A 72,089-nucleotide genomic window follows, 5' to 3' on the forward strand; every position below is an offset into this window, starting at 1 on the left:
GCGGAATAACATCTTCACTTCTACTCTCACAGGTGAAGATGCCGTCGAGCATGCTTTAGCTAAACTTAATTGATTCCTTGACATAAATTGACTCACTCGCTTAATTCTCACTGTTTACCCTGGAGATTAAGAACACATCATGGAGAAAATGGATGATAAATGTATGGAAAGAGACAGAGAGATGATAATGATGACGATGATAACATTTAATTCTAAAATTAAGCGTTTGATACATGTTCATGAAAGAGGGATTAAAGAAGATGAACACAAGAGAATAGAAAAAAATACAAAAAGAGTGTCAACGTCTTGACACAGATCCCGATCGGAGACTTGTGCTTGCCGGCGTATGGATGTGGTGGAGAGGAAAGCTTCCCTATTAGGCTTGCTTTCCCAGTAGAATTCACCTTTTGCACAGAGCTTCAGCTTCAGGAATCAAAAGAATTCCTTGCTCGGAGACTCATTTTTCAGCCTTGTCTCGTACTTCTCCCAGATTTACTCTGTAAAGTCTCTTCAGACCAACCTCTCTCCCAGTATATCTTTCAGCGAATTTGAGGAAGCTATTTATAGACAAGACCTTGGCTCTTTGAATTTGTGGTCCCCACTGTATAATTATGGTAATTCTTGCCATGGCGTAATGGAAAATTTCTCTCTACTCCACGATCAATCCGTCAGAATTGCACAACAAAAAGCTGTACACTTGTCAGAATCATTCGCGAATGCGTTGCTCTTCACATCTTCGATCGATCGCTGCAGCGGTGTTGTTTTTTATTACCGCATGCAGTTGAAATACGTTGATTGCTAAAGCTCATGATTGATCGTCGCATGCGCCGTCATTGCTTTGATCATCTCTTCATTCTTGATCGATTGGCGCATGCGATGTAAATGCATTGTACATTTTATCTTCGAGCCATTAACGCATGTAGTGACCTATTTCTTGCAAAAATGAGACTGGAACATTCTATTCGCCATCGAAATGGGGTTAGTGGATGCGTTCAGGACATTTCATAATTTTCATATTTCTCAGCCAATTCTTATACTATCAACGCAACTTTCCTCTCTTTTTGCCGCAATATCTAAATAAAACAACATAAATAACTTGTATTTTTACAAGTTGTCAGTGTTCATGGATATACACTAATAACAGCAAGTTAGTTCTTCATGAGTGTTCGTAACACCAGCTGGGTCAAATTACCATTTTACCCTTGGGTTACCTCTGTATCCCTAAGTACTAGTGCTCCTCTAATGAACAACATGTTTATGGTCCAACCATTAAAAAGAATCCCCTCTCAGGCCAATGAGAGGGTAGGGCCCTTTGCTCAAGTCACGGAGACACCACTTAAGTGAACACCCATCTACCTACCCTAAAGTCGGAAAGGAGTCAACTCCATCTTGTATTATTATGTTCCTAGCTTCTCACTCGGTCTTATCCCCAAAATGGTAGGCTTATTGAGTCGACAAACTGGCTACTCTCACCCATACAAATCATAGGACAATTGCTCATGAACAGGAGTTCATAATATGTGCAGGATTAAGAATAAGTAGCCTAACTCATCGGATTGAAGTAGAAACCTAACTAGTCAACTGTGTTACATCAAGTGGTTACTATTTCACTGTTCAGTCATATACAAACTAATTACGTAGGATACCCCCACTCACATATTGGTGATGTAAATTTAGAAGCGCAATTTGTTTGATGCATGTCTTAGGTTATGCGTTTGTTCTCATGGGTTGGTGGTCATGTGTTGGAATGGAAAGTATGCGTTAATCTTATATGCAATGACCATGCGTTCATGTCACAAGTTTTCTTACGCTCTCGGCAAGTATAACCAGATCGTAAGTTTCTTGAGTGATCCGAGGTCGAACTCAGGGACTTGCAGCTAAATGTTATGCGGTAGTGTGTTTGCGACGAAGTATAAAAGAATTTGAGGTTAAAAGGCTACGCACTACTCCTACTCCTAACTAACAGATTAAGTGGTGGAAGTATGAATGAGAGGTAGAGACATGAAAACTGTTACGTGTAGTAAAATGCATGGAAAAATAGATGAAAAAGCGAGGATGTCTTTATTGCAGCACTAAGCTTGACCGTAAGGGCAACCCCAGCCAACACAAGCTATGCGATTATGCTATACACATTTGGCGTAGACGCATGCGATGTATATGCGACAGTGTCGATAAGCCTATTTCTAAGCCTCTACATTCCCGCTCACGTGCTCTCACACATAAGCAAGATGACCGCATACCACCATATTCTACTTAAAGGGTGGATACTCTGTGTAGTAGCAAACGGAGCTTATTCTTAAGATCCTCATTCTTGCTTATGAGATCCAATCCGCTCTCCTGAGTCTTAGATTTAGTTTTTAGACTACTCTCCCAAGTATGCCTAAATGATGAATGATGCACTCATAAGACAAGGTAATCACATAAACCTGGTTGACGTAAGATTATTCCTATCTCTAGTGAACACTTGCTTACATTGCTTAATGCGACCAACTACTTACCTTCTCGGCCAGTTAGTTGCTGTTGATTCTACTCATAGACAAGCATTGTGTCCACTTATAGACAAGCATTGCTACAGCTTTCCACTAAGAAAATAAGGTTTTCTCACAACACTCATGCAACGCACACCTCCCGGTGGTTTTCTACATGCTTCATATTCCTATGCCGTATAATAAAGTATGCGATACTCTAGCAATCTCACTAAGTGATGTGATGAATGTTAAAGATGCTCAGTAAATGAAGATGGAAATGGAATCGAAGGAAGTATAGAAATGCAGTGATCACAAAATGTATTAATTCCTTAATCCAAAATGTAATACAATATAATATAAGGAAAGAAGAGAAAATGAAAGGGCCAGCTGGAAGCAATGTCTTGCTTCCAGCAAATGTGTGTCAAGGCTACAACTGGTGCCATGGAAGGGCGATGGAGCAGACTCTCTCGAGCTCTAACTTCGATAAAGGCTCCGGTCGTCACTCGGAATGGATGAAGAAGATGAAGAACTCTCAAGACTATCTCTTCATGCTTTGGTCTGGATCACAAGGATCCGCCCTAAGGCATGGAATCTCAGGCGGAAAGCCTTGAATGATTTGAAATTCTGCTCTACGGCTTCTATTTATAGAGCTTGATTGCCGACAACATTTATGGACCTGCTCATAATCTGACACTCACGGCGCAATGGTTCTTTTCTGAATCTCTGCTTCTAACGGCGTGGTAGGTGAAATGTCAACATCACTTTTTGATACTCCCGAGGTATGCGTTCATACTTGTTTTCTTGAGTATTAATGTATTCCACCACCCTTGTGGTCATCCTTCTATTATGGTTATTATTTTGTAACCGCAATCTCTCTACAATGACCGCATTCGCTTGACAGCTGCAACTTCTATGCGATGGACGCATGCGGTTAATGATCGCAACATCCATGAGTCAAACGTATGTGTTCGCCTCTGCAATGGAGAGATTCCCCGCATGCAGTCATCTTTGCGATAGCCTGGCTTCTGCCTATGCAACTGCTTCCTGCATTAGCTACAAAGATAGATAATTGAACGCATAATCACGTAAAAGTGGGTTAGCCGAGATTCTAAATGCCAATCGACGCAAACTCTTTTTCTCATGAATTCTTAGTATAATTGCCGCATCTTATTCTTAATAGCCCTCATAATTCTAAATAAAAGCCCTATAATGATGTGCATTTCTACCCGACATCACACCCCCAAACTTAGAATCATGTTTGTCCTCGAGCATGCTTTATACTTGGGAAATTTGTAGTACACCCTCCGACTTTCCTTTGCGATGACCAGCCTCTCAAAATAAATTTACTCATACTCTAACCATGGCAGCAATGCTCTCCTCCACATCGACTACTTCTTCAAAGAGAACTTTTCTAAGCTTAAATATGGAAAGCCTCTGCTTAAAAACTTTCGACTCGTTCCCCGCAACTTTGCATTTAGCTTTTAAGAATGCGTTCGTTGATACAATTTAAAGCTTTGCGATTTTATTATTAGAATGCGGCGTTGAACCCAGCTATGTCTTCCTTTTGGCTTGCCCCCACATTTATCATGCGGACAACCAACTTCGGTTGCGTGCCATATTCAACTCAACTCTTGTCTTGGCTTAATTTGGTTTGCACCAGACAGAGGAGTTGCGCTTATGCATTGATCCTGAAGACTCACTTTCATTTTGGCCTGCCCCCACGGGTATCATGCGGACATCCAACTATGGGTAAGTGCCTTTCACAACTTGACACTTATCAGCATGGGTTTCCCATTGCACTGACAGTGGAGTTGTTATTCTCAATTTTTTTTTAATAGTATTGCAATGCAGTGAACGCATTTCTCCAGGATCGCTGCCACCCCCAGACTTAGAGATTTACAGCGCTTTCACTGCAAAGCTAAAGACAAACTCAATAGGAATGCGGTAATAAATGTTTGAATAGAGGTTTACACATGATAAAACTTAGACTGTCAAATTTTGAAGAAGCTATTAAAAGTAAGGTGAGCTTTGCGATACTTAGTTGGCGGATGTAGTGAATTATATGTACTATCATAGATGCATCGCAAAGGAAGGAAATCAAACAAAGAGAATTTCAAAAGGATGATGCATAAAAGATAACAAGAAAGGAACCTTGAGTAGAATAACACTTGCGACCATGCTTTAGAATTCATGCAGTCGAAGCCATACTTTAATGATGAAGAGGATCCAGCCGTTGCAACTGTGCACCGAGGAGAATTATTGTCGCACCTACAAAGAGCAAACACACCACATCCAAGAAAGGAGCCGCATATCCAAAATAGCAATAAAAATAAACTAACTAGGAAAGCAAGGTAAAGATGGAGTAGAAGACATCCCTAGAGAAATTGGAGTGAGGTCACCGCAAGGAATCTCTCATGCAAGAGATTGCTCTCAACTGCTTAGGTCAAGAGGCTCGCCTTGACCATTGGAACTTCCGGCAATTGTTGGGCACATGTTGGCCACCATGTGCTTAAAACTACCTTCAGCTCATGCGACTGATTGCCCTTCTATCTTGGGGTCAATACTGGCTTTCGACGTATCGCCTACACTTCAATATTGTTTGCAACTTGGTCGCACAAGCTACAATACCCCCAAGGTAAAAAGGTTGCCTGTAAAAACACAAAAGTCAACAAACTATTAGCTGCCAAGTCCCCGGTAACGACGTCAAAAACTTGGTGATGTAAATTTCGAAGCGCAATGTGTGCGATGCATGTCTTAGGTTATGTGTTTGTTCTCATGCGTTGGAATGGAAAGTATGCGTTAATCTTATATGCAATGACCATGCGTTCCTGACAAAATCTTGGTGATGTAAATTTGGCAGCGCAATGTGTGTGATGCATGTCTTAGGTTATGCGTTTGTACTCATGTGTCGATGATCATGCGTTGGAATGGAAAGTATGCGTTAATCTTATATGCAATGACCATGCGTTCCTGTCAAAAGTTTTCTTGCGCTCTCGCTAAGTATAACGAGATTGCAAGTTTCTTGGGTGATTCGAGGTCGAACTCAGGGACTTGTAGCTAAATGTTATGTAGTAGTGTGTTTGCGGCAAAGAATAAAAGAATTTGAGGTTGAAAGGCTACGCACTACTCCTATTCCTAACTAACAGATTAAGTGGTGGAAGTATGACTGAGAGGGAGAGAAACGAAAACTGTTAATGCGTAGTAAAATGCATGGAAAAATAGATGAAAAGGCGAGGATGTCTTCACTACAACACTAAGCTTGACCGCAAGGGTAACCCGAGCCAATGCAAGCTATAAGATCATGCTATGCACACTTGACATAGACGCATGTGATGTATATGCGATAGTGTCGAGAAGCCTATTTCTAAGCCTCTACATTCCTGCTCACGTGCTCTCACACATAAGCAAGATGACCGCATACCACCATATCCTTCTTAAAGGGTGCATACGTTGTGTAGTAGCAAATGGAGCTTATTTCTAAGTTCCCAATTCTTGCTTATGCGATTCAATCCACTCTCCCGAGTCTTAGATTTGGTTTTTAGAATACTCTCCCAAGTATGCCTAAATGATGAATGATATTCTCATTAGACAAGGTAATCACATAAACCTAGTTAACTGTAACGTGATTTGTATGTATGATATTCAAAGCCCATGATGATGCGATACTACTATTATTTATGCGTTAATTAGAGATGCTCAAGTAGTATGCACTGCGTTGTCACAAGTTTCCTTTCATTGGAATCAAGTGTAATTCCACCGCAAGTTTTTCGGTGTGATCCGAGGTTGAACATGGGGAAGTGGTGCCGGTTATTGCGGTATGTTCATGGTATATGCGACCAGATTTTTCAATTCTTTATAAAAGTGTGTACAGTATGTAAATTACAGTAAAATAAAGGAAAGCAGTAAGATGCGATAAAACATGAAAATACAATAAACCTAAACTAGATGTTACAAGATACAGGGTTTATGTGCAAGATACTAGGATTAAGGCTGACTGTGAATGTTGTGCAACAACGTGGAATGCGACGACATGTCTTGTGAACAAATTAGAAAGAGAAAGATAAGTATTACAAACAATGCAAGTTCTTAATCGAATTGAAGGTACAAATACTATTCTGCTCTTCTCTTGGCGTACACCTTTCAGTGATCGGCTGCGTTTCCCACATGTCTGTGGTGAAACAGAGTCTAACGTAATGAACGCAAGGTTGCTTCCATGTCTGGAAGTATTACTTGCTTTAGTTAATGCACTCTTCTGACCTTCTCTCAATAGATCAAAATGACATCTTCACTTCTGCTCTCACAAGTGAAGATGTGCCATCTAGCATGCTTTAGCTAAACGTGTTTGATAACTTTAATACATATTAAGTTCTTGGTGATTCATATTGCTCATCAAGTGATTAAGAAAACATCATGGAGAAAGTGACTAAGGGGTGAATGGAAATAGACAGAAAATGGTAAATGAAATCTATCGAAACATTTAATATTTATACTAAGTGTTTGATACATGATGTGTGAATGTAGAGATAAAGAAAACGTGGAATACAGTGAAAGAGAGATAGAACACATACAATCAGGTGCCAATGTCTTGGCACAGATTCAATGGAGATCTGCTTGCTGGATAGGATGGTTTTGATGGCAGGAAGAGCTTCCCTCTTCCACCGGTAGCAAGGGTCTCTACACAGAGGTCGGGTATACAGTTGGTCGGATTTGAGATTTACCTTTCGGCCTTACCTCTTTCTTTTCCCGAATTTCTTCTTTTCAGCACTCAGCTCATCCTTTTTCTCTCTAAAATCTTTCAACACTTAGCCCAATATCAAATAGCATAATTTTCTCTGAATTCGCTGGGGTATTTATAGGAGCAGATCCTTTAACTTCGATCATGTGGTCCCCACTTGATGGTTATGGTAATTCCACAGATGGAGGGATATTATTCCTTCTGTTATGCCATCAGACCATCAATTCTGCACAACCGTTAGTTTTACACGTTTCCCAATCCTCCGATTTCGCATTGCTCGATTGCATCTTTCAATCATAGGTTCGCATGCGGTGTTTGTTTTTATTACTGCATGCAATCGTAGCATTGCTCTGGACCGACGATCGCATTGCACCATTACTTCGGTAATTATCTCTTCAAGGTTGATCGACGGGCGCAATGTGATAGACATGCGTTGATTAGTTTCTCGTGATCCTTGAGTGCAAGCAGTGACTTGGTCTCCTGCAAAATAGAGTAAAGTTTGGCTTGTCCTCCATATTTTTGGCGTTAGTGGGTGTAATTCCAAACATTTATAATTATTGTCATACTAAGTTAATTTTCATACAATTGGCGCATAATTACTAACTTTTGGCCGCAATATCTAGATAAGATGGCATAAATAACTTGTATTTCTACAAGTTATCATTAACGTAAGATTATTCCTATCTCTAGTGAACACTTGCTTACATTGCTTAATGCAACCAACTACTTACTCTCCAGGGCAGTTAGTTGCTGCTAATTCTACTCATAGACAAGCATTGCGTTCACTTATAGCCAAGCGTTGCTACATCTTCACAGTAAGCAAATAAGGATTTCTCACAACACTCACGCAACGTACACCTCCCGATCGTTTGCTACATGCTTCATATTCTTATGCCGCATGATTAAGTATGTGATACTCTAAAAATTTTACTTAGTGATGCAATGAAATTAAAGAATGCTAAGTAAATGAAGATGGAGATGGAATGGAAGGAAAGTATAGAAATGCATTGATCACAAAATGTATTAATCTCTTAAGCCAAAATGTAATACAGTACAAGGATAGAAGAAATATGGAAGGGCGGATGGAAGCAATGTCTTGCTTCCATCAGATGTGTGTCAAGGCTGTCGGTGGTGCCATGGATGGGTGGTGGAGTAGACTCTCTCGAGCTCTAACTCTGGCGAAGACTTCGGTCGTCATTTGGAATGATTGAAGAGATGAAGAACTCTCAAGACTATATTCTCATGCTTTGGTCTAGATCACAAGGATCCACCCTAAGGCAGGGAACCTCAGGCAGAAAGCCTTGGATGATTTGAAATTCTGCTCTACGGCTTCTATTTATAAAGCTTGATCGCCGACAACATTTATGGACCTGCTCTGAATCTGACACTCGTGGTGGGATGCTCCTTTTCTGAATCTCTGCTGCTAACAGCGTGGTAGGTGAAATGTCAATATCACCTTTTGATACTCTCGAGGTATGCGTTCATGCTTGCTTTCTGGAGTATCAACGCATTCCATCACCCTTGTGGTCATCCTTCTATTATGGTTATTATTCTATAGCCGTAATCTCTTTGTGATTACCGCATTCACTTGACGGTTGCAACTTTTATGCGATGGACGCATGCGGTTCATGGCCGCAACATCCATGCGTCGAATGTATGTGTTTGCCTCTGCGATGGAGAGATTCCCCACATGAGTTCGTCTTTGCGATAGCCTGGCTTCCGCATATGTGACCGCTTCCTGCGTTAGCTACAAATATAGACAATTGAATGCATAATAACACATAAAAGTGGGTTAGCCAAGATTCTTAATGCCTATTGACTCAAGCTCGTTTTCTCATGAATTCTTAGTATAATCGCCACATATTCTACTTAACAACCCTCATAATTCTAAATAAAAGGCCTATCATGACGTGCATTTCTGCCCATCATCACATATCTAAACGAACACATTGGATCATTAGGTTTGTATCAAATACAAAGTGAGTCGTATCCATAGTGTCACCAGGATATAGTACCCAACCTTATCCTTATACTATAGACCTTTTAGATTGTATCTTGAGCACTGATCCCTGTATGTCTCCACATTCTGTTCAAGACTCATAAGACAGCCTTGGATGTTAGTTTATTAGATTTAGGGTTATTAAAACAAAATAGAATACAACACAATCAATAATATTTATTGAAATGACATCGCTAACTCTTTATTGATGACAGTCAATCAATTACATTTACTATCTACGAGTTTTAAGGCATAAAACCAAACATATTTGACACTGAGCCCTACTATGGGAAGCTGTCCCTTTCTTGGCCATGAAGTTTGAGCATCCCCTATTAATTCAAACACAAGGTCCCTAAAAGATGGGCATTGTTAAGTCACATTCTCTAGAACAAAAATTGTGAAGAAATTGATTGATAATTGCAGGAGATATAACAAAAGAATGACGTTTGATATAGACCTTAAAAAAATTAGGGTTGTTTGGATCAGCAAAAGCAGAGGTCAAGTTCACAATATATTCTCGAACTAGTTGAGGATAATAGGGCCCAAACTCAACACGGTCCTTTCAAGCTCGACATCACGTAACAATTCCTTAAAGTCTATACACTTCTGAAGATGCTCAAACAATCATTTTTCATCGATAATCTTTCTTTTCACAACATATTTCCTCAAACTAACACTCTCATCAGTATAGAAGGATACTCTATCCAAAGGAATAAAATAACTCATAATCAAATCTCGGTAACGAAATATTCATTCCTATTATGTCAATTTCCAAACAATATTATTGTTTGGATGAAAACGGGGGAATTTCGAATTCCGATCCATGCAGTAACATCGTTTTGAATACATTCAATTTGAATTGGCATTTTCTCCATCATAATTATCATCATAGTTATTGTGATGAAAGACCCACAAGAATTAGCCTAGGTACATCATACCTGTAATCTATTTTCCATTGCCTTTAGCTACTGCATGAGTGACATTCACATTACTATAGCCCTCATTATCATATCTACTCTATAGACCCCAGATAGAATTCTCTTCAGAAGGAGAGTTTTCATAATCATTTTCGGAAGACTCATGTGAAGCATCAACACCTGATCCAACAACAGCTCCATCATCAGCAACAACACTCGTACCCACACCAGCCCCAACATCCTTAATTCTCTTTGAATGTAGCACAGTAAGAGGTGTATTAACATTGATGTCTTCATTAGATGCATAGGCTTCAAATGAAATTTTAGGTGTATGTTCACTTGGATCAAGGTCAACATCAGCCAATACAACATCCTTTAAATTCTCATGAATCTTTGTAGCTAAGGGCAACAAACTCATCATTTACATTTCCTTGGATAGACATGGTGTTCGTTTCAAGAGGAGCATTGGAAATTTCCTCACTAGGTTGCACAGTTTTAGGAGAAATAACAAGATTAACATTCTCAGTAGAATTTTCAGAAGGATAATTACAGGCATGTGGATAAAGAAGCAATCGTTTCAGAAACTACTTTGTCAACAAAATCATGAACAACATTCTCATCACAAGTAGACTCTCTTTTTCCAACTCAGAAGCACAAGGAATAACAACCTTTTCTTCATTAATCGTACTATAACCAGGTAAAGCAAACTCAACATTGTCAGAAACACATGCAAGATTATCATCACCCACTATGCTACCCTCAAGAACCCTAACTTCTTTTTGTGCACCATCAGACGAAACAACATTATCTCCATGGTTTATAAGTAAAGCGATAAACTCATGCAAGTTACTCGAAGAATCATTAGAGGTGGATTTTTTCTTTACTTATCTTTTGTTTTCCTTTTATTTCAATAAACTGACTAGCTCTAGAAGATCTTCTTTTTGTCGAATGAGGAGGGACTCCAATTTCTTTCTTTGTATCAGGAAGTCCATGCACACGGACTCTATATTTGTTTGTTATAGTCGGAGGAACATCTTCTTCATCATGCATCTTTCTTTTAGTCTTTTCTTTGTATCTGACCATTTTGCTATCGAAAGTGTGTATTCCTTGTCTAGTGCTAACCATTTAAGGGGAAATCACAAAGATTGTAGGCAAGGGACTACAATGGAATAGTTGAGAGCAAGAAGCACCCATGATTTTAAGCAAAAACTTGTCACACTTCAATTCAAAGAAATTCAAACTCAAAGAAAAATTTGGAACTAAACACCAATTAAACTTCCTCATGCCTTCACCAATCGTAATTGATACGGTTTCACCATTAATTAATCATTTAGGCTTCAAGGCTAAATATGCCAAGTGACATCTCAAACCAGCCCATTGAAATAATTGTTGTGCCTTTAGAACAAAAAGGCCCAAAGCTACTCTCAAGACTTGAAAATGAACTGCATTTAAAGCCTTGGTAAAAATGTCAGGTATTTGATTCTTTGTGCCAATATGCTCCAACATAATTTGTTTGCTCTCCACCAAGTCGCGAAGAAAGTGATGTTTGATGTCTATATGCTTAGTATGGCTGTGCTAAAAAGGATTTTTGGATATATTAATCGCACTCATATTGTCACAGTAAAGAGTCATGACATCTTGTGTGACATCATACTCCTGTAACATTTGTTTCATCTATATTAACTAGGTGCAACTACCTCCTATAGCAATGTATTCAGCTTCAGTTGTTGACAAAGAAACACAGTTTTGTTTCTTGCTTAACCAAGAATCAAGTTATTCCTAATAAAGAAACAACCTTTAGATGTACTTTTCCTATCTTCATAACTTTCAACCCAATCGGCATCACAATCGCCAACCAGAGAGCTAATTATCAAACGTGTATAATAAACTATAACAACTCGTGTCATTGATATATTTGATTATTCTTTTAGCACTAAGCAAGTGACTTATCTTGGGAAAGGACTAGTATCTGGTACAAACACCAACAACAAATGCAATGTCAGGTTTGTTGGTTGTTAAATACAACAAGCTTCCAATTATACTTTTGTATAAACTCTCATTAACTTGAGTTCCATTTGTATCTTTTTACATTTTCACATGAGTGGGAGTAGGGGTTCTTTTAATACTGGCCTTCTCAAGGCCAAACTTCTTCATAATGTTCTTGGTATTTACTTTGAGAGATAAAAATTCCCTCATTAAATTGTTTAGTCTGAAACCCCAAAGAAAAAAAGTTCTCCAACCATGCTTGATAACTGGCAGAAATGCAGGTTATTACAGTGTTAAGTTCTTCAACAATGTTAGCTTGCGCTGATAAAATATGTAAGATTGCATCCAAAAAATATTAAATTCATAACATTGTGATCGCATGCGTTCATCGCATAGAAACAGTGGATTTTTGTATTTTTTATGCAGAATATGTGTTGACGCAAGACGAAAAGAGCAATCACAAGAAATAAATGGATGAGCGCAACATTACCGCAAGTTTTGCGGTGATTTTTGTTCGCAAACATCTACTCAAGAAGGATTGCCGCATAGAGTCGGCGCAACATGGTGGGCGCATCTAGATGAAAGGCATAATTAATCACGATGGGACAGAAAGCTGATGACGGTCGAATCCGAATTAAATTGACAGCTGCTAACGATAAAAAGTACACTCAAGTTTTCAGTGAAAATTATTCGGCGCATCAGTCAGAGAATTAAAGCCATCTCATCTGTGCAATAATAAGAGAGAAGCCGCCTTTCACCTCGGAAGCTCTATAAATACCGAAGGCAACCTTCAGAAAATGAGTTCGGAGAGAATTTTTCCTTAAATAGTTTAGCCTTGTTCTTAGATTTTCTTTTATTTTAAGGCGGAAGCGAGATGAGGAAGTTGTGCCGATAGATCGTTCCGATATGCTAGGGAGAGTGCCGTAAGCTTCAAGACCAGAGAGAGGACCAACTCCTACAGAAGCAGGAATATCTTTTGAATTGAATAGAGTTGCTAATGTAAAAGCCTTGGGCAGCAAGGGATTTCTACCAGGCTCTCTACCTTTATCTTTCATTGTTATTGTGTATTCACACTCTTTTATAGAAATGGAATTTACTTCTCTATATCTGTTCACTCTCTGTTTATCATGCATGAGTAGCTAAATCTGTTGAATGGGTTGAGAAGCATTTAGCTAGCACAAATGGGGATCTTTATTCTATGTGATTATCTTGTATAATGTATGCTTCATTCGTTCATTAGAGATACTCGGGAGGGTAGTCTAAGAATAGGATCTAGGCTTGGAAAAATCAGGTTAGAATCTAGGCTCAGGAGAGTCAGATTAGAACGCATAATCAAGAGATAGGATCTTAGGAATAAGCATTGTTTGCTATAAACGCATCGCATGCATCCTAGCGATAGGATATGATTATGTGTGGTCACCTTGCCTTTGTGCATCTTGCATCATCACATAGGAAAAGAGTAGAGACTTAGGAATAAGCTCTATGGACACTTTAGTATTCAACACATGTGTCCTAGACTTAGGAGCACCACATTTGCATTGGAAAATGACTTGTTGTACATGAGTGTAGCATTTGGATTTGGACTTACCAGGAACTCAGTGGGGTTTACATTTGGATTCCAATATGAAAACTTGATTGCTAAATGCAATTCCATCACCACATTTCCTCCATAATTTCACATCATAAAATAACGCTTCATGTTTTTGGCATCGTTGCCGGGGACTTCGGCAAAATAGTGTGCTAACGGTAATTTTTCTGATTTCTTTGCAGACTCTCAATCTGTGGCGAATTACGACCCAGAGATTGAGAGGATGTTCAGACGAAGACTGAGAGACAACCGCCAAAAACAAGACAGAACTCCAAGAATGCCAGAACAACCGGCAGAAAGGGCCGCAAACGCGAACAACATAATTGCCAACCCCATCCTTCTGGCGAATGACCGCAACAAACCCATTCAGGACTATGCATTGCCCGACCTCTATGATTTCTCTCCAGGAATCATGAGGCCAACGTTAGATGGATCAAGATTTGAAATGAAGCTGGTAATGTTGCAAATGGTCCAAGCTGCTGGCCAGTTTGGAGGAAGGCTTGGCGAGGACCCATACACTCTCTTCTGGAGCTTCATAGAAATCTGCTACACTTTTGTGTTCCTGAACATCTCTACCAAAAAAGTTCGACTAACTTTGTTTCTATTTTCTCTATGTGATCAGGCAAGAAAAGGGCATATTCTCTTGAACCGAGAGAGATAACTTCGTGGGAACAAGTGGTGGAAAAGTCTATGAATAAGTATTTCCCACCAACTGAGAATGCTAGGAGAAGGAAATTAATAACAAATTTTGAACAAGAAGATGACGAATCGCTCAACGATGCCTAGGCGAGGTTTAAGCAGCTAGTAAGAGACTGTCCATATAATGGTTTACCAGACTGCCTATAGATGGAGATTTTTTTACCAAGGACTAAATTCCTCTTCGCAGACTGCTGCCAATGCAACAACAGCTGGTGGTCTGCTTGACAAAACATATGAGGAGGCAAAAAGTATACTTGATCGCATTTCAAAAAATCACGAGGATTGGTGGGAAAGCAATCAGAGGATAAGAATTAAAGATAATGATACAAACAACGAGGCCATTTCCTCCCTACAAAATCAAATGACTGCGATGATGAGTTTGATACAAGGCATCGCAATTAATATCCGGGAGAAAAGAAAGGGCAGGTCAAGGCAATTGTGCAAATGACCGCAAGTTGTGTCATTTGCAGAGACGCTCATTCGATGGTAGAATGCCAAGAAAATATGCAGTCGGTATGCTTCCTGAAAACTAATCCCTACTCTGATACATACAACCTCGGGTGGAGAAACCACCCAAATTTTGCGTCAAAAAGTCAGCAACAAAGCTTTCATTCTATGGCACAAAAAGGATGGCCACCTAGATTTTTCCCGCAAAATGACGGTTAAACGAGCAATCATTCCAGTAGTTCGCAAGCACCACAATCTTCGTCCTTAGAGAGCTTGCTGAAGCAATACGTTGAGAAAAACGAATCAGTGCTTTAGAATCAAGCAATATCCATTTGAAACCTCGAAATTCAGATGGGACAAATTGTGGGCGAGCTGAAAAATAGACCGCAAGGAGCACTGCGAAGCTCAACTAAGTTTCCTCGCAACGCTGAGGGTACTAGGAAGGAACAATGCTTAGCAGTCTCTATGCTAAGAGACAAAATGATTGCAGAAGAAAGGGAAGAAACCATCGTGACCAATTTGAATACGGTGACAATCGAGGACCCGTTGACCTATAGTTCGAAAAAGCCCTAGAAAATGAACCTTGAAGTTGTGTTCACCCTCAAGCCTCTAGATCTTGAGACAGAAGAAGTCCAACCACCAGAAACTCCGCAAAGATTGAAAGAGAAACAAAATGATGAAGACAAGATTGCAATAGTGGCCACAGCACAAAATGCTATGATCCCACCAAGAATGTGCAACTTAGGAACCTTCACGATACCGTGCTCCATTGGAGGGGTCTACAGTGGCCAAGCACTATTTGATCTTGGGGCAAGTATAAACATAATGCCGCTATCAATATTCAAACAATTGAATGCTGGTACACTCATGCCCACAAAGGAAACTCTCCTACTCGTGGACAGATCTCGAATACACCCTGAAGGAGAGTTGAAAAATGTCATAATCTCAATTGGGACGACCATTCCTTTCGACCGGTCGTGCTTAAATTGATGTGCACAAGGGGGAGATCGTAATGAACATTCATGTGGAAAAGCTCCAGATTAAGGCAGTTAAGATCCCTGAGGACAAAGAAAAGAAGGAAAAGCCACCGTGGACATGAAAAGACCAGCTTGGAATAAGCGGTCCCTGAGTTAATATATGACTCAACCTCATTAAGGACGCAACTCTTTTGAATATCCTTTGTTCTGCATCAATACTTTTATCATCTTATTATTATCTATTATCACATATCTACTTTACTTATTATTCTACAAAAAAAAAATGGAGATTGAGGTAAAAGAATTTTGTGTTGTTTAAAATTATTTGACCCTCTCACTATTTTTCTTGCAACAATCGAGGCACAGGTTGTGGAGGTGTTATACGAAGAAGCAACTTATCTTACTCCGTCACCGCAATCCAAAGAAGATAGATCGCCGTAAAGAGGGATACATCAATACATAATGCGGGCGACAACGTAAATTTGGGGGGTTGTATTCTTCCTTCACTTTATTTCAAATTTTGCACTATCGCATCGCATTTTAGTTTTAAAAGTTTTTTCACTGCATCCTCTTTGATTACCGCAATTATTTGACATGGATAAATTAAGTTATCACATGTTGTCTCTTTGCCAATTATGATTTCAATGATGAAAAAAATACTTCTATTCCTTTCGTATAGACTAGAGTCAACTTAATTTTAAGATGGTCACCTTATGAAATATTTCTAGAAGTTAGGGGTCTACTAGCTTTCTTTCAAACTCTCTTTACGAAGCTTTTTAAGAACATCGCATGACTTCTTTCAATCTTTTGGCAATGAGGACATTGCCGCATTTTAAATTTGGGGGTGAGGTATTTATTTTCGACCTTGCTATTTTGAAAATAAAAAATTTGAGAATAAAAACTCCACTGTCAATGCAATAGGAAAACCCATGTTGGTAAGGGTTAAGTTGTGAAAGGCACTTACCCCTAGTTGGATGTCCGCATGACACATGTGGGGACAAGCCAAAACAAAAGTAAGTTGCCAGGATCAATGCATAAATATAATGACTGCAACTCCACCGCCAAGTAGGTATGAGTTTAGTCAGAAAAAGAGCACATTGCTCGAAGTTGGATGTCTGCATGACACACGTGAGGGCAAGCCAAAATGAAGGCAAGGCACTTGGATCAACACAAGGTAAGAAAAATAATAATGTCAAGAAATATGCAAGGATAAAATCATTTGACACCTCAGTTGAAAAGTCTTCTTTTTGAAATAAATCATGCGATGTCCCGAAATTTAGTAAAGTCCTTTTGAAGGTTGAGCTTGCGATCCCCAGGTTTTAGAAATATTTTAAGAGGAGACTTAAATAAGACTTAAGGAAATATGGGTATATAGGATTTGAATGAAGTACCCTTGAGATATCTAGGAAAAGAGAACCGCGGTCGACTCTCTAAAGGAAACCTTTAGCTTATGCTTGAGGACAAGCATTGCTTAAATTTTGGGGTGTGATAACGCACAGAAATGCACGTTATTACAATGCTAAGTTCTTAAACAATGTTGGCTTGCACTGATAAAATATGTTAGATTGCGTCCAAAAAGCATTAAATTCATAATATTGCAGTCGCATGCGTTCATTGCATAGAAACAATGGATTTTTGTATTTTTATGTAGAATATGCTTTGACGCAAGGTGGAAAGAGCAATCACAAGAAATCAATGGATGAACGCAGCATTACCGCAAGGCTTTGCAGTTATTTGTGTTCGCAAACATCTGCTCAATAAAGATTACCACATAGAGTCTACGCAACTTGGTGGGCGCATCTGGGTGAAAGGCATAATTAATCACGATGGGACAGGAAGATGATGATAGTCGAATCTAAATTAAGTTGACAGCTGCAAACGATAACAAGTACACTCAACTTTTCGGTGACAAATATTTGGCACATCAGTCAGAGAATTAAAGTCATCCCATCTGTCCAATCATAAGAAAGAAGCGGCCTTTCACCCCAAAAGTTTTATATATACTAAAGGAAACCTTCAGAACAGGAGTTCGGAGAGTTAGAGAATTTTTCCTTATATAGTTTAGCCTTATTCTTAGATTTTCTTTTATTTTAAAGCGGAAGTGAGAGGAGGAAGTTTTGCCGATAGATCGTTCGGGTAAGCTTAGGAGAGTTTCGGAAGCTTCAAGACCAGAGAGAGGGCCAACTCCTTCAGAAGCAAGAATATCTTTTGAACCGAATAGAGTTGCCAGTAGGGATTGCTACCAGGCTCTCTACCTTTATCTTCCATTGTTATTTTGTATTCAAACTCTTTTATAGAAATGGAATTTACTTCTCTATATCTGTTCACTCTCTGTTTATCATGCATGAGTAGCTAAATCTGTTGAATGGGTTGAAAAGCATTTAGCTAGTACAAATGGGGATCTTCATTCTATGCGACTATCTTGTATTATGTATGCTTCATTCATCCATTAGAGATACTCGGGAGGGTAGTTTAAGGACAGGATCTAGGCTTGGAAAAATCAGGTTAGAATCTAGGCTCAGAAGAGTCAGATTAGAACGCATAATCAAGAGATAGGAGCTTAGGAATAAGCCCTGTTTCTATTAATGCATCGCATGCATCCTAGCGATAGGGTATGATTGTGTGCGGTCACCTTGCCTTTGTGCATCTTGCATCATCGCATAGAAAAAGAGTAGAGACTTAGGAATAAGCTATATGGACACTTTTACATTCAACATATCCGTCCTAAACTTAGGAGCACCGCTTTTGCATTGGAAAATGACTTGATGTACATGAGTGTAGCATGATCGCATAGTCTGATGCATTCCTAAGTAACGCTAGCTAAAGACCTTCTTAACCCGTTCATCCGCATACTCAGTGCATCTATCACACAATCAAACTTTTCTCAAATCCACCGCATTTTTTTTATTTTTCATTACCGCAATCAACACAACCAAACAACTATTTGAGTTACCGGTTACTGCAAAGTTTTCTAAAAAATACCACCGCAACCTGTTTTCCCAAGTCCCTGAGTTCGACTCTGGACTTACCAGGAAGTTAGTGGGGTTTACACTTGGATTCCAGTGAGAAAACTTGATTGCTCAACGCAATTCCATCACCGCATTTCCTCCATAATTTCACATCATAAAATAACGCATCAATGCTTATCTCAAATTCTTGCTAAATTTGTTTCACAAAGAGCTTAACCATCTTCTATGACATCCCACATAAGACAATGTCATCAACATAAATCTAGACAATCACAAAGTTCCTTTGAGATTTTTTAACAAAGAGAGTTTTATCAACACCTCCTCGACTGTACCCACTGTTGACAAGAAATTTGGTCAAGAAGTGATAGCTGATAGAAATAAAAGCTATTGTAGCTTTTTATTTAGAATTATGAGGGCTAACAAGTAGAATAGGCAGTGATTATACTAAGAATTCATGTGAAAAGTGATCTTGCGTCGATCAGCATGAGAAATCTCTGCTAACCCAACATTCTGCATTATTCTGCGTCAAAATGTCTATTTTTGTAGCTATCGCAGCAATCAATCGCATGCGGTGAATCCCAGACCATCACAAGGGTGATAGCATACGTTCATCGCATGGATGTTGCAGCTATTAATCACATGCATTCATCGCATGGAGGTTGCGACTACAGAGTAATAACCATGATAGAAGGGTGATCGTAAGGTTGGTGGAATGCGTTGGTACTTCGGAAACCAAGCATGAACGCATACCTTGGGAATATAAAAAAGATGATGTTTGCATTCCACCTACCGCGTCGTTAGTGGCAGAGATTCAGAACAGGACCATTGCATCATTAGTGTCAGAGACTCAGAGTGGGACCATCAATGTTGTCGGTGATTGAGCTTTATAAATAGAACCTTAGAGGCCAAATTCAAGGTATCCGAGCTTCTACTTGAAGGCAAATCCTTGTGATCACAGATGAGACCATGAGAAGATATTATTTGAGAGTTCTTCATTCCTTCACCCATTCCGAGTTATGACAGGAGCCTTGTCGGAGATAGATCTCGAAAGAGACTACTCCACAGCCCATCCATGGCACCACCGGCATCCTTGACACGCATCTGATGGAAGCAAGAGATTGTCTACATCTAGCCCTCCATCTCTCTTCTTATCTCTATATTGTATTACATTTTGGCTTAAGACATTAATACATTTTGTAATCAATGCATCTCTTTATTTTCCTTGGCTCCATCTTCGTTAACTTTTTCTTTATCATCCCTTACTTTCATTGCAACGAACTAAGTAAGATTGCAAGAGTATCGCATACTTAATCATGTGACATAGACATACAAAACATGTAGCAAACTACCGAGAGGTGTGCGTTGCGTGAGTGTAGTGAGTAAATCCTCTTTGTTTAGTGTGAGGCTATAGAAATGCTTGGCTATGAACTTATCAGCGGCGACTAACTGCCCGAGAGGGTAAGTAGTGGAACGCACTAAGCAAAGTAAGTAGTGTTCCTAGAGATAGGAATAATCTTATGTTCAACACAGCAATGCTTTATGTGATCATCTTGTCTTATGAGTGCATCATTCATCATTTGGACATACTTGGGAGAGTAGTCTAGAATCTAGGCTTGGGAGAGTCATATTAGATCACATAAGTAAGAGTAGAAACTTAGGAATAAGTTCTATCTCACACATTACATGCGCTGTAGAAATAGGAAATGGTGGTATGCGGTCATCTTGTCTTATGTGCACATAAGCAAGAATAGAAACTTAGAAATAAGTTCTCTCGACTATTTCGCATTGCATCGCATGCGTATATGTGTATAGCATGATCGCATAACTTGTGCTGGCTGGGATTACCCTTGTGATCAAGCTTAATGATGTGGTGAAGTTATCCCCTCCACCATTTTTTCTATTTTTCCATGCATCTTATTACGCGTTAACTGTTGTCGTATCTCTACCAATTCTCATAGTCACACTTCCATTGCTCAAACTTTTTAGTTAGGAGTAGGAGTAGCGCATAGTCCTTTAACTTCATTATTCTTTTATTCATCGCCGCAAACACATTACTTTGCAACATTTAGTTACAAGTCCCTGAGTTCGACCTTAGATCATCCTGAGAAACTTGCATTCCCGTTATACTTGGCGAGAGAGCAAGAAAACTGTGGCAGGAACGCATGGTCATCGCATATATTCTTAAACTTATCTTGCATATTTCTTAGTCCTACGCATGACCATCGACGCATGGAGATCAACACATATCATAAGATGCATGCATATTTACGCTCCATTTTCCACGCATCAAGAAGTCATGGCACTGGTAGCTTACTTTGATTTAGAGATACACCAAATGGATGTAAAAACTACATTTCTCAATGGGAACGTTGATGAGACGATTTATATGGTGCAATAAGAAAAAAAATTGTGTCTGGTAATTCAAAGCTATGTTGTGTAAATTGAAGAAATCTATTTATGCTCTCAAGGAAGCCTCTCGTCAATAGTATTACAAATTCCATAAAGTAATTACCTCTTTTAGTTTTAAGGTGAATATAGTGAAAGGTTGTGTATATCACAAGTTCAGTGGGAGTAAATCTATCTTTCTGGTGTTATATGTCAATGACATACTCATAGCAAGTATTGATGTAGGTTTATTGCATGACACTGAGAGGTTTCTTAAAAAGAATTTTGAGATGAAAGATCTTGGTGATGCTTCTTTTGTAGTATGAATTGAAATACTGCAAGATTGTTCTCAAGGTGTATTGTGATTTTCACAAAAGAACTACATTGAAAAGATTTTGAGTAGATTTCACACGAAAGATTATGCAGCAGGAGATACCCTAGCCGCTAAAGTTGATAAATTTCATTTAGGTCAATGCCCCAAGAGTGTACTCGAATCTAAGGAGATGCAGAAGGTTCCATATGCATCGGTTGTTGGAAGCCTAATGTATGCCCAAGTATGTACGCATCTAGATATTGATGGATAATAAAGAACACATGCACAGCGGAAGAGATGAAATCGACAACGTTCTAATTGCAATAAAACAGGAATAAGCATGCAAAAGGGATAGAAAATACAACATTTGAAGGCTCCACCGCAAACTTTCTCTCTCGTGCACGAACGACACCACCAATGGTAAATTCTCGATATTCTTCAATTTAAGAACATGATTGTGGGACTGTTTTGTTAGTGAAAATAAGGGAATTTCACAATAGAAAAAAGGAGAGTAAAAGAGAGTTTAGGTGGAAGAGTTTAGGGCAAAATTTATGGAAGCATTAGTCTTTGAAATTTGAAAAAAAAAAAGCCATTTATAGAGAAAACACATGCAAATCTCATATTGCATGTCTTCCACCTCAAACTCTACTAGAATATAATCTCTGGGTATCAAGCATGGGAAGTACCACTTCAAAGTCCACTAAGTGGGAAAATACAACAATTAGATTTTATCTTTCCACTAGCTAAAAATAATTTTAAAAAATCAAGTTTTTTTTTTCATAATTTAGATAATATTTAAAAAAATAAATTTAATATCACATATTAAATTGTTTATGAGACTTAGCTTTGATTAATCACATTAATCAAGTTTAAAAAACACTTACATGCTAATAAACAAGAATATTCTCAAACACAATTAATTAATCAATTAATTATATAATTGTAAATTATATCTCATATAAAATACAAATTTTTCTTAAGACCGAATTTGAACATTTCAAATTCTCACTTTACCTAGTTTTTCAATTTTGTCCACGGTGACCTAGCAAGAGACCCGATGAACCTACAGATAATGGGCTCCAACGATCCGAGACTAACCGGTCAAACTCTTTAACCTAGTTAATCAACATTCGTTAACTAACAGGATTGTCCACTATAGCTTGTAGTTGCACTCTATTCACTATAGATATATTATGTGTCCATTTGATATAACTGTCATCAATAAGTTGATCCTTCACAGATTGTTCGTAACCTCATCTAGGTAAAATATCGAAATAATCCTGAGTTACATCTTTTCTCCTGAAGTATCACATTCCATCTAATGAAAAATTGATTTAGGATCTTAATCACTAAATCCATTCCCTCTCAGGTTAACGAGAGGATAAAGCCCCTTGTTCAAGACTCAGGATCAACCCTTAAGGAAACAACCTTTCTACAATCCCTAAAATGGGTAGGAGTGAATTCCATTTTACAAATTCTACGTCTCCAACCATCTACCCAGTCTTATCCCTGAAATGGGAGGCATATTGAGCAGTGATGTTGGGCTTACCCTCATCTATGTAGATCAACGGACATTCACGAATAAAAAGGAGTTCATCGACAACATAGGATCAAGATCAAGTTACTTAGGTCATCAAGGAGTGAAATTAACCAGTGTTAACAGTAAACGGTGTTAATACGTAAGAGTGATTATTTTGTAATCTATTTTACACAATTTCATCATGTAGAACACCCCTGCTCACATGTCTCTACATGAACGAACTGATCACATTGTTTATGAAACTTTATAATATTTTTAACAATCATAAAGCGGGCCATATTCAATAGTATCTCCAAGAATAGGTACCCAAACTAATCCAAGTATTATAGATGGTTTAGGCTATTTTACTCGAACTTGATCAAGTTTATGTCTCCACATAAAGTCCAAGTATTCATGACAATAGCCAAGGGTTCGTAGTTTATTGGATTTAGAGTTATTAAACAATCAACAACAGTTGTCTGAATAAACTTCATATATGTTTACTGTTTACAAAACTACGTGTTTTAAGACATACAACCCAATAGGTATTGCGTTCATAGTTGAAGTGTTAAGCAGATACTTGAGCAACCTGAGAATGGATCATTGGAAAGCAACCAAACAGGTTATGAGGTATTTACAGAAAATAAAAGATTATATGTTTACTTATCAAAGTTCAGAAGTTTTGAGATCATTGGGTATTCTAATTCTGATTATGCTGGATACCAAGACACTTTACGATCCACATCAGGCTATATCTTCATGTTGGCTAGAGGAGTTGTATCTTGGAAAAGTATTGAACAAATACTTATGGCATCTTCTACTATGGCTGCAGAGTTTATAGCATATTATGAGGCATCCAATCATGGAATATGGTTGTGAAATTTTGTCACTAGACTACGAATAGTGGTTGGCATAGAAAGATTACTCAAATTATTTTGTAACAATAAGTCGGCAGTTATGTATTCTAACAACAACAAAAGCAATACGAAGTCAAAGCATGTACACGTGAAGTTTCTAGTTGTTAAAGAAAGAGTTCAAAATGGTCAAATTTCGATAGAATAAATAGGAACAAACTCTATGGTGGCAGATCCATTAACTAAAGGTCTATCACCTAAAGTTTTTCATGGGCATGTTGCTCACAATGGTGTTAGTTACTTTTCTTATTCCATGGTTTAGTGTGAGTTTGTTATTGAGGATGTTCTTTGACCTTATATTGTTTATTTTCTATATAGAATAAAGTTGATAGTTTATGTTTTATTATCTAAAGTTGTTTATCATGCATGTAGTTTAGAAAATGCAGTTTAGCATAAAGTTTTTAATAATGATCTTACCAAGGAATTTTGACCAGTTAGAAATAGGCATGATCTAGATCATTTTGTAAGTAGTTTCCATGCTATCCACCAATACATGATCTATGTCATTGAATGTATTGAAATTGGTGATCAAGGAAGGTTTAGTTACAAGGGTAGTGACGAAAACTGCCTTGATTTCGTGCTAATACAGGAGATGGATTAGATTAAACTAAAGGGGAATTCTATTATTGAAATAAATCGTTTATGCGCGCTTAAAGTTTAAGTGATTTAATTATATCAAGTACACAGACATAGCCCAAATGGGAGATTGTTAGACATATTTAAATAATAATATGTTTAATTAAAGTATGACCTATGTATGTGGATTAGTAATTTATCACATTAGGTTATTTTATTATATTGGGTCATATTATGTGATCTAATTAATTAAGGCCCTAGATTCCTATTTGATTATAAACGTAATGGGTAGAATCTAATTCCTAGTTAATTAGGGTTTATTGGGAATCCTAATTGAACTAGTTATAAAAAGATCTTAGGGCTATAGTCCCTTATATACTAAAACAATAAGCACTCAATCTTTCTTGAATCCCATCTAGAGGGAGATCCCATTAAGGGCATTCTGAGTTTTGGTTGAAGGAAGACAATAGCCACTTTAGAGCCATCATCATTTCGTCAATGGAATCCAGTATGTATACATTCTTGAAATTTTGGCATATATGATCATATGGTTTATCTATTCAACATAGATATAAAGTAGTTATGCTAACATTTCTATCACTGATCGACGTTGATAGACTTCTATCAGCTTCTATCTGTGATAGACTCTAATAATAATGTTTATCACAACTATCTAAAAGCAAAAGAATTAACGATGTCTAGTGCATGTATCATAAATTATCCAAAAGAAAAAGATTAAAAAAAAAACTACCAACAACTAGCAATAATAAAATGATTATTTATTGATAGGCAAGTGATAGTAGTCTATCATAGTCTATCACCAGTGTGTATTTTTATTGATAGTGATGACAATATCTATCACAACTATCTAAAAGCAACAAAATTTTCATATTTAATAACAATGTCTAATGTATAGTTGATGGCAACAAAATTATGAACAAATACATTATCTCTTGATAAACTACTAATAGTAGTCTATTACATGTTATCACTGATAGATAGTGATAGAAAACTTTCATTGTCTATCACAGATAGACAGTGATAGACAACTATTAGTATCTACTTGTAATAGTTGATGATAGTATTCTATCACTTGATCTATCACTTGGCCTTCCATTATCAATCATTGTCATTCTAATTAATATTTTTGAACTAACAACAAAACTATAAATGGAGGAGGAGGAGGAGTTTCCGATGAGTTTTTTACGAGTGGGTGAATTCTGGGCTTAAGTTTCACACATGTGTTTGGTGTTTGAAGGGCTTTTTTGTCCTTTTATTTGGGCTGTAATGGTAATCCAATTTGGTTATAAAGTTTTTTTATTCGTGTAAATATTTTTTTCTTATTTTTTTTTATTTTTGAAAATCTCCTATAATTAATATATTTACACAAATTAGGTTTAACCAAAGTATTTAAATCTCAAGTGATACTTGAACATAAATAAATTGGTTAAGCCAAATATCATCAACTAAGAGATCAAAATTACAACATTGCTCCACCTACCTTTTTGGTACAACAAACATGAGCGGTAAAGAGTTAAATTCCTAACTTAGAAGGAGTACATGTTAATTATGGTTAAATTAGGTTCATATTTAAAATAAATTTTATGTAACTAATTATGAATAGGATGACATTAAGTATAAGTTGCTAGTTCTAATCAATCAATTTGCATCCTGCTAAAAAAACATAATAAATTGTTTCGAGGTAATTGTAACTAATAAATTAATTCTAAATAGTATGGCCCAATTAAAACAAATTAATTGCTTTAAACGTTTAGATAATTTATTTTTATTTCTCCTTCAATCCTATATGCTCTCATTCAAGATTATTCTAAATAACTCATATTTCTATTATGATGAAAGTTTTGAAACATCTATGAAATGTCAGTAAAAATATATTGGTGTTGGCATTATCTTAATGCATTGGGTAATCTGCTCTAATAACATAGTAAAAAAACAAAATCAAATACAATTTTAAAAAAAAAGAAAAAGAAAGCTTCCCCAGTAATTAACTGTGGTTGGACACAAGTATTTTTCTTATAAACTTTTCCCCAGGTTCTTTTCCCCCAAACTAATACATATTCATAACAAATTCCCATATTATAATACAAACTAGGTTCACAAATACTTCATTCATAGAAATAGTTTATTTAAATTCACCCCGAGACATTGTATATATGTGCCATTGATTAAAAGAGATTATTATGGGTAAATCTCTATAATAGACCTTAAGCCCATAATTGGGATAATGTTGTAGCCACCAAATCCAGCTTCTTTGATCAATTGAGCCCACTCCTCTTCTTCTCTCTCTTTTCCACCAGCAAGAATCATCATCAACATGTCGAAGAAAAGTTGAGTTTTGATCGAGTTCTCATCTCTTTTATTGTCGACCACCATATCAATTACAATCACTTTTCCTTTGTGACCATTGCTCGTTATGGCTGTTTTGCAATTCTTCAGAATCTTCACACATTCTTCATCACTCCAACCATGTAACATCCACTATTTTGTCACACCACAAATATCTTATTATTTAGCAATACAAATAAAAAAAAATTAGACAAGATGGAAGAAAATGATGCATGCAATCATAATAATAAGAGTTGCATGTATATATATATATATATATATATTTTTTTTTTGAAAAGTCGAAGCAGTGGATTTAGTAGATGCATCAAGATATCTGAACTAAATTTACACATTTTTAATATATAATTATACCTCGACAATCATGGACTTCATTGATAAAAAAAGAATAGGTACAAGATCGAGTTGCATTTGTACATATAAAATAATCAGGGTATTATTTGAGGATACGTGGACTTGCTTCAACTTCAACTTAAGTGAAAAAAATAAAAAGCTAACTCAAAATTGGGCTTCAAAATTCTAATACTTTGGCGGTTATCTTAGGTTTAATCGTTTTTTGGTAGTTCAACCCAACGACATGATTCCAAATGACGAATTTTTTAAATATTATTATTTTAATTTCTTTTCTTGTTTTGGCTATTCTAGATTAAAAAAAGGAAAGAAAGAAAGAAAAAAAATAGTTATAGCCAAGCTAACACCAAATAGTTATGTGTTGCCCTTTTTAACAACATGCATCTAATCATATTCAACCATTTCATCAAAAGTTTTTACTCTACAATGGTATAATATTGTCCACTTTGAGAATAAAGTTCATAGCTTTGCTTTTGGTTTCACCCCAAAAGATCTCATACCAATAGAGATAATCATTATCACTTGTATACTCATGATCCTTCTCTTATCTAACCAATGTGGAACTTTGGTCGCATTCCCAATAGAGACAACCAAACTAAGTACTTTTTATTAAGAAAAATACATGAATATATCTAGGTTCCACCCATTTTATCCCTATTAAACTCAATTCTCAAATTATAATTTTTCACATGATAAAATCTTTTTCTTATGAAAAAATAAATATTTTTTACGGTTGTGTATGGTTAAGTGGATAATAAAAAGATAGGTGTAGTCGAGAATGCACTCAAGTATTTTTCTTTGTTAGTAATATATCAATCCTTCAAACGATTGTAGATAACAATAGAACTTAAATTTTACCTTCAAGAGAAGAGCATCAGCGGGAGGTATCACCTTAAACATATCACCTTCAACGTATGTCAAATTTGGTTGATCTGCTTTCAAGTTAACCACAACATGAGGAAGATCAAGCACAGTGCATTCAATTTGTGGAAAAGCCATTGCAATAACTTTGGCCATAGTTCCAGTCCCACCACCAACATCAACCAACGACCCAATTCCCTCAAAAACACATTTATATTTCTCCAATAACACACTCACCACCAACCTCGCATCATTCGCCATGCTTGTGTTAAAAGCCTCCCGATCTCTTGGCTTACTCTTCATGTACTCCCAAAACGGTATTCCGTGAGTCGCCTCAAATGGCGTGTGGTCATTAGTTTGGAACCAGGCTGAAAGGAACTGCCATGTTTCCGTGAGGGTTGGTTTGAGCATGGTAAGTAGGAAAGGAGTTACACTACAAGGGTTGTCTTTAAGAAGAAGACGAGATAAATTGGTAAGCATATATCCTTCTTTTTTTAGAGCAAAGAAGCCGGAATGAGTCAACAAACGCATCAAGCGATATATGAATTGGGTTTTATTAGGATGAAGTTTGAGGGATGAAACAAGAAGAGAAAGGGCCATAGGGCTGGGGCCATGACGATGGATGGCGTCTGGAATCCCAAGTTGAATGGCGCATTTGAGAGACATTGAATTTATGAAGTTGAAGATGTGATTCCATATGTGACCTTCAGCTTCCAGCAACTCGTCGCCGGCAACTACCGGCCACATCTTTGCACCTTCAGAATCCATATTCACACAACCAAAGAAAGACAGAATAATTATGTGTACTAAGTTAAGGTGGTCAGGTCCTCCTATTTATATTACCAACACCAAATAAAATTGAATGCTAAGGTTCTATTAAGATGCATTTTAAAGTCCAATAAATCAATGAACATAGCATTGAAAGTTGAAAAATATTTGATGCCCTTTTTAAAGTTTATGAATATCTAATAGCGCACCATTCAAGAGTTTAGGCATCTATTCATATTAAATAATTTTGAAAATTTACAAGCTAAATAAACATAAAACTAAAATTTTAGACCCGTCGATAATCATTTGATTTTTATTTTTAAAAATTAAATCTATAGAAATTATTTCTATCTCTAAATCTCTTTGTTTGTTATCTGTTTGTTCTTTTTTTTTTAATTAATGGTGTATAAAACTAAGTAAAATTTTGAAAACTAAAATAATAGTTTTTAAAAATTTGTTTCTATTTTTAAAATTTAGCTAAAATTCAACTATTTTCATTAAGAAATATTTAAATAATTTTCAAAAAAAAATGGAGAGAAAATACGTGTAATTTTTAAAAATAAAAAATAATATAATTACGAAATGGGATCTTAGGACTGAAATTGTAATTAGTCCCAAAAATAAATTGGGACGTAGATGAATGTAACAAAGTAGATTATGATTGGGGCGTGGTTGATAAAACCTTAAATCTGCCGTACTTGAATATCCACATAATAATTCCTCCGTTGACATTGAAAAAAGAAAAAAGAAGAAGAAGAAGAAAAAAAGCTGAAAATTTACTTTTAAACATTGGTCAGAATAATTTTAAAGCCGTTTTGAGAGTGCAATTGAATTTAATATGGAATTATTTAAGGGTTCTTTTTTTTGGGATACTTATTTATCCAGACAGTTGAAGACCTCATTCATTTCAACCAAATAAATTGGGGTGGTCAACTATTTGGTAAAACCTTGAAAAATCTACAAAGCGCGTTGGTTGGAAAATTTGAATATTATAAAAAAAATATGCTGTCACGAAGGAGTATAGAGTCAAATACATTGTAACCGGTTTCGTGCCTACTCTCTTTGTACGCATGTTACCCTCTATCGAATCTATTTCACTCGTCGAGTTGGCCAAGCTCAAGCCAGCTTAGACCAAGCTCAGTAACCTGTTAATGGGGTAAGAGATGAGCTTAAGACAACAAAGTTGAGTTCACATATTGCAATTAATAATTTCGAAGCGCAACTTATAATGGCTCAAGACATATCACTATGGGTGTTTAATTTTCCCATATATTCTCCTTCAGGGCAATTTTATTTAGCGATGTTGTATACGAATTTGACTAAATCAATCTAATCTTTTTGAGTTTAGTCTCACCATATATACATCATCAAAATTTTATAGAAAGTAAGTTCATCTTCTCTTCCTATAAAAAATGGTAGTCACCTTTTGTTGAAAAGTAAAAACTTATTTAAGCACAAGCAGTCTGTGTATTATTATTCTGATTATTTTGCTGGTGGCACGTGGAGGTTAGGTGTGTCTCTTTTACTAGATTTTCCCATCAACAACATTCATGTTATTGGTTTTTTATATTATATCATAAAAAAGTAGTTAGGCTAGCTCATACCATTAAAGGAAGTTCCCATCGTTTGTATACAGTACAATGAATTTTTTTTTTTGTCCACATAAATATTTGACATTATTCGTATTCTCAAACTTTCGGTTTCCGTAAACAGTTTAACCATGAAAATATTAAAAGAAATTCAGATGAATTTGGTCATCACATACATATATATCCATCTAATCATTGCCATTTTTGCTCATTTGTATTAAAAATAAACTTACTTAAATCTGATATGATGCATTAATAGATAGATGTAATATCTCTATGTGAGTATTTATGAGCATCAACTTCCTATGGGTTCAACTACTTAGGTAAGAAAATAGTCAACAAATTAGTTGTTTTTAAACAAAAATTTAACCAACTTAAACAGCTTATGTACAACAGAATAATTTTTCTTAAGCATATAACAGTAAATGTCTCTAGAATATGTTTATTTCAAAACTATTTTTTCTCATTTATCTTTCTCTTTCTAATACATATCTTTCTCACTTTCCTCACTCATTTAAACGCATATATTGTTTATTTCATATAACATTAAACATAAAAGATTTCAAAATATGAAATTTGAATGTAATTAATGTATGTGTTTAGATTTGTAGGATAATAATTAATATCATAAAGTGTTTGCATTACGAATTTTTGTATATAGAAACAAAAATAAGAGAATACTTAATTAAATGGAAGAAAACAAATAATGTATTTATAAATTAAATTGAGTATTACTTAATAGGTTTAAATTCTATTTTGGTCTGTGTACTTTGAATTTTATTCTATTTTCATCACTAAACTTTCAAAAATATTTATTTTAGTCTCTGAGTTTTTTAAAAAATGTTTATTTTGGATCCTGTCGTTTTGATTCCATTAACATTTAACAGGAAATTGAGGTGGCTTATATTTTTTGATGGCTTATATTTATTTTCTAGCTATAGATCGTTTATGTCAACAAAAAAAAAAAAGTATACTTCTTATATATATATATATATATATATAAAAGTGATTTAAGTCCTACTGTTTTTTATATCAACAAAAAAAATGCTACATCAATTGGAATCTCCAAGTAAATTAGAAAAAAAAAATAGAGTTGAATCAAATATAACAAAATGGGCATATTAGTGTAGAAGACATTTTGTAGACATCTGTCTATTTTTCATATAAAAGTTTTTTTTCTCAATCATCAATATTTTATTTTCTATGTACTCTTCTCCACTTTATTTATTATGAGAACTTTTTAACCCAAGAACAAAACATCCCAGATCAAGGTAAAATAAACTAAGAAACTGCAAATAAATGCTACCCGTATAAGAAACAAAATATATAAATCACCTCAACCTTCTATTAAAAAGTTAAATGAATCCTAACGACATGGACAAAAAATAAGCACTTTTTTTTAAAGTTCAAGAAATATAAAATAGATGTTTTTAAGGTTTAGAGACTAAAATAGAATAAGATTCAAAGTTCATGACCAAAATAGGATTTATACCTATTTAACATATTGTTATATAAATTTTAACTCTTAACTTGTCAAGTTCATTTATTTTTACTCTAAACTTTAAATTTTATTAAATTGTGTCTCAAACCTATCTATTTGTATTATCTAAAAGTGGCTTAAGAGTAGAAACTTTTGATTTTGTGTTTTGTCCCTTTGGACATATGAGTAATTTTAATTATAGTGATTAAACAATTTGTAACCGAAAGGAATCGAATTCCTATTGTGGAAGTGAGCGATCGCTTATGTCAGTGAATCTTTTTTTTTTTTTTGGAATAACTTAAATTAGAGAAAAACAAAACAGAGAGGATAAACAATATATAAAGCATACTACACAAAACTTAGAGGAAGGGGAAGATTAGAAAACTTACCTTTGAAGATACTCAATCTTCTCGTCTTCCCCTCTGGTAGTCACGATCTCTTGTTCTCTGCTCAAACACTTCAAGCACGAATGCAGCAACCTCTCTAAGAAGAACACAACCAAAAAAGTTACCTTGCTATTCTCAAGGTGAGAATCACAATAGAGTTCTGAGCTTGCCTTGATTTTCGTTAAAGGGAGAGAGTGTTCTTGAGAGGAAATTTGACAAAGAAAGGAGATGATTCAAAATTGCAGAACGAAAAGAAAAATTCCTCTTCACAGTTTCACATTAACCACACCCTACCTTCTCCACTTCCATATGAGAGATGAAGGAATTATCTCATAATTCCCTCTCTACAACGAGAAATAACTCTTAAGGAGATATTTTTCAAACTTTAATTATATTGCAATTAATATAATTACAATCCAACTATATATTATATCATATATAATATATAACCTATAGTTTATATTATATCACATATAATATAACCTAATATAACCTATAGTTTATAGTCTCTCATATAACGTAGTTTTAATATGAATCATATTCATATTAACATTAACCTATAGTTTTTATATAGATCACATTCATATAATTAATGTTTGAATCATATTCAAATAACAACATCTCACATCAAACTATATAGTTTTAATATGATCATATTCATATTAATTTTTAACATATAATTTCTATATAAATCTTATTCATATAATAAATATTTGAATCATATTCAAATATTTATCTCTCTCATTAAACTTTATAGAATAATGTATTAGCATACATTATATTAATTGTATCTCATACAATTAATTCCCTTTAATTAATTTGAACCATTCAAATTAATCCAAAATTATTTTATTCTAATTAATCTTTATTGAGCTAACAAAGGGACCTTATGGACCATCATTTTAGAAACTCCAATAATACGAGATTAATTTATTAAACTCTTTAATTAAATTAATGAACATTCATAAACTATTGGTCACTCAACTAAAGACCGACAACTGCATTCTTTGCGTTGTAGGTATATTTCTGTGTCCATTGGATATAACCAATCAACGATGCGTTGACACTTCACAAATTGCTCATATGTACAGCTAGGTCAAAATTACCGTTTTACCTCTATAGTTACATCTAACTCTTTAAGTACTATAGATTCTTCTAATGAACAATTAACATAATCTCACTATGACTAGACCCCTCTCTAGCCAATGAGATGGTAGGGGCCCTCATTGTTCAAGGCTCAAAATTAGCTTTCAAGAGAGAAATTCATCGACTTACCCTAAAAACGGGAATGGGTGAATTCCATCTTGTGCAGTTCAGTTCCTAGCTCCCCACTCAGATGAATTCCCAAAATGGTAGGCATATTGAGTTAGTGACTACTTTCACCCATGTAGATTAGAGGACCACCCTCATAAGCAAGAGTGTATAGCATACCCCCACTCACATGTCTCCACATGAACGATTAGGATCAAATCGTTTCTAGCAGTTTACAACAATTGTAACAGTTACAAGGTGGATTAAGGAACTCTAATTATAGAGGACCTTTGAGTAGAAGCGGATCGTCCAAACTCCATTGTGAAAGAACTCATACATTTATAGTCATATAGAACAGATTATGCATTATAAACTAAGTTAAAGCATGCTTTCGAAATGAAAAACAAAGGATAAGGGATTATACCTTCGAAGAACACTTCTTCAAGTAAATCCCTCGATCAAACACAGATGCAACGAGCAAGACGATCTCCCTCGAACAACAACGAACAAAAACTCATCCTCAAACAAACTAGACACTACCACTAGATTACCTTGGTATTCTCGGTGTGAGAATCTAGGAGTGGTGGGCTATGGCTTATTTTGGTTTGTTAGGATTTTAAGTGGAGAAGGAAGACGATCGAGTAAACGAAATAACACTATCGCATAGAAGATGAAGTCTATCGCACATACTAGATACTCGATCGTCTAGGCTCTTTGAAGCTATCATGTAGTAACTCGATTGCTAATAATATGAGATATGAGATTTTGAAATCAAATTTCATTTTATCCAAAAATTGTCATAAAACTGTGCAACTACCCACTAAGGGTGGTTATTGTGAAAAATATTTTTAATTATCAAATAATTAATAAATATAAATAAATATGATAACTAACTTATCATATTATATTTATAACCTATAGTTTTAATATTGCATCATATACAATATATAAACCATAGTTCTTTTTCTTTATTTTATGGCATTTAATATAAATCATATTTACATTAAATTTAATAACTATGAATCTAATTCATAGAAGTTATATTTGAATCATATTCAAATATTAGTTCCTCCAATCAAATAATAATATATCAAATACATTATATCAATTATATCATATATATAATTTAATTAATTTAATTATATCATATATAATCAAACTCCCTCTTATTAATTTTAACATTTCAAATTAACCCAAAAACTGATTCTCAACTTGAATTCATTGAGCTACCAAGGGGACCTTATGGACTAATAGCTTGAAGCTCCAATGGTACGTGAATAATTGACTAAATTTTTTAATCACGTTATCGACGGTCCGTTAACTGTCGAGTACTTCACTAAAGATCGACAACTGCACTCTTCGCACTACAGATATATTTTTGTGTCCATTGGATATAATCAATCAACAATACGATGATCCTTCACAAATCGCTCATAAATACAACTAGGGCAAATTACCGTTTTGCCCCTGTAGTTATATCTAACTCATTAAGTACCACTGATCCCTCTAATGAACTATAGATCATAGTCCTATTATGACTAAACCCCTCTTGGGCCAAGAGAGGGTGTGGCGCCACATTGTTCAAGACACAAAATCAACCCTTAAGGGAGAAATTTATCTACTTACCCCTACTTCGGGGAAGGAGTGATTTCATCTTGTGTAGTTGAGTTCCCAGCTGCCCAATCAGACGAATCCCCAAAGGACCGCCCTCATGGGCAGGAGTTCACAACTCACTCAGGATTAAAGTCATGTTACCTATGGTCATCCTAATGAAATGAAAGTCTCAATTATGAATGGCGTTATATTACAAGAATAAACATTTCATGGTCTAGTCTTATACAAACTTCTTTGTATAGAATATCCTCGCTCGCATGTCTAATACATGAATAATCAGGATCAGATTATTTGTAGCATTTTACAACATTTGTAACACTTACAAAGCGGGCCATACTCGTAGTGTCACCAAGATAAGGTATCCAGCCTTATTCATATACTACAGACCATTTAGGTTATCACTTAAAACACGATCCACTTGTATGTCTCCATATACGTGTTTAAGTTACAGCGATAACCATGGATCGTAGTTTATTGGTTTATGGTTAATGCAACTAAAATATCAAATATTTCATAGACTGAAGTGAATAAAATATCATATATTATAAATAACAAAATGTTTATTCATATAAGCGTTTACAAACTATAGAACCCTACGAGATTTAGGGCATCAACCCCAACAATGGGTCGTACCTATAGTGTCACCAAGATAAGGCACCCAACCTGTTGGAATACCTTGAATTTGTTGGTGCTTCGAACAACCCCCAAAACCTATTTAGAATTCGTATTTAACATATTTAATATTTGTAGTTATTTACGATTATGATCCTAGGGTTTAGAGTAGTGTGCTATATAAACTCTCTAACCCTAGAGGTATCGTTTGATATAATTTTTCTGAAAACATTCTCCCTAATAATATTATTCTCCCTTTGCCCGTGGACGTAGCTAACACACCGTTAGTGAACCACGTATATCTGTGTGCTGATGTTTTCTATCTCTACGTTCCTTTTTGTGTTATTTAATTGTCGATTTCGTAATACAACCTTATCCATTTACATAGATCATTTAGGTTATTACTTATACATGATTTATTTGTATGTCACCACATACATGTTTTATCTACATAAAATAACCTTCGATTTTTCTTTAATAGATTATTGCATATATAAAATAGTCAACCATTGATTCAAATAACATATAGCTATGAGACTTTAGGGCATACATTCCAACAATCTTTCACTTGCACTAAAATTGGTGAGACATAAGCCAATGAGACATGTAATCCTAGGGCATACTCTATACCCAACATGCTCTCCCACTTGCTCTAACACACTAGAGACATGTCTTGTAGTCCTAGACAGTCTAGAAGATCCTCTCACACTTTAGCCTAGAGAATCGTTTTATATAATTCAAATTGTCATGTCAATAAGAACTATCTGGTCACCACCAAAATGTTTATCTCATTTTGTTGTACTCCTATAACTTAGTGTTTACATATGTCCTCACACTTAGTCCTTGCACCACAATATCTCATAAAGTTGATAGACTAAGTTATATCTGAAACAACTTGCAGATATTTAAGGATATACTTGACTATGCAAATTATTGCTTCACAAGCAAAATTATTGCCTCATAGTCCAATTGACACCACTTAGAATAAAACATGGACTTCTCTAAATCCAGTATGAAATAGTGTATCCCGTAAAGGATCAAATATTAAACTTTATATACTAACTTCTCATTATACGAAAGTTTTAATATTTTAAATTCAATTTTCATACCATCGATTCATCTGAATTAACATACCAATTGTATATTAAATGTCAATTAAGGTCTCATGTAAGATTTATATTCCCTCAACATTTTAGGTATCTTAGGAAACTTTTCCCTTAGACATATCAACTTCATTGTACAATGGTACATTACCATTCCATCTGAAGTTGTTGTATCGAACATTAAATAACAATTTTGTAAATATAAGATGCACGAGACAAATTTAAGATCATGTACTAAACATCTTCATGTGGACTTTTAATATAAAAAATAAAAATAAATAAAAAAATAAAAACTTTAAATCAACTATTTGAAACTGGTTAAACAGTCAAACCTTCATATTGATTTCTACTCATTCATAATGAGTAAATATCAAAATAAAACATATAAATACCTACCCTTCATTTTATTGTATGTACAAGAACATCGTCATTATTCAAAGTCATGGGTTGTGATACTATATCAAACCCTTATTCTCAAATTTCCTAATTGTGAAATTCATTTCTCAAATGCACATCCCAATTTTGCAACCCTACTTCAATTTATGTAGATACATTGAACTTATTTTCATAAAATATTTTTACATATCTCAGATGAAACAATGAATCAAATAATGCATAAAGACTCTATCATAGAAACTAGTTAAGAAATTGACATGCAATCTATTTTTACCAAACAGTTCTAGCGTCGACTTTCACTTAACACCAAGAGTCTTACCTTGAAGATCTCGATCTCCAAGTGATACACTTTCAAGTCTTCATTTTGTAACACCATTTATATCCTTTGAATTTGACCCCATCAATGAAAATCTACCAAAACTTACTCAAATTAAGTACACTACTTCATTTCAAATTTTATGACTTTGACATAATGTCTCTTTGTCAAATTCCTTCAATTTTTGTTATCCATTATGAAAATTTTGACTTCCAATAAGCCATAGTAGAGATTGAGTATAGCATAATTCTCCCACTACTTTAAGGTTTATAATTTTTCATCTTGTCATCTCATATGACAATGGAGACTTCAAGTAAGCCTTTGCAAATGTTGAGTTATCTCATAACTCTCCCACTACGATGAAAACTTATATGTTTGACAATTAGAAATTGACGTTCAAATGAAAATAAAAGATTAACAACATTTGTTAATTATTACGTGGTTTTACTTGGAACTAATTCATCAACACAACTTGATCATTTTACACGTCTGCAACCCTTCATTTTGACTTTCCAAATGAAACTAGTATTTCTCACATAAATATATCATTTTATTTTGGATTGTCCAAAAAGCCATTTGTAAACTCCTCAATGACTACTCACATTTAGGTGTATTTTGGAACATTTATTTTATCAAATGTTTGTTTTGACACAATTGTCTCAACTTACCCAAAAACTCAAGTGTCATAAACTAGTTTTACAATACTTTCATAATCCAATATTGTTTCTCAAACATTTTTTAGGAAATAATGTCTAAAAATGCAATCTCCATTGCATATCTATAGTGAAGTAAGACATCAATGTTGTTTTAAAGATTAGGATTATGTTTAACAAAGTACTTAAAACGTACCAAGTTTAACAAGGCCACATTTCCCCTATTGCTTCATAATTTCATCCAAATTGTACTCAATGCTCGAAGTTCAGATACCATCTTACTGTATCAATTAGGCTTAGAACAATAAAATTCTTGTACTAATCATTATAATCTGTGAAGGAAATCTAAACATAGAGATCCAGTCAGCGAAAGCAGATTGTTCCAAATCCTATTGAGAAAGAACATAAACACATTACAGCTTACAAGAACAGATTATACATAATTCAGTAAATTACAAGCATGCTTCTTTAAAAGAATGAACAAGGGATAAAGTATGCAAACCTTTGAAGAACTCTTTCTTCAAGCATCCCTCGATCAATCTCCAATGCGTCCAACGAAGTACTCGAACGCAACAATCAAAACAGCCATCAACATGAACTGAAGAATCCTCGATCACTATCGAGTCCAACTCGATCCTCAAACCTCGAAGGGAATTAGAATACCACCACAAGAGTTACCTTGGTATTCTCAGTGTGAGAATCCAAGAGTTGTGGACTCTGTGTGACTTTGGATAAAGGAATGAAGGAGGAAGACGATCGAGTAAGTGGGAGATGGATGGAGTCTATCGTATAGACTAGATACTCGATCGTTTAGTAAGAAGAAGCCTATTGTACAAACTTTGCTACTCGATCGTCGAGCAACGAGTATCGAGTAACTATCGTATAGTAAACTCGGAACTCGATCGTTTAGACTCTCTATGTTATCGTTTAGTATAACGCTTTTACTCGATAGACTTTTATGTGAGATCTACTTCCAAATGAATCAACTACTAAATTTTGGGAAACGATTTTCCTTTTATCTCACAGTTACCATAACTTCCAATAACCTCTCACTCTATTGGTTATTAAAGAAAAAGAATTAATTATCATATAATTATTATATTATAAATAAATATGATAACCAACTTATCATATTATATTTATAACCTATTTTTTTTAATATTTCATCATATGAAACATACAAACCATAGTTCTTTGTCTATGTTATTGTATTTTATATAAATCATATTATATTAATTCCTCCAATTAATGTATCTAATACATCATATCAATTATATCATATATAATTTAATTAATATATGATATAATTGATATGATATGAGGATAATGAATTAATGTTTTTCATTTAATGAAATAAATTATTAAGTGTAGTAAAATTTAATCTTCTTTGATAGAGACTGATTGAAGTCTATAAGGGTCTATTAGCTGTAGAAATTGATAGTCGTCTATCATTAATACTATCAGTGATAGAAACTGATACAAGTTTATCACTAATAGATACTGATAGAATTTTATCAGTGTCTATCATTGATAGATGCTGATAGAATTCTAACAATTCTATCACTATTGATAGATGTTGATAGAATACTAATAGTGATTGAAACTGATAGAAATCTACTATTAATAGAGATTGATAGAAGTCTATCATTGTCTACCAATGATAAAAACTGATAGAAGTCTATCATTGATAGTATAATGATATAAGTCTATCACTGATAAACGTTAATAAAAGTTTATCAAAATTTCCCAAACAATTATAGGTTATGAGAGAATATATATAGAATGTGATTCATATATACCTTAAATAAGATTTAATTAATACATAAGATAATTAATGATTAATTAATTAATTAATTTTGATCTAATTAAATACCTCTATTGTTGCAGTTGCAAGGGAGTGGAGTAGGGAAAGGAGATATTGGGATGAGATCTGAATGGGTGGTACTCTGCATTTTTATAGAAACAAAAGAAACCTCTCACCTTCCTCTCAATGGCATTCCCTTTTCTTTCTCAAGGTTCTCACAAACCTCTTTGTCCAAGAGAATAGTAAAGAAGATTCTATTGGTGGTGTCTTGTTCGCATCAGTTCGTGTTGTGAAATTCATTAAGACCAAGAGAAGTTCAGAAGACTGTTCTTCAAAGGTTAATTTCTTGTCTCTATACTTTGTTTTTCCACAACATGCTTAATCTATTTTTTTAATTCTGGAAAAAAATATTTTCTCCCAAATTCAAAAATAAAACCGATAAAACGCTTCTGCATTGGGATTCAGTTCTTTCATAAACATATTGATGTAAAATATCATTTTATTGTACTAAAAAGTTTATCATAGAATAAATCGAAAATGGTAAGATTGAAGTCTTAAAGGTTCATACCTCAGATAATGCTACAAACATGTTGATAAAGTCTATTCTTCATCTCAAATTGTTTAAATTTCTAGAACTAATCGGCTTTGACTTACCTAAAAAAGGATGAACAAGACTTTAGCATGGGAGTCATAAAATTCTAGTTGCTTTCAAGGTGGAGATTGTTGAAACCGGTTACTCTTAACCTTTGTGAAACCTGTTGCAACATATAATTTCTTTTATTATTTTAAACCTCTCACTCATTATAAAAGCTAGATGAAAGAGTAGAAATAGTGTTATTACAAGCTATGAAAAACAACTCAAACGGTTGTTAGAAAATTAGTTACAAGCTGTCTTTAAATACATCTGTAAACTTCTTGTACATACATGAGTGGAAAAAAGATTGAGAGATCGAGATAGCTAAAAATACTCATCTTGTAATTCTTGTTGTAGCTCCCCGATCAAGAAATCATCAGCTTCTTCGTGGATGTAGGCTCCCTTTGGCCAGACCATGTAAAAATTATTGGTGTGTTTCCTCTTCCTTTATCTTCTTTATCTTCTGATCGTTTACCTTAGCACCTCCATTGTCTAGATGAAAATCGGCAGCACCTCCATTGTCTAAACGAATCTCGGCAGCATCTCCCTCTGGTTTTTTCCTCTTTTCTCTCTCGTTTTCTTCTACAAGAAAGAAAAGAATAGGGTTGGTCATTAAAATGTTTTCAATTCCCTGAGTGCTTGAGGTGAATCGTAACCATCAAAGTGTATGGTAAAGATCAATCTTCACGAAGATTGTGCTTTTAGCACACGGTTTTGTTTTAGATCAAATTTCATTAGTGATTTTGGTTTTAATTAGGGCCAGGCTGTCAACTAAAGCCCAAATAACTTTGTTTCAATTAGCAATTGTTCTTTCAAGCCCATCAAGCCCAACAAGTGGTATTAGAGCCTACATGAAAACTTCAAGATTAGTCAAAGATTCTAAAGAAACAAAATCTTGGAGCTTTCAGACAGAGAAATGGTAGTAGCAAGATATGATATTGAAAAGTTTGATGAGAAAGAAGACATTAGCTTGTGGAAAGCCAAGTTCAAACCCATTTTAGGGCAACAAAGGGTTCATAAAGCCCTTGAAGATCCAGCCAAGCTACCTACTATTGCAACAAAAGAAGAAAAGGAAAACATTGAGTTAATTACTCATGGCACACTTGTTCTTAATTTGTCAGACAGGTTTTTAAGACAAGTGATCGACCAAGAAACAACATTCAAGATGTGGAGTAAGCTGAATGAGCTCTATGAGACAAAGAATCTTCCCAACAAGATTTTCCTAAGGGAAAGGTTTTTCACCCTCAAAATGAGTTCTTTGAAATCCTTGACAGGAAACTTAGATGACTTTAAAAGAATTACTACTAAATTCAAGACTCAAGGAGAAGAGATTGGGGTAGATAATGAAGTCTTTGTATTTCTAAACTCACTTCCGAATTCCTATAAGGATGTCAAGGCTGCCCTAAAGTATGATAGAGACTCTCTAACTACTGATATTATCATTTCAGCCCCTAAAATCAGAGAGATGGAGCTTCTAACCAGCAAGGAAGATAAGCCCAGTGCTGAGGGTTTATTTGTCAAGGGAAAGTCTAAAAAAAAAATAAGAAAAAGGGGAAGCAAAACTCAACAAAAGAGGGCAAAGAAAAAACCAAGATTAGATGTAAATATTGCAAAAAGTTAGAACATCTAATCAAGAATTGTAGAACATTGAAATGGAAAAATGAGCAGAAGAACAAGCAATCACAGCCTCAACAGAAAGTCCAACAAAATCAATCAGGTGAAGCTTCAGTTTGTGAGGATTCTTACTTCTATTCAGATGCCCTAGTTACATCAAATTTAAAGGCATATGAAGAATCTAATAAGAACCTAGATTGGGTTCTAGACTCAAGGTGTTCTTTTCACATGACACCCCACAAAGACTGGTCAGCACTTATAGAGAATTGGATGGAGGCTCAGTTTACATAGATAATAATAACTCATGTTCAGTGGTTCGTATTGGTTCTGTATCACTCGAACTTGAAGATGTATCACTCAAACTTGAAGATTTCACTAGGCATGCTTGATTCGATTGGTTGTGAATACAGAGGAAAGGAAGGCTACTGTAAATTTTTGAAGAACAACAAGCCTATTCTCAGAGGGGTTAAGATAAATGGTGTCTATATTGTTCAAGGAGTTCAGAAAATGCATTCAGCTTTGGTTATAATTCAGAAGCAGCCTACTGAAGGAGATCTTTGGCACAAAAAACTCTCACACATTAGTGCCAAAGGTCTACAAGCTCTTGCTAAACAAGGAATTCTATTAAGGGAATTCATCAAAGCCTATCCTTCTGTGAACACTGTGTGATAGGCAAGGCTACAAGGCAGAGTTTTGTAATGGCTCAGCATACAACCAAGGCCATCCTTGATTATGTGCATTCGGACCTATGGGGTCCCTCACCTTTCCAATTCTTGAGTGGAGCCATGTACTTCTTAACCTTTGTGGATGATTATTCTAGAAAATGTTGGATACATTTCCTTAAATCTAAAGACTTAGTGTTTGATAAGTTCAAAGAATGGAAGACTATGGTTGAAAAAATATCTAACAATCAAATTAAATGTCTAAGAACTGACAATGGGCTTGAGTTCTGTGCAGAAGATTTTAATATTTTTTGTAGACAACAGGGTATTACTAGACACAAGATTGTTAGGTATACACTTCAGTAAAATGGGGTGGCAAAGAGATTGAATAAAACTATTATGGAAAGAGTAAGAAGCCTACTGTCAGATATAATTCTCCCTGAGAAATTTTGGGTTGAGGCAGCATCTTATATTGTCTATACCCTAAACAGATTCCCTCATGCATCTCTTAATCTTTTAACTCTTGAAGAAAGGTGGACCAAATAACCTCCAAGCCTAAATAATCTAAGGGTGTTTGGTTGCATTGGATTTGTCCATCAGAACAAGGGAAAATTAGATGCCCGAGATATAAAATGTATGTTGTTAGGTTTCACAGAAGGAGTAAAGGGATTTAGAATGTGGCAGAGAAGAGATGTATTACAAGTAGAGATGTTATTTTCAGGGAGGCTGAGATGTTTATGCAAGGATCTACATCTAATGTTACAGTACCTCAAAGGAATAATGATACAATTGAGGTGGAGCAAGTTCTCAACCCTAGCTCTGATCCTTCAAGCTCAGAATCACTTTTTGATCAACTACCTCATCTTGAAGAAGAAGTAGAAGATGTTATTTCTGATCCAGAGTAAGAAGAACCAGATTTTAGGGGGTACAACCTAGCTAGAGATAGACAAAGAAGAATTATTGTGCCACCTTCAAGATATGATGACTACTTAGCTCTAAATACTTCAGATCTATATAATGAAGCAGAACCCTCAACTTTTGAAGAAGCAGTGAGTTGTCCTAAAGCTAAAGCTAAGTTGTGGATAGAAGAAATGAATGAAGAAGTTGATTCACTAGTAAAAAATAACACTTGGGAGTTGACACTTTTGCCCAAAGGTTACAAACCAATTGCATCCAAATGGGTGTACAAATTGAAGGAGGGATTCCCTAATAATCAAGGACCTAGATATAAAGCTAGGTTGGTAGCTAAGGGATTTACTCAAAGACTAGGTGTTGATTTCAATGAGTCTCCAGTGGTCAAGAAAACTTCTATCAGACTCTTACTGTCTATTGTGGCTCAAAATGATCTAGAGCTAGAGCAACTTGATGTTAAAACAACTTTTCTACATGGTTTTCTAGAAGAAGTTATCTACATGAGCCAACCTAAGGGGTATGAGGTCAGAGGGAAAGAAGACCATGTTTGCCTACTTAAAAGGTCTATCTATGGCCTTAAACAGTCACCTAGGTGCTGGAACAGAAGATTCAGTGACTTTATGCAAAAGAATGGCTTTAATAAGAGTTCCTATGATAGCTGAAACACTGACACCTACATTCATCCTATCTATTTGTTACACTATGTGGATGATATGCTATTATCAGGAACAACTATGCAAGAATTAAATAAAGTCAAAGATCTACTCAAGTCAGAATTTGAAATGAAAGACATGGGCCATGCAAAAAGAATACTAGGCATTAATATAATCAGAAACAGAAAATAAAACATTCTCAGCATTGATCAGTCACAATATTTTCAGAAATTGCTTAAGAAATATCATATGACAGAGGCTAAATCAGTTTGTACTCCTATTGCTAATCATTTCAAACTTTCAGCAAAGAATTCACCTAAAGAATCTGACATTGAACATCTGAAGGTAATGTCAACTATTCCCTATTCCCAAGTTATGGGAAGCCTAATGTATCTAATGGTGTCTACAAGGCCGGATATTGCTTATGCTACTAGTTTGGTAAGTAGATATATGGCTAATTCAGGTAAGAGGCACTGGGAGGCAACTAAGTGGATAATGAGGTACCTTAAAGGCACTACAAGTGCTAAACTAATGTATCAACAACTATCAGACAGAGAACCACTAATTGGGTATGTTGACTCTGACTATGTTGGAGACCTAGACGAAGATCTTTATCAGGTTATATCTTCCTATATGGAAGGTGTGTTCTAAGCTGAAAGGCTACATTGCAATAAGTAATAGCCCTTTCTACTACTGAGGCAGAGTTTATTGCTCTCTCAGATGCAGTAAAAAAGGGTTTATGGCTAAAGGGTCTCCTAAGTGATTTTAAGATCAAACAGAATACAGTAAAAATATTTTGCGATAATTAGAGTACCATACATTTATCAAAGCATCTACAGTATTATAACAGAACAAAGCATATAGATGTAAAATACCATTTCATTCGAGAACAGATTGAAGGACAGCAAATAGAAGTGTTGAAAGTTCATACCTCAGAGAATGCCTCCGACATGTTGACAAAGACTGTCACTCAGTTCAAACTTCAAAAATGGCTTGATATTATAGGGTTTGAGCTGAGAGACAAAGGTTAAAAGAAGAAGAGATTCAGTACAAAGAAGCTGAAGAAACAACTTGAAGTTTTCTTTCAAGGTGGAGTTTTTTATTACAAGCTATGAAAAACAACTTCAAAGGTTGTTAAAAAATTAGTTACAAGTTGTCTTTAAATACATCTGTAAACTTCTTGTACATACATGAGTGGAAAGAAGATTGAGAGATTGATATAGCTAAAAATACTCAACTTGTAATTCTTGTTGTAGCTCCACGATCAAGAAATCATCAGCTTCTCCATGGATGTAGACTCCCTTTGGCCGAACCACGTAAAAATTCTTGGTGTTCTTCCTCTTCCTTTATCTTCTTTATCTTCTGATCGTTTACCTCAGCACCTCCATCGTCTAGACAAAACTCGGCAGCACCTTCATCGTCTAGACGAATCTCTGCAGCATCTCCCTCTTGTTTTTCCCTTTTTCTCTCTCGTTTTCTTCTGCAAGAAAGAAAAGAATAGGGTTAGTCATTAAAGTGTCTTCAATTCCCTGAGTGCTTGAGGTGAATCGTAACCATCAAAGTGTAGGGTGAAGAACAATCTTCACGAGGATTGTGCTTTTAGCACACGGTTTTGTTTTAGATCAAATTCCATCAGTGGTTTTGTTTTAATTCGGGCCAGGCTTTCAACTAAAGCCCAAATAACTTTGTTTCAATAAGAAATTATTCTTTCTAGCCCATCAAGCCCAACAAATAGCTAAAAGAGTGATTGTGAAAAACTCATCTAGAGTGAGAAATAGCGTCTTCAAGTTTTCGCTTTTCAAAACTACCATCTTTTTCTAAAACTTGTTAGAATAGTTTTTCTTGATCTATCTAAATTGAGATTGACCATCAAGATTTACTTTAAAAAAATTAATTTTTTTTAACTTATCGATTAATTTGGGCTTTCTCAGTACATCCCGACCATTACACATCGAGATTCGGTTAATTTTTTCAAATATAATATAATCTTCCAAAATCTTATACCAAATCTTATATATTTTAAGATTTTCTACAAATTCAGCCAAATATTATATAAAAAATTTACGTAACTTTTCAAATCTTTAGCTCAATTTATGTTTCACGGTTATTGAATGTTCAAATATCCAAATGGTTTTTAATTGATCAACTTGTGATTTTTAAAATTTGAGAAAAATCAATCTTGCAAAAGATTAAGTAAAATGTGAGAGATTATATAGAATCTCGGTGTTAATTTGTTCGAGAATGTACCGAGAAAGCTCAAATATATAAAATCACGATGTTAATCTACTCGAGATTAGTATTGAGATTTTATATATTTTTCATATCTTAGCTTTTTAATTTTGCAAAATTTAATCTTTCCCAAAAATTTTAAAATAAAAATGTAATCACTTGAGATTCATTTGTATAATTGGTAAATTCATTTGAAATTTTGAAAATTCATATAATTGTGGAAACATAAAATGAACTAAATATTTTTAAAAAATTACATTATAATATTTGGTAAAGATAAGTTAACTACTAGAATATTTGAAAATGTATAAGATCATTTGGTATAAGATTTAGAAAGATTACATAATATTTTAAAAAAATTAGATGAATGTAGATGGATAATGACCGAGATGTACCAAGAAGGTCTAAATCAATCGATAAGTTAGAAAAAAATTGATTTTTTAACTGAATTTCAATGACCGATCTTGCTTGAGATGGACAGAAAAAACTAGTTGAACAAAAAACATGCTAGTTTAACATGAAAATTTGAAGAGATTACTTCGGACAATTTTCCTTTCTAGTTTTCAATCCAAGAAGTTGATCGGAATAAAATGGAGGCTCCCTTTACTAAAGTGGACGTAGCATCAACTTGCTTTGCACCATTGAAGAACTAAAACAAAAGTTTTTTGGAAAATTATAAGAAATAACATATTCTAAGTTTCACTTTTCAAAACTACCATACTTTTTGAAAACTCAACTAGTTTTTTTTTTAAAAGTCAACTAGTTTTTCTCATTCAATCTCGATTGAGATTCATCATTGAGATTCAGTTAAAAAATTAGCTATTTTTCCTCCTATTAATTGTTTTGGGTTTTCTCTTGTGAAATCTCAAGTAGTATTTAAAGTGAAATTCCACTAATTTTTTCAAATATTATTTAATCTTTTCAAATCTTATACCAAATCTTATATCTTTTCAAATTTTCTCTAATTTGATCAAATCTTACGTAATTTTTCAAAATTTTCACACAATTTATGTTTCCATAATTATCTGAATTTTCAAATTTCAAAATAGAGTTATCGGAAAAAATCTAGTACTAACATAGTACATACTATCCATATTCATCATTTGACACGTCAGTAAATGATTTATTAATTTATTATTTATTTTGTGGATCCCACATTATTTTTAAATGCCACTCTTGTGGCAAGCAATAAATGGGGGTAGTATGAAAAATTTTCTATACTACCATAGTACTAGAAATTCCTCCGGATTTATCAATTATCAAAATGATTTTTTTCAATGGACTTTAGATGATTGCATTGTGATTTTTAAATTTTAGAAAAGATCAAATTTTGTGAAAATTGAGTAAGATTTGGAAAATATAAAGAATTTCGGTGTTATTGTATCTAAGATTTTACCCAGAAAATCCAAATATATAGAATATCAATGTTAATCTTGCCCGAGATAGCACTGAGATTCTTTATATTTTCCAAATCTTAGTTAATGTTTTTACAAAATTTGATATTTGGGCAAAAGATTTGAAAAATTAGATAAACTTTGATATCAAATTTGTAAATATTACATAATAGTGCACAACACCGAGAAAATTCAAAACAATTGATAAGAGGAAAAAAGATTAATTTTCTAACTAAATCTGAAAAAACTATTTTAATGAATTTAAAAAAAGTTCTTAGTTTTGAAAAATAAAAAAACGTGAGGATTCTATTTCTGACAATATTTCAATCTTTTCATCTCCTCCTTTGTATTATGCATTTCACATTTTATGAAGTCAATTAGGGGTGTTCGTGGGTGGGGTTGGGTTGAGTTTAGGGATATTTTAGATTCAACCCTATGCTTCGGTTTGTGTATTTTTCTAACCCAAACTAATTCAATTATGAACCCAAACCAAACCAATCCAAAAAAAATGGGTTGGGTTGATTTGGTTCCATTGGTTCCCTTAAACAAAGAGGAGATTGAAGAAATATTTCAGATATTTGATAGGCCTCCAATTTAGTAGGCGAATCATATAGCATTTGGTAGTTCCAGGCAAGCGATCGCGGGGTCTTCGTGGGCGATCGTCTAGTGTTACTCAGCGATCGTGTAGCCGAGCTTAGTGACCATATAACATTTGGTAGGCGATCGTATAACACTGGGTAGGCGATCGTATAGCATTTTGTTACTCAGCGATCGTGTAGCCGAGCACCGATCATGTAGCATTTGGTAGGCAATCGTATAACATTGGGTAGGTGATCGTATAACATTTTGTTACTCAGCGATCGTGTAGCCAAGCTCAGCGATCGCATAGCATTTGGTAGGTGATCGTATAGCATTGGGTAGGCAATCGTATAGCATTGGGTAGGTGATCGTATAACATTTTGTTACTCAGCGTTCGTGTAGCAGAGCTAAGCGATCGTTTAGCTGAGCTCAACGTTCGTGTAGCCGAGCCCAGTGATCGTGTAGCATTTGGTAGGCGATTGTCTAGAATTGGGTAGGCGATCGTATAGCATTTTGTTACTTAGCGATCGTGTAGTGGAGCTCAGCGATCGCGCTCAACGATCGTATAGTATTTTGTAAATGATCGTTTGGACTTGTTAAGCGATCGTCTAGTCTCTAGGTCGGTGAAAATTCGAACCGAACGGTTTTCCTATGAACCAACCTATTCGGGTTCATTAAAAAAAAACCCAAACCAAACCAATTTTTTTTAACCAACCTAAATTAGCTGGGTTGGATTGGGTTGCTCGATTTTTCGGGTCTTTGATTTTTTTGAATACCCCTAAAGTCAATAAACAACTTTTTCAATTTCTCTTCTGTTCGTTCGTGAGTGAAAAGTAAGGTAGTGTGTAGTTTTTCTTTTAGGTATACACGTGTAATGTTTGGTGAAAAAAATGTGTAAAACACTACAGTAATTTTTTTAGGGAATTTGGACCCTTCATTTAGATCATGTTCATTAAAAACGGATAAAAAAAAAAGTAGATCCCATTTGATTATTTTTTATATTGTTTACTTGTGTTATATATTTGTATTGACATATGAGTCCCACATCTAAATCTGTAGTGAAATAAGACAATTTGATTGATGAATAAAGAGTACTCGATCCGATTGTATCTGAGAATTTCTTATCATTACCGTTATCGTTATAGTTACCATTATGGCTATCATTGTTATTACAATTATAGTTGAAAATACCATTACTACTACCATTACTGTTACCATTTGAAAAAATTCATAATTTTAAGTAAATACGATCAAAATCAATCTAATTATATTTGCGATTCAAACTCATTATAATTGATCAATCAATAAAAATTTATTATAATTATACCGATTTTCATTACGATTTGATGAATGTGACCTTAGTATAATATTTTTCATAATTATGGCACCTCACGCCATCTTCACGTCTAAGGTTTTAGGAGTATACCCAAAATGCCATTTGAGAGATAATCTCTAGCTTCTAAAATACAGTATAACAAAATATAGCTTCTATTTTAGATAAAATCTTTAAAATTATATTAATTTTGTTTTTTTTAAAGAATTGCATATCTAATTTTTCTTTTAAAAAAATAACTTTTAAATATCATAATCATTTTTGTCGTATCTCCAAAATAATGGTGGAAACTGAGGTGGAAGAAAGTCGTGGGTCACTCGTTTGCTATGAAAAAGGAGGTTGGTCGTTTGGTTTGCAATCGTCAAATGGTTTATGACATAAATATGCCCAGTTTATGTATGTTGTTCATTAATTGGCAAAATATTTAATACATAAGAAGAAAAGACAAAATAACTATGTTATGTTATCATCCTAGGGTTGTACAATTTTGTCTTTAAACATTCTAGGGTGCCATCTCCTGTAAATAGCTATGTTATCATTAAATTTATTGTGAAAAATATATATATATAAAAAAAACCGTAGCCGCTTAGTACTGTTCTTTATTTTGTTAATATTAAGCGATCGTTTAGGTTTTATTAAGCGATTGTTTAGAGAATACTAAACGATCATTTAGCTAATTGTTCCATGATCGTTTAGGTTTATGCTAAATTTATAGAATACAATTGGTGTTGTACGTTTAACTAAGCAAATAAATAACCAAGCGATCGTTTAGATAAATTTGTGTTAAAATTACTAAGCGATCGTGTATAATTTACTAAGCGATCATGTATAATTTACTAAGCGATCAAGGATAATTTACTAAGCGATTATGTGCGATCGTGTATAATTTACTAAACGATCGTATAGTAATTTACTAAATGATTACTAAACGTTTGTGTTCAACAGACGCATTAATGCGGCGTACGGGGAAAAAAATTAAATAAAATATTCCCAAATACCGGTTTATTTATTTTAAATACGACGTACGAGACTAAAAAAATAATAAAATATTCCAGAATGCATCTCTTCAAGAGGCGTACTCGGATGAGGACAAAAAAAACCATTTATTTTTCTTAAATAAGTTAGAAACTACCCATTTTCTCCAATTAACTTTCAAAATACCCCTATTTAAATAATCCAAAAAATGGATCATGCCCAATACAAAAGTCAGAGATGATAAATTGATTTAATTTCCTCACAGCTTGCCACAATGATTAATTTGGACAGTGAACTAGTGCAAAAAAATAAAATATATTTTGTGAGTGTGGAGAATGAACTTGTTGTCTTGAGCTATAACCATATATTTATAGGAGTAGTTGACTTATATTCAAAATGTTTAAAATGTCGATATCGACTGAAATATCGAGGTTTTAGTTCTATGAAAATTTCGATGGAAATATCAATAAATTTTGACTTTGATGGATATTTCTAGAAAAATTATAAAAACAAAAAATTCAAAAATAAAGTTAAATTAACAAATAAACATTTTATGATTTTTAAATAAATTAACATCTCTATAATTTACATTAGTGATATTTTGTTGCTTAATTATTATGTTTCGTAGATTTTTCTGGATATAATGTACATATAGATTCACCCTCATGTTGATGTCGATGGAAATATTGATATGCGATGGAAATTTAATATTATGCTTATATTGTCTCAATAAGTTTTAGAGTTACTCTGAGATAATTCTTCTTCCCACCCGATCAGAGGTCGTGATCTATTGTGCATCTGGCTAGGACGATCTCAAGCACCTTTTCCCTTAGGTGCATTTTGATTTATAGGATGATACTTTGGATCGGGACATACACGAGATATGCCCTATTAGTTATTTTGCCACCATCAGCCTTGACCTTGGATGAGGCTGAGAGGACATTAATTTGCACCTTAACTCGAGCTAACCCTCTCATCTAGGCCTGAAAAATCATTTTATTTTCTTGGCCTTATTACTTCATCCTTATTTTATGTAAATTATATCCTCCAGTGTAAAATCACCCATAACAAATTAAATTTATTCACGATGTATTAATTAAAATATACCAATAATTTAATATAAAACTAATTTTTTTTATAAAAAAAATACACTTTTAATAATCAATCCAATCAGTTAACATCACTAAATAAAATAGAGAAGAAATTCACATCCTTAATATAAATGTAAAGATAATATTTGGATGCATCTCGAGATGTACTCATTTTTGTGCATCTCACTCTATTTAAAAGTTAAAATAAATAAAAAGAAAAAAAAAAAGAAAAAAAGAAGCAACAGATATTTTCTATTTGTCAAACTATAATTGATCAATTGGATAAAATATACAAAAATAGATATTATTGTAAGATGCAACTAAATATTTTTCATAATAAAATTTTTAAAAAAAAAGTACCTACAGCATATACTCGTGATGTATGCATGATGGAGCCGTTGATTCTAATTTGTAATAGTATTTTATTAAGAGAGAAAAAAGAACACAGGAACGAATAAAATTTAAAAATTATTATGTCACGAGATACTAATAAAGAAAATTAATAAGGATAATGTGTAAAAAGAAGAGAAGAAATTTGAAGAAATTTGCTGAAAACACAAAACAAAAATACTAAAAGAACCATATTAAAATAATGATGGTTTCTTTAATTATAAATAATGAATAGTGGTAGTATGAAATATTTATAAAAAAACAAAAATACTTTTTTGGTTCTTAGGTTTTGGGTTTAGTTTCTATTTAGTTATAAAATTTCAAAATGTTATACTTTTAGTAACTGTATTTTGAATTTAGTCATTTGGTTTTAAAATATTACAATTTTACGTTTGAAATTTGATTTTTTGTTTTTTAATATGGTCTTCTAAGTTTCAATGTAGTACAACTTCTAACTTCTATTTTTGCTAAATGCTCACTTTCAATCTTAAATGTTAAGGTCTATTAATATATTTAAAAGAATTAAAATTGGTTGAGTTTTTCACTATTTTTCTTCCCTTCATAATTATTTATATTAATTAATAGACTGAAATGTCAAACATCAAAATAAGTTAGTGAAAAATCAAAGTTAATAATGTAAATCTTGAAATCTAGGGATCGTCATATTGAAATAAATCTCAAATGTCGAACGTAAAATTGTGGGCTATTTTTAAATATAAAAAAATAAATCAAAATATTTATAAGATATAACGAAATTTTATAACTATCAATGATAGATTCTATCAGTGTCTATCAATATCACTGATAGACACTGATGAAGCATCTATCATTGATAGTTCTAAAATTTTGCTATATTTTGCAAATATTTTCAATAGTTTTACCATTTGAAATAATTTTTCTAAAATTTTCATATTTTAAAACTCTAAAAATAAATCAAATTCAAAACTTAATAATTAAAAATATAATATTTTGAAATTTTGTAACCAAATGAAAGATAGATTAAAAAAACAATATCTTTTCCAAATAATTTTCGTACGGCCTAGATGTAGCCCAGTTGGTGGGGACTACAACAATAAATGTTGTGTCTAATCTAACAAGACTTCGGAAAAGGAAAGGGTGGTCGAGGGGCATCATCCATCACATTTTAGGGGCTTTTCTTTTCTTTTTTCTTTTTTATGTGCATCATCCATTGATAGGAGAAACCCAAATCACATTTGGACACATCACACAACGTGTTTGGACAATTTCTCTCTTTTTGTTGTGAAAAATGAATTTGGATGGTGGAAAGATTTTAACAATGGGAGGAGATGAGTTGTTGGAAGCTCAATCTCACATATGGAATCATATCTTCAACTTCATCAACTCAATGTCTCTCAGATGCGCCATTTAACTTGGGATTCCAGACGCCATCCACAGCCATGGCCCCAACCCTATGCCTCTTTCTCTTCTTGTTTCATCTCTCAAACTTCATCCCAATAATACTCAATTCATATACCGTTTGATGCGTTTATTAACTCATTCCGGCTTCTTTGTTCTACAAGAAGAAGGATATGTGCTGACCAATTCTTCTCGCCTTCTTCTTAAAGACAATCCTTACGCTGTATCTCCTTTCCTACTTTCCATGTTGGAACCAATCCTCGTGGAGCCATGGCAATTTCTCTCAACTTGGTTCCAAACTAATGACCCGACGCCATTTGACACGGCTCATGAAATACTGTTTTGGGAGTACATGGGCAATAAGCCAAAAGATGGAGATGTTTTCAATGCAGGAATGGCGAGTGATGCGAGGTTGGTGATGAGTGTGTTATTGGGGAAACATAAAGGTTTTTTTTAAAGGAGTTAGGTCACTGGTTGATGTTTGTAGTGGCACTGGAACTATGGCCAAAGCCATTGCAAAGGCTTTTCCACAAATTGAATGCACTGCATTTGATCTCCCCCAAGTTATGACTGACTTGAAAGAAGATCAACCAAACTTCAAATATGTTGAAGGTGATATGTTTAAAGCTATTCCTCCCGCTGATGTGTTTCTTTTGAAGGTAAGCTAATCTAACTACTATGTCACATATTACAAAGAGTAATGATTGGGTATAGTCTAGGTTGTATCTAACTCTATACTTCCTTTTCTTTTACAAAAAAAAAAAAAAAAAAAAAAAAAAAAAAAAAAAAAAAAAAAAAAAAAATTATCATATGACAATCTTTTATTGGACAACTATCTCCCCAAAGATAGGTGCACTAAAAAACACAACCTTGGTATTTTCCTATTAGCAATATTTGAGGTCATTCTTGACTGCACTAATTTTTTTGCATCTCACTTTGACCGCACAATTAAAAAAACGATTTGATCACTCAATGCAAAAACAATTATAAAAAGAAATTATGAACACTTGTCTAGACTTTCCCTTGGTGATTTATCAAGATTTTTTTTTTTTGTATGGATGACTCATTCTCATGTGCCTTTATGATTAATATTGGAGTTTTGGTTTGTTGGTTTTATAATTTTCTCTAAGCCAGTGATTCTACAGATATATCAAATAAAGAATTAATATCTAGTTATGACATTAGAGTATTTTCCTATAGAATATTTTTCATATTTGGAAATATCCGACTGTGATATTTAGTCCGATAAGTTCCTTTTTGAAGCGCGACTTTTTATTCCAAATGAGGACTTATTTTCTTTATTGGATTTGTTTCTTTAATGTGAGTGTTGCAGACCATTTGAGGTTGCCACATTTGTGTAATTGGGCAGAACATTTTTCTGTATTCCGACCGAACTATTCTATATCGTGTTCTTGCTTGTTTGCTCACTATTCTATTGTGCATGTTCTTCATTCATTGAATGCAACATGTTGAAGAGTTTTAAGGTCTTAGGGGGAGCCTAAGCTATTGCTGCCAGAGAAGGGATTCTCAGTCTTATGAGGAGCCTAAGACTCAGCTTCAGAGAAGGAGTTCTCTGTCTTAGGGGGACTTAAGAGTTGTCGATAAAGGGAGTTCACTGATCGAAGAGGTAGATAATCAAGTTGAGAGAAGTCTCACACACTGTTGGGTGTTGAAGTGTTAGACGCTAATATTAACATACTTAGAAGGAGCCTAAGTTTAGTTGAGAGGGAGTCTCACATCTAAGGGAGCCTAGGTGCAGCGTGGATTAAGCTCTATGTGAGCAACTGTAGTAGTTGGTGTGTTACAGATAAGTACTACGTTATAATTTACTTAGCTCTTTAATATTAGTGGATTGTCTTTCCTAGGCTTTCTGCCCCCCAGACGTAGGTGTTTATCACCGAACTGGGTTACCAACTTTTGTGTGCTTTTACATGTTTACTTGTTATTGGTATTTTTGTTGTGATAGTTATTGTCAGTGCTTTCAGTTTAATATCCATATATCGAGTGGTGAGTCACCATAGCGCTTTTCCAATTGGTATCAGAGCGAGTCACCTTTATCCCCGGTGCTTCGATCATCGAATGAATCAAGGAAGGAGGCTCTACCACTCGTCCATCCGTTCTTGTGAAACAAACTATTCTTATTGGAATGCTTAAATGACTGCCTTTCTAAAGTCGATTGATAGCAAAACATGGAAGGCTATTGTATCCGAATGGACTTATCCTACCATTAAAACTGATGATGCAAAGGAAATATTGAAGTCAGAATCTCAATGCTCTGGAGAAGAAGATGGAGCATCTTTGGGAAATTCTCGTGCCTTGAATACCATATTCAATGGTGTAGATCGCAATATATTTAGATTAATTAACACTTGTATCTTAGTTTAGGAGGCATGAGACATATTGTTTGTTACTTATAAAGGAACATCTAAAGTAAAGATGTCTAGGTTGCAGTTGATGACATCAAAGTTTGAGCATCTTCGAATGCATGAAGAAGAATCCCTTGTTGAATTCAATGTACGTTTGCTAGATATTGCAAATGTGTCATTTGCTCTTGGAGAGAATATTTCAGAAGAAAAACTTGTCAGGATGGTACTTCGATCTCTACCCAAGAGATTTGACATAAAAATCATGACCATTAAGGGAGCTCAAGATATAACAAAGTTGAAAGTAGACGAATTATTTGGCTCCTTACTCACCCTTGAAATGACCTTGGATGGGAAATTTGACAAGAAAAATAAGAGAATTTTCCTTCAATCCACAGTTAAAGAAGAGTTGTTAAGTGACAATAGAGAATAAGAAGATCCTCTTGTTGAATCAATTTCTTTGCTTTGAAAACAGTTTAACCGTGTGCTAAAACGTTTCGATAAGAGGTCTGGTTCTTATAATAATAAAACCATGACCTTGGATGGGAAATTAAAAAAGAACTGACTTATGAATCAATCACAAACTTATGTCTTCTATTGCAAATTTGAAGCATGAACTCTCTCAAGTTAAAGAAGGATTCAATAACCAAGAATATCAGAATGTTGAATACTGGAACTGAGTCTTTGGAAAAAAATTTTATAGAAGAAAAATCTACTGGTGATAACTATGGGTTTGAATTTTCTAAAAGAGGAAGTCAGCATTACAACCAGTCAAATCTAAAAGGGAAGCAAAATATTGAGAGAGTTGAAGATCCCGAGCGTTACTGCTTTCAGGTACATCCACCAACAATATTGTACTGAAAGATAATCCCTTGACTAGATCAATGTGGGTTTGTCTTTATTGTGGAAAGGTGAGGCACAAACATCCTTTTCGCTATCAATTATTGAAGATTCTCTATAGAACCACCTATTCCAGAAGTGCTCTCTATTTCTCACAGAACCATTATAAAAATCAGACAAGAGTCAAACAGGTGTGGAGAGTGAAAAATGTTAAAAAAATGTAATGTGGTTCTAACTTCGCTCAGATTCTCTATTAAAGGTGACTGGTATTTCTATAGTGGAAGCTCTAGGCATATGACTTGTGAAAAGAGTTATTTGTCCAATCTCAAAACTGTCAGTTCCAAAAAGGTGACTTTTGGTGATGGTGCTTGTGGAAATATTATTGGGAAAGAAAAACTCAATTATCCGGGTCTTCCTCCATTGAAAGATGTAATGTTGGTTGAATGACTCACTACCAATCTAATTAACATTAGTTAGTTGTGCGACCAAGTACAAAATGTGAGCTTTACCAAAGACAAATATGTTGTCACAGACGATGTCTTTGCGTCACCTGAAATATATATTTCAGACAAATATATTACCAAAGACAAGTATTTTTAAAAATTTTGAAATATTTTTATGTCTTTGCGGAAGTGTTTGTTATATTCTTATTGATAGAGAGACTAGAAGAAAATGGGATTCCAAGTCTGATGAAGGCATATTTCTTGGATATTTCAGACATAATCAAGCTTACCATGTCTACAACAAACGAACTTATATTGTAATGGAGTCTATTAATTTTATAATTGATGATGATGCTGCTTCCCTTGGTTCTCCTCCTATTGAAGAATATCTCAATATCATTTCAGTTGTCAATATTAATGTGCCTAACATCTCGCCTAACATGCCTTCAGATGTGAATTCAGAAAATCGAGTGAAGATTAACCAGAATATCTCAGAGCAGGCAGAAGCTTGTAACAAACAACCTTCCAGCTGGGGTTCGTAATTCATCCTTCTAGTAATATTAGTGGGGACTTAGAAGAAGGAGTGATGACCAGAAGAAAGGATAAAATTAATTATCTTGACATGATCAGCAACATTTTCTTCACTTCTCCTGTTGAACCAAAGAATGTCAAAAAAGCTATTGCAGATGAAAGTTGGATAAATGCCATGCAAGAGGAGCTTGAGTAATTCATGAGGAATGACATCTGAACTTTGTCCCTAAGCCTGAATATGTGAATGTTATTGGCACAAAGTGAATTTTAAAAAACATGACTGATGAGAATGACGTTGATGTTCTGTTAACAACCAAAAAGGGGGAGTTGTTTGTGGTTTGGTTTGGTGGAGGTTTCTGACTATTTTTTGCTACTAATTATGATGTGTTTTTGCTCTAAAGACCGATATGTTTTAGCTTGTTTTGTTTTGTTCTGTTGATGTTATTGTTTTTATGAAGACTTTCTTTCAGACATCTATGCTTATTATTGAATGGTAGTTTGTTTTTGTTTTGCCTATAAAAAAAAATTATATGCCAAAGGGGGATTTTGTTGGAGATTTTGTTTGTTGGCTTTATAATTTTCTCAAAGGCAGTCGTTCTATAGATGTCTTAAATAAAGTATTAACATCCAGTTGTGACATTAAAGTATTTTCCTGCATAATATTTCCATATCAAAAAATATCCAACTATGATATTTAGTCTGATATGTTTCTTTTTGAAGCACAACTTTTTATTCCAAATGAGGACTTATTTCCTTTATTAGATTCGTTTATTTAAAGTGAGTGTTGCAAACCATTTGGGGTTGCCACATTTGTGTAACTGAGCAAGACGTTTTTCTATATTCTGGCTGAACTATTCTATATCGTGTTCTTGCTTATTTGCTCACTATTCCGTTGTGCGTGTTCTTCATCTGTTGAGTGCAACACGTTGAAAGGTTTCAAAGTTATGGAGTGCCTAAGTCATTACTGCTAGATAAGGGATTCTCGATCTTAGTAGGAGCCTAAGAGTCAGCTTCAAGGAAGGAGTTCTCAATCTTAGGGGGACTTAAGAGTTGTCCGTGAAGGGAGTTCACTGATCTAAGAGGAAAATAATCAAGTTGAGAGGAGTCTCACACACTGTCGGGTACTGAAGTGTCATATGTTAATATTAACATACTTATGGGGCGCCTAAGTTTAGTTGAGAGGGAATTTCACATCTAGGGGGAGCCTAGGTGCAGTGTGAGTTAAGCTCTACATGAGCCATTGTAGTAGTTGGCGTATTAGAGATAAGTATTACGTTATCAATTGCATAGCTCTTTAATATTAGTGGATTGTCCTTTTTGGGCTTTCTACCCCTAGATGTAGGTGTTCATCATCGAACTGGGTTACCAACTATTGTGTACTTTTACTTGTTTACTTGTTGTTGGTATTTTTGTTGTTACAGTTGTTATCAGTGCTTTCAATTTAACATCCATACATATCGAGTGGTGAGTCACCCTAGCTCTTTTTCAATTAATAATTTGCCTCTCACAAATGTATGAAATCTAACATTTTGCTTAAGTGCACCACCACATTATAACGTATCGTGTTAAGGATGGTTATATCTATCGTAGCACGCAGCAAACATCTTTATCGCGATAAAATTTTAAAACTTTGATCGCAATATTGATGACCATCACGTTAGCACTACAATAGATATGGTTATCCCTAACGGGATTCGTTATAAAATGCATAAGGGCTATGATAGACATGGTCATTCCTAACACGATATATTTATATGATTCGTTTGGTTTGAGGGTCTAAATCGAGCGAAACCGAACTGCTTATACCCCTAATCCTAACACATTAAATGATCGGAGTGACAAAGAATGTGTAAAGATTTTTTTTCCAATCTTTCCAAAATGATTATGAGCTTATAAAATGTATTCTTTGTGTATTGTGAAGAAATATGATATTTTGTATGTGACATAATAGTGGATATTACATGATTGGAGTGATGAAGAATGTGTGAAGATTCTGAAAAACTGCAAAGAAGCAATCACAAGCCATAGTAACGAAGGAAAGGTGATGGTGATTGATATTGTAGTTGGGAACAAAAATTTGGAGGAGGACTCAATCGAAACTCAGCTGTTCTTCGACATGTTGATGATGGTTTTAGTAGGTGGAAAAGAAAGAGAAGAAAAAGAATGGGCTCAATTGATTAAAGATGCTGGATTTGTCGGCTACAAAATTTTCCCAATTATGGGGGTAAGGTCTCTTATAGAGATTTATCCATAAGTATTTGTGTTGATCAAAGTTGGGATGTATTTGAGATCGAGTTTCTAAACTAATTTGCTTAGTATGTGGGAACTTTGTTACGAAAACTTATTTGAAATTATGTTTTATGTTTAACTCAAATTGGAATCTTACTTGTATGCCTTTCAAAATGTCGATGTATTCTATTTGTACATCTCATTTAACATTTAAAGAAAAAAACATTTCTTTCTAAAAATAGAAAATTTTGTTATATAACAAATTATGATTGGATAATTTTGTAGGATGCATAAAAATGAATGTAACCCAAGAAGCACCTATTTTTCTTTTCATTTCTATTTTTTTTTTATCAACACAAGAACAATACTTGAGTGCAACCCAAATGACATCTATCTTTTTCCATCCAACTATACTCACACAAAAAATGTAAGAAGAATTTATCATACGACAAATTGATTGTAAAATAACTGATAGCTGGATGCACAAAATCGAATGTGACATATAAGATACACGTAGTATTTCTTAGATTATAATGTTTTGTGTGGGTACGAGAAGAAGATAGTGAATAGATTAAGATGATGTGACAAATATTAATACCTGTACTGAGGAGCCAAAACAATTTGTTGTTGGATTTCATTTTGACATTCCTCTAATAGTTTTTTTAATTAAATTCCAACCCTACATGAAAATGACATGAAAGGTTAGAAACATACACGAAATATGCGGTACATGAAAAAGTATCAGGAACAAGACAATTTTTTCCGGTGGGAAAAGAATTTTAGCACCAAATTTGAATTTATATGGTTGTAGAACCCTTTATTTGAAAAAAGTATCAACCACTACGGCATGAAATTGACATAATTTTAGAGGGAAAAAATCAAAGCAAAATTTTTTGAATTTTTGAAATTTTATTCGATGGTCAAAGCTAATTTTGTGTATAACTTCATTTTATTGAATTTCATGAATTTATGAACATTTTTATTTTCTTTTTGTCAAAATTAGTGGCTGAATTAGAAAAAAACCTGACCAAAGTAAAAAATTCAATCCTCACTTTTAGGTTAAAAAATGATTAAATATCCTCTTGTATTTACCTATTTTAGACAATGAACTATATAAATACAGTAAATTTTGAACATAGTATTAGAGTCCAAAATTAGGGTTTGACATTGTTGTTCGTGCGACGTCAATAGTCTTCGTGTGTCGTATTGTCCGTATTCATTTGTTTCTCCATTTCGTCGGTACCCATTTCTCCATTCCGCCAGTAGCCGTGTCGCGAGCGTTTTTCGTCAGTCGGCGACTCTGGTCGTGTCTCCATTCGATTCGTACAAATCTCGTGGCTCCGTTCTCTATTCAAGTGTCAACCAGTTCGTGCGTGTCTCGGTTAGTGAAGCATCACATCTATATCTCAGTGTCACGTCTCGGTTTGTGAAACACCATCTCCAAATCGCACGGCGTTTCAGCTCTCATCTCCAGATCTTAGCGTCTTGGTTCATGAAGCATCATTTTTGGTTTGTTTCGTTCGTGGTTGCTGTCACAAGCTTCAGCGCCGTCCCAGATTCAGATCCAGTAAAGCAGCCGAGCTAAGCCATATCTCCAACTGCGTCGAGTCGATCCTTGAGACGAGCTGAGCCGAACCAAGACAAGCCATATCTTCAACTGAGCTGAGCAGAGCTGAGCCACACCTTCAGTCGAGTCGAGCTGATCAGTTGGCCGTTTTGTTTAAACCGGTTTGGTTTAACTGATCTGGTTCAGTTTTTCTTGGTTCACCACCTTGACAGCATTGGTTCTCCCATTGTGGTTGCTTCAACTGGTCTCATTGAGAATGGCAAGGACGTATGAGTCGCTCCCTTGCATAAATTGTGTAGTACATATATTAAATGAGATAGAAGAAAACATATTTCACCGAAGCTATTCTACACTCATGATCTTGAAAAAGATGACGACATCACTGTACAATAAATTTGTTCGAAGGATAACCTGATAGACTTATTTACAAAGGCATTACCAATCGCAATTTTTAAAAAATTGGTGCACAACATTGGAATGCAGGGACTTAGAGATCTTAAGTGATGTTTTTATGAGGGGAGTAAATATATTGTATTCTCACTAGAAGAATTTCGGGCTTTATTGTCGGTTTTAAACCAATATTAAAGAGCTTTAATGTCGGTTGACAACTGACATTAAAGATAGTGTTATTAAAGTCCTTTAATGTCGGTTTTAAACGAACATTAAAGGACTTTAATAACACTGTCTTTAATGTCAGTTGCAACCGACATTAAAGCCCTTTAATAAAATTTGTAACCAACATTAAAGCCCAAAATTTGTCATTTTATCAATTATTGTCCGTTTTTTTAAATTTTGTTGCCGAATCCATTTTTTGGTCAACAAGTATAACATGACACATCATCATCGAACACTATGGCTATGACATATTATTTATATATGGATTGGAAATCTATTATATTTAATCTACAAATTCTGCTATAAAATTATAATTTAAAAGGTCGTACAATAATTCAACCCTTGAAAACACAAATTACAAGTAATACAAACATTATGATTTTACAAATATTATGAGTTTACTGTCCCTCTCCACTTGGTAAGTATGGATCCCTTCATAATTCTTCTTGAACAGACCCCCCAGCTTCAGCAATGTCTGGTTATAGGCATCTTTGTTTGACCACTGTTGTTCAAAGGATCACAAACAAAAAAGGTTTAAGACAAAAGATTGAAAGTAAAAATGTGATCAGAATTCATATTAACCGTGTTTACAGGGAATGTGTATAAATTGTGTACATTCAAGGAAAAATTCTTTACTAGATTTCCCCAAGAAAAAACATAAAAAGGTTGCAATGTCAAATCTTTACTCCTTTGTTGCACCTACAAAACAAGAAAACTCAATAGTTGAATAAATGAGAGAATCTTCTTTTTAAAACTGTGAGTCATCAACTAAAAGTTATTAAAACCGTGAGTCAAACATTCTTTTAGTGTATTTAATTAGCATAATGCACATGTTCTCAAACCAATCAATCGTTTAGTTCTTGCATCTATTGCTTAGCTCCAGCGACCCATCGTGTAGCTCAATCGTTTAGTAAACGATCTCGCGCATAGGCTATCGTTTAACTACCACGCCCATCGTCTAACGCATTCACCTATCGCTTAGCATTCCGCCTATCATGTAGCACGTCTGCTCATCGTCTAGCGCAGCACGGCTATCGTCTAACGCATTCACCTATCGCTTAGTGCTCGCACATTTGCTATACGATCGTCCAGCGCCTGCCTACACGATCTCCAGCACCCGCGCATATCTACACGATTGTCTAGTGCATCACTTAGCTCTGCGCATCTTCTATACGATCGTCTACCTCATTGTTTAGCTCTCCGCATTGCTACAAGATTGTCCAACGCCCGCCTACACGATCACATACCTCATCGTGTATTGCTACCCATTTGCTACACGATCATCTACCCAGCGCCTTGCGCTCAACATTTTTCCTTCACTGCTCTTGCTCATGCATACTCAACGAAGGAGCAACTCTTGGCAACGCCTCTTGCCAATACTTCAACAAATGTATCATATACAACAAAACCATTAATCAAATCGAATTTCAAAGAACATAGACACATAAAAAGGCCCAAATCTAAGAGTAGAGAGACATATTGAAGTAAAACCGTAGTTGGCTTTCATTGAGACATTTACACAAACAATTGAGAAGCGTAACATAAGAACAAAAATTGCTGATAGTTTAAGAGAGGAAAGAGAAGAAGAGCATATTGATCTGGACGAACGACGAACGACGAACGACAGCACACATCACGTGGGAATATGAACTTTAGATCTGGAGACACATGATTAACGTATCAAGTCTGGGTGCTTATTTATCAAACTGAGAGTATAAAACACAGAAAAATAACTGAAGAGGGAACAGTAGACCGGGCTGTGGCGCTTCAACAGAATGAGCTTCACCCACGATCAGATCCGGGTTGGCTGTGGCGCTTCGACAGAACGAGCAGCAGATCTGGGCGACTGGGTGTGGCGGCGTAGGTTGAACGACGAATAGACCTGCATGAAAGCCAGATCTACATCACAACAAACTCTTCACCCACGATCGACGGAAGAATGGCAAGGGTTTGGAAGAGAGAAGTGAGAAAGAAGAGGGTCTGAAGAAGGAAGTGTGAGAATGGGAGGAAAAAGAAAATAGGGGTAGAGTGAAGAGGGAAAAATGGAGAAAATGGGGGTGAAAATAGAAAATTGGGGGAGACTGAAGAGGGAAAAATTAAGCAGGTCTTTAATGTCGGTTTAAAATCGACATTAAAGGTACCCTTACAATGTCGGTTTAAAATCGACATTAAAAATCCGCTTTTAAAAAAAAAAACCGATATTATACATCCGATTTCACTTTTTTCAACCGACATTAAAGCCCAAAATTCTTGTAGTGTTTTGTAGGAGTATATATTTTATAAAATATGTACTCTTTTTCTTCACTAAGATTTTTTCCCATTGAGATTTTCCTAGTAAGGTTTTAATGGGACATATTTCATATATATATGAACATCTAAGGGGGAGTATTATGAATATTAAATAATAAATAGATACCCATTGCTTAGTGTCCCAAAAGCCCAAAAGCCATGTGTCATCCTTTATGTTTTCCATGTGAGTAGTAATTATCCATGCTTGGTGTCCATGTAAGTCCACATTCTACTAGCTACTTCGCTAAATAGTGGCATTTGGTGGATCTTCACACATACATTGGTGAGAATTCCACTTCAAAATTTCACTAATTTTCATATCATCCAATTTTATAATTTTAGTTATTTTATTTTATATTGTATTTTATATATCTAATATTATTATATAGATATATTATTATATTATATTTTCTCTATATCCGTGTTCCTGTCGTGCTCCTCAATTTTACAACAGAGTTAATTTCTTCCACGTTCTAAAAATCCTAAAGGTTGCTACATGCCATTTTCTATTTCTAACTAATTAGGCATCAATGTTTGTATGACAAGTACCATCATATAAGTTTTCAAGTCATCTCTCATCCCTACTTTAGAAATTTAACATTAAAGAAGGTGGGTGCACCCACCTTTTAATATCCCTATGGTACATTGTTTCACTAATACCTTTAAATTACTTTAAAAAGTTACTAATACTTTTGACCTTTTAAAAAAATAAAAATAAAATAAAAGAGAATAATAATTCGTTACATACTACGTGACAAATTTTAATTAGAAGACTAGGTGGATTGCAAAAACGAGGGACAGGTTCTAGTATTCTTATGGTACCTACTTCAGATGTGTTCACATACATGCTAGAATTTTTCAGTTCATAAAAAATATTTAATTTTTTTAAAGAGTAATTCTTATAATAGAAAAAAACAAAAGTATTTACAATCTATAACAAACAAATTGTCAAAGGAAGTGATTTTTTTTTTCAAAATTTCTAAAATATCCTTGCAATTTGAAATCCGTGCATCCTCACCTATGGCTTCTTCCTCATTGTTCTTCAACTTCTTCCTCGGCGTTCTTCGTCATTGACGTCTTCTTCCTTATTGACGATGTATTCTTCCTTGGTTTTTTTTTTTCGATTTTATGCGCGTGTAGGTCTATTGTTCTTCCTCGATTCTCTTCTTTGGTTTTTTGCACACGTCTGTCTATAGCTTATTCCTTGTCCATGGCGTCGTGATTCCTTGACCACGCTATTTGTCTCGTGAAGTGACTTTATGAAACGAACTTCACGAGACAAAATATAGAAATGACGTAAAGTTGAGTTTGTTGAGTTCATTTATCATGAAATCCGTCTCTTGAAGTTCATTTCATGAAGTAACTTCACGAGACGAACTTCATGAGATAAAAGATAGAAATGACGTGTAGTTGAGTTCATTTCTCGTGAAGTTCATCTCGTAAAATAACTTCACAAGACAAAAGACAGAAATGACGTGAAGTTGAGTTCATTAATGAGATGCATCTAATTGTCTTTTTATAGTTTGTATTACATCTAATGAGATACATATTATTATCCTCAAATGCTTATTCTGGTCTTGCATTATTGTTTGATGTTCATTTTCCCATTCCACTTGTTTAAACATATAACTAACGGTCTATATTCTTTCATTTACTATCACTCACTATTATCATTCAATGAACATTAGTAAACTTCTACCATTGTCTATCAGCGATATACACTGTCTATTGCAAAACATGAAATGTGATAGACAATGATAGTATCTATCACCATCTATCAAGTACTTCTTTATATACTAAAGCATGACATCAAGTGTAATTAGTCTATGAATGGTAAAAACACCAATTGTAAAAGAAATATCAAAACACCAACTGTAAGTAGCTCCCAACTAAACATATCTAAGAAAACATATGTATACATTAGTAGTGCTATAAATGATAGACTACATAGAACACTTACTGTCACAACATAACTAAACCATGGAGTGAATCCTATAATGTCACAACATTGTAGTGGTATGAATGATAGACAACACATAACACTGATATTAGTCTATTAGTGTCTATTTGCAATAGACATTGATAGACATATATCACTTTCTACGTACTTCTTTTCTTTACATCACAACATGACTAAACTACAAAGTGGATCCTATAAGCAAAATAAGTTGAAAACAATCCAAATATCAAAACATATACAAACTAATAAGTAGCCCCTAACCAAATAATCAAATATCAAAACATATACAATCAAGCCAAACATATAAGAGAGAATGTTCCATCACCTTATATCATTGATAGACAATGATACGCCACTATCAATGTCTATCATAGGTTTGTTTATACCTTCAGTTTTTGTTTTCCTTATTCTCTCTTTTGAGTTTTTATCTTCTTTTGTTTCTTTGATGATTTTTCTCCTTTAACTATCTTCCTTTTCATGTTGCTTACCATCTATACACAAAAATTTAGGGTTAATAAATATTACCATTAAACAAGAAACTAGAATTAGGCTTAATAACTATTATAACTCACAAATTGATAAGAAGAAAAAAAAAGAGTTATATCTTTTGAAGTTGAGTAATTACTGATGTAGTGGTGGAAGAAAGATGCGGCAAGAAGCAACAGTGGAAGAAAGATTAAGAAGAAGAAGAGGACCAAGAAGTAAAGGACGAGGATGAAAATGAAGCAGCAGATGTAAAAGGACGTAAATAGAAAAAAAAAAGGTGAAGTTGCATCAATGGAAGAAGAAGAAGAAAAACAATAAGAATAATAAATTGATTTTGAGAAAACAATGAAATTGAGAGGATTGGAGGAGATGATCTTTCATTGGAGGGAAAAATCTACAGAAAAATTGCATTAATTAATCGTGGTTGGTCAGGTTCTAGGTTGGGTTGCCATCTTTTTTTTTTTGCATTTGGGTTGGGTTTTTTCAGTATTTTACATTCTTTTTGGGTTTGGTTTGGGATTTAAACCGTTTCTTAATCTTTTTTTTACTATAAATTGTAAATACTTTGACTCACTTTTCTATATATCAAAATCTCCTGTTTTTAAACATGAGAAGGATGTTGACGTAACAATTAAGTTAACGGGAGTAGTATCATTTGTATAAATTTGTTTTTCTCTAAAAAGGATGACAGTTCAGGATGAAAATAATATTTTCAATAAAAGTTATGTGGTAGTGATGCCACATCGTGACAACACATATAGTTGCTATTTTTGTTAGGGAGAATTGCAATTTTGGCTAGTAAGGTTTGAAGTTGATGTCTTTTGATCCTTGAACTTTCAAATAAAAACTTTAGTCTCCAAGGTTAGGGAAATAGTTCTAAATGGTCTTTGAGACTACTTAGACTATCAGTTGTTACTAACAGTAAAATGATGTGGCTATGAAATGTTGGGTGCAAATTTATATTTAAAACGGTTCATTGATTATATTTAAAACGGTCTATTGGTTATTTTGAAAACGGTCCATTGATTAATTTTAAAACGGTTCGTTGATTAATTTTTAAAATGGTCCGTTGATTAATTTTTAAAATATCCGTTGATTAATTTTAAAACGGTCCATCTCGATGTTGAAGGCCTATAAAAGGCGAGGTCCTCAGTAGTTCGTAAGACACAGAATTCATTTTCTTAATTTCCAATATCTTTTTCCTCTCCTCCTCCATCTTAGCTTTCCGAGCAATGAGTTTAGAAAGGGTGTACGTTCCGATCGGTAACGGTGCATTTTCGATCGGTTTTCATTTGACTGTTTTATATTGGGGACGATGTGATAATTTTCAGACCTATTTGTATACTTGGGTAGAGCTGCGAAACGTCTTAAAGAGAGCGAGATCCGCGACTCAGCCTATAATGAGTTTATGTTTTGCAGGTTTTTCTCTTCACTTGACCGTCGTGCTTTGACGATTAACAATTTATTGTTCTGAGGGCCTTTCCGTTTTCAACATGAAAGGATGAATTAGCTAGCTAATTTGGTAAATTTTATTAATCTAATATTACTCTTTTAATGAAGTGAACTACCTATCCTTTTCTTTTTCTCCATTATTTTCTTCAACACCTCCCAACAAATCTCTGATTGTTGCTGTTGCGCCTTTCTTATTGCCTCAGTATCAATTGAAAAGCGGAGGTTGTCACTATCATGGGTAGTCAGGTGAAATACGTTCTTATTTTGAATGTGATTTACTTTGTGGAACCAGTGAAGAACATCTCCTTCGACTTTATCAAGAAAACCCACCCATTTATTGGGAGTGTAAAAACCAAAACTGAACCAATCGGGTTGGTTCAATTTGTGTCCATTTTCTTTCATAATTCAAACCAAATTGAGAAATTAATTAGAAAGGTTGATACCAAATTTTAGACAAGGAAAAACGCACATGACTTTCATGTGACAACAACGGTAAATTTATAATTTGGGGAAGAAAGGACCTACAAAACAAAGAAAAAAAGACTATGATACCTAGTCAGTAAGAGAATTGAAGAATAAGAGAAGAAGTCAGAAGTATAAATTACCCTATATATAGAGCCATTATGGTCTATATATAGAGGATTTGATCTAGGGTTTATCTTATTAATTCTACAATGATTAAGATATGAGATTAATCATCTAGGATTAGGATATGGTTTTTCCTAATCCCAGGCAAGTTAAATTAAATCTTCATATCATTTTATCTTTATTTTATCTTAATATTGACTCTACTTTATCATATCTTGATTCTGGCTTTTATTCTGTCTGACCAAAATTTAACATTAGGGGTTCATGGTTGACTATGTTTTTATAAGCTAATCTCGTGAGAAACCAACTTGGGAGTACATTTTCCCCTTCTATCCCCATGCTACATCGTCGCGAGATGTATTTCGAACTTTGCGGGTGTTGGGCCTTTCGAGCCAAGCTCTTTTGAGGTCCAATCGATTTCTCAATGTGCTTCTTCGCCTCATGGCGAAGTTATACGTCAAGTCGTGTCAGGCCCACCTTGAGGATAGACCTGACAACTGGTCATTACTCTTTTGACCTAAGGTGGGCCTCGGGTCATGAACGAACCTAGAATATTATTTGACCAAGCCTGTTACAGCTCAACCAGTTTCATGGTATCATTCATTGCCCTTTGGGCGGAGTTACGGCTACTTCACTCATCATTTCCCTCAATGGAATGTCATTTTTGCTTATCTTCAATAATTCTGTAGCTAGATCATTAGTCTTATAGCTTATTTGGTTATCTTCAATAATCTTGCAGCGTCATCATCAACCTTTGCGTATTGTCAATAATCTCGTAGCTTGATTATCAATTTCATACCTTTTTTACTTATCTTCACTTATAAGGTTAATTTTTCTATCTTCTGTGACGAACTTTAGTCCGACCTATAGTTGTCCTTAGGCTTTAGACATTGAATTTGGTTAGTTGACTATGGTGTGACTAGCTCCCCGTTTTTCACCAAATATTCTTACCTAGAACTTTACTTCAGTCCCAATTGGGTTCCTCATAACAATTTCCCTTTTAATGTATAATCGAGCTCCTAGTGGCTGAAGAATATTTTATAATCTCATGCATCTAGATAATTTATTATATATGAAGTTACATTGATTCAATACGTTTTTACAACAAATATTTTTTTTTATGTATTCTAGTTTATCAATAATCTTAGATATATATGCAAAGTGATTATCGTAAGTATAGCATCAAAATAAAACTTATCTTATGTTTTACAATTTTGTAGAGATATTTTAAGATTTTAAGATTTGCTCCAATGTTCATTGTCTCAGACTGGTTATGATCTTGAATTCTAAATGAATTATCATCTTCTCTCGTGCCGGAATCTTGTATCATATTTGTTATGGCTCCAACTTCATCGATATAGAGTTGAGAGTGGTACCAACTTTTTCTTTTGATTTTTTTACCCACGACGACAATTTTCTAGTAATCTTCACATTGTATTATCTTTGTTAACAAGAAATTCCAACCTAAATCTTCATAAATTGATTTTTTTTTTAGAATCATATGGTAGAATATTCGTTCAAACTTCAACTTGATTTAAATATATTTTCATTATTGGTGCAACATAAATTTCTTAAAAATTATCCATAAAAACTACTAAATGTTGACTTTTTTATGTTATCATGGTTATCCATATTATGTCTATGTCAAACCAATTGGGGTAGAATTTAATAGGTATAAAAACTTCAGAACCTCATCCCTTTTAACAAACTCTTTGCCCCTTGCCCTCCTTATATAAATATATATGTATGTAGGTAGGTATATATGTATGTATGTTTGTCTGTACATACATACATATACATATTAGGTATGTATGTACATATGTGTGTACGTATGTATGTATTGTAGGTCAGTAGGTACACTATTGTATCTCAATTAGGTTAACACCCTTTTTATATACCACTCCAAATTACTCCTTAATATAATAATATATACAAAGGGGAAGAAGAACTCTTTAGCTACTGTGCCGATAAATAGAATTTGAAAAGCAATTCATTGCTAGCAATAGTCATTATCTATGCACCGTATCATCAAGCCACACGCTAACGTCGTCGGATGAGTGTTTCACTGAACATCTTCCATGCGTTTGTGTGTGATTCTCTTGCAAGTTTGGATGAAAATCGCTGAAATACGCTGCTTTTTTTTTTTTTTCCATTGTTGTAATCATCTTAAAGTGGTGAGGAAAAGATCTATACGAACGATGAACCCACGAACTTACAAACTACTGATCGTCAAGCACTGGCTGGACCTGGGCGTGAATAGATATGATGTTTTAGGATAATGCGGCAATTGATTTATGCATTATGGTGTCAGTGAACCCATTGGTAAGAATAACGACGGACAGATCCCTCTTGAACAATTATGAATGGATCACGATAATCCTAAGCAGCAACGAAGTATCAGAGCAACAATGACAAGATTGAACTCGGATCATATCTAATCTGGTTAGCGGTAGACGATTGAGCACGATAGTGGCACGACCGGCGGTAGAACCCATACATATTCATGAATTAGACAGAGGCTGTGTACTTGAACATGAACACGATTCCTGTGACGATAACACACGAACCGGATAAATGGATCTGACAGCGACAATGCCACGAATGGATCAGCATGACAGATGACGATAGATCTGAACAAACGACGATGAACAATCGATAATAGATGACAACTGATGAAGGATGTGGATTGAGCAATGGACGATCGAGTAGAGACAGTGATCGATGATCGACAATAGATTTGCAATAGTAGTGAGCAACAGATCTGTAGTTCACGAATCTAAAAGGACGAGTTTGGCAACGTATCGCGATGATTTCTTTTTGGGATTGATGCCCTAAATCATGTA

At 34.5% G+C, this 72,089-nt stretch overlaps 1 protein-coding gene and 1 pseudogene across 3 annotated transcripts; one reads left to right on the top strand and one right to left on the bottom strand.

Annotated features, from left to right (window-relative positions):
• Positions 1 to 26,502: 26,502 nt before the first annotated feature.
• On the bottom strand, positions 26,503 to 32,631 carry LOC120078365 (putative O-methyltransferase 3). Of its 2 annotated transcripts, XM_090314030.1 has the most exons (3): positions 32,295 to 32,631; positions 28,066 to 28,823; positions 26,503 to 26,991 (listed from the first exon to the last, which is right to left on the bottom strand). In XM_090314030.1, exons 2-3 carry the CDS (start codon positions 28,813 to 28,815, stop codon positions 26,692 to 26,694), a joined length of 1,050 nt encoding a protein of 349 aa, XP_090170156.1. In that variant the 5' UTR covers positions 28,816 to 28,823; positions 32,295 to 32,631; the 3' UTR covers positions 26,503 to 26,691. The 2 variants fall into 2 exon arrangements, with proteins under 2 accessions (XP_090170156.1, XP_038888557.2); XM_039032629.2 differs by lacking the exon at positions 32,295 to 32,631 and having other exon boundaries at positions 28,066 to 28,860.
• Positions 32,632 to 53,671: 21,040 nt separating this feature from the next.
• Positions 53,672 to 60,463, top strand: LOC120078374 (putative O-methyltransferase 3; annotated as a pseudogene). Its single transcript, XR_016529522.1, has 2 exons — positions 53,672 to 54,542; positions 60,012 to 60,463. The product of XR_016529522.1 is annotated as a putative O-methyltransferase 3 (transcript).
• The last annotated feature ends 11,626 nt before the right edge of the window (positions 60,464 to 72,089 follow it).

Source organism: Benincasa hispida, chromosome 5, assembly GCF_027475165.1.
Source record: "Benincasa hispida cultivar pf3 chromosome 5, pf3_genome.v1.1, whole genome shotgun sequence".
NCBI lineage: Eukaryota > Viridiplantae > Streptophyta > Magnoliopsida > Cucurbitales > Cucurbitaceae > Benincasa > Benincasa hispida.

Excerpts from the sequence above, each read along its gene's own strand:
- LOC120078365 (XM_039032629.2), bottom strand. The coding sequence starts at position 28,836 with ATGGATTCTGAAGGTGCAAAGATGTGGCCGGTAGTTGCCGGCGACGAG. Across the intron at positions 26,992-28,065 it reads CTGATGCTCTTCTCTTGAAG|TGGATGTTACATGGTTGGAG; the intron begins GTAAAATTTAAG and ends GTGACAAAATAG.